This window comes from Elaeis guineensis, chromosome 6, assembly GCF_000442705.2.
Source record: "Elaeis guineensis isolate ETL-2024a chromosome 6, EG11, whole genome shotgun sequence".
Taxonomy (NCBI): Eukaryota; Viridiplantae; Streptophyta; class Magnoliopsida; order Arecales; family Arecaceae; genus Elaeis; species Elaeis guineensis.
In genome coordinates this window covers 128,958,462-129,030,550 of record NC_025998.2, presented here as the reverse complement: position 1 = coordinate 129,030,550, position 72,089 = coordinate 128,958,462, and the positions used below count along the sequence as shown (strand labels likewise).

General features: G+C 43.7%; 1 protein-coding gene and 1 pseudogene across 1 annotated transcript; both read right to left on the bottom strand.

Moving 5' to 3' along the window:
• Positions 1-12,918: 12,918 nt before the first annotated feature.
• LOC140858847 (uncharacterized) lies at positions 12,919-59,667 on the bottom strand. The gene is made up of 5 exons (XM_073260130.1): positions 59,346-59,667; positions 58,748-58,912; positions 58,069-58,344; positions 20,211-20,530; positions 12,919-13,743 (listed from the first exon to the last, which is right to left on the bottom strand). Exons 1-5 carry the CDS (start codon positions 59,665-59,667, stop codon positions 13,165-13,167), a joined length of 1,662 nt encoding a protein of 553 aa, XP_073116231.1. The 3' UTR covers positions 12,919-13,164.
• Positions 59,668-66,512: 6,845 nt separating this feature from the next.
• Positions 66,513-68,302, bottom strand: LOC140858846 (probable UDP-glucosyl transferase 73B6; annotated as a pseudogene).
• Positions 68,303-72,089: the final 3,787 nt, after the last annotated feature.

Here is a 72,089-nt window from a genome sequence, read left to right as displayed (position 1 = left end):
GGAGAACCTCGCCCTAACTTGAGCAAAGTCAAAGGCCCGGTTCTTTTAGACCGGATGGGGGGAGAGGCCTTGCAACGCCCTAATGTGCTCCCACAGCCCTGTCAGGAACAGGAGGAGAACCTCATCCTGACATGAGCAAAATGGAAAGCCCGGACTCCTACTGGAGCCGGGTCCCTACGCCAAAGAAGACTTCACCCGGACTCCTACGGGAGCCGGGTTTCGCCGCCAAGAAGACTTCACCCGGACTCCTACGGGAGCCGGGTTCCGCTGCCAAGGAGACTTCACCCGGACTCCTACGGGAGCCGGGTCCCTACGCCAAAGAAGACTTCACCCGGACTCCTACGGGAGCCGGGTTTCGCCGCCAAGAAGACTTCACCCGGACTCCTACGGGAGCCGGGTTCCGCCGCCAAGGAGACTTCACCCGGACTCCTACGGGAGCCGGGTCCCTACGCCAAAGAAGACTTCACCCGGACTCCTACGGGAGCCGGGTTTCGCCGCCAAGAAGACTTCACCCGGACTCCTACGGGAGCCGGGTTCCGCTGCCAAGGAGACTTCACCCGGACTCCTACGGGAGCCGGGTCCCTACGCCAAAGAAGACTTCACCCGGACCCCTACGGGAGCCGGGCTCTGCCGCCAAAAGGATTTCACCCGGACTCCTACGGGAGCCGGGTTTCTACGCCAAAGAAGGCTTCACCCGGACTCCTACGGGAGACGGGTTCCTACGACGAGGAAGACTTCACCCAGACTCCTACGGGAGCCGGGTCCCGCCGCAAAGAAGGCTTCACCCGGACTCCTATGGGAGCCGGGTTCCTACGATAAGGAAGACTTCGCCCGGACTCCCACGGAAGCCGGGCTCCGTCAGCCACTCCCGCAGCAGGGGTTAATAATGGCGGCGAAACCCGGCCACACGACAAGGACGGATGGAAGGGAAGAGCCCCCCCCGCGACGACAAGTCGAACGACAGGAGAAGGTCAACAGACGACAACATCATGTTATGCGTGGATGAGGTAACGCAAAGCACTTTTTTCCATTTCCCATATGCATACTACAGGGCCAGGACGGCCAGGGAAAGAAGAGCAAAACGACAAAAAACAAGGGGGTGATTACATGAAGACAAAAGAACTCTAAGGAGGCCCTGCTCCCTCTGACCTAGGGTTATCACTTCCATCCCTCGACCAGGACTGCCTCAGGCTCTCCACCACTTCTTCTAGTTCTTCCTTCTTCCGCAGCGTATCCTGGAGCGCCTGACGAAGTCGCCGACTTTCAACCTCCACTTCTCGACGCTGCTTCCGCAGAACTTCGGACTTCGCCTCTGCATCCGCGACGGCCCTCCGCTCAAGCGCCAGTTGAATGCTCACTTGTTGAAGCTCGACTGTCTTCTCCCCAAGGGAGACAGAAATCCCCTCGACAGTGCCCCTCAGGGCTAGGAGCTCTTCGGCATCTTGGGCGTTGGCAAGCTGCGCCCTAGTAACCAACTGCCTCTGGAGACGAACGACCTCGTCCGCCGCTTGACGGAATCTCCCTTTGTACTCTTCTACCTGCCGGCGTCAGCTGGCCCGCTGCACATCGTGGCTCATCTCAGCATCTTGAAGCTGCTTCTGGAGGTCGGAGACCTTTTGTGACCATATCTGCTCATCCCGCACCGTGAGCCGGGACGAGTTCCCTTCCAGCTGGCCGATCCTCCTCTTCACAGCTGACAGCTCCACCTTAAGGGTGCTGATCCTAGCTTCTTGAGCCCAAGTTCGGTCGCTGGCGCTCTTCGTGCATTCCTCGAGCTCCTTTGTGAAGTTCGCCTTCCTCCGGCTGTAGTCCATGATTGCCTTCACTTGGAGACTCCTGAAGTGGGCGGCCTCAGCGGCGGCCTCGGAATAGCATTTTTTCGCCTGGCGGAGCTCGCCCTCCGACTTCTTCAACTTCTTCGTCAGGTGGAGGACCTCCTTTTTTAGCCGTTGGATAGTTGACTTCAGCGGGACCCCCAGGGGCAAGGGGAGTGCTTCGACAGGACACTGCCATCGGAAGAAGCAAACGTCAAAGACCAACTCATTACAAGGAGAAAGGCAGAAAAGAAGAAGCAGGGGGAAGGAAAGGCCATCCACAATAAGAAGTTCGACTTTATTGATTAATTTTGAAGACAAGCGGAAAGGAAATATGGCGACAAAAGAAAGATACAAGATCGGAGGTCTCAGACCTCGGGGGCAGGGGGTGGAGAGCTCGGCGCGGGGGGTGCGACTGTGGTAGCGGCGGACGAAGGGGCGGCCTCGTCGTCAGACTCCTCCAAAAAGCCGAGATCAAGGTCGGGGTATCTACTGGCCACCCTCTCTCGGCAGAGCTCGAACCCCTTGGTAAACGCCTCCAGGCCGAACTGGACGTTCAGCTCCTTCATCTCCGCGGAAGCCTTGAACTCCTCCACCGCAAGGGTCCTGGCCTCCGAGACCAGAACCGGAGTTTGCTCGGCCAGATGGGCGACCTCGGCCTCCGCCTTCCTCGCCGACTCCTCCAAGCTTCGTCTCTCCTCCTCCCGGGCTCGTCTTTCCTCTTCCCGGTCTTGTCTCTCTCTCTCCAGGGCCTCCCGGAGGGCGGCCACCTCGGCCGTCTTCGCTTGGAGACGAGCAACCTCATCTTGGCAGCGCTCCTCCGCCCGAAGAAGGTCCCTTCTCATGCGGCCCGATGCCTCGACATAGGCGAAGAGCTGGTGCCCGATCTGCAAGGACAGATAGAGAATTACAACAAAGGCCGAGCAACTGTGCAAGTAAAAATCCGCTTACCTCAAGAAAGGACCCCAAAGTGTCCCAGACCCGCTGCTCGGGATCGGCGCGATCGATCCTCTCCACGACGTCGGACAGAATGCAACCATCGAGCAGCCGCCGGATCAGAGCCTTATCGTTGAAGGGGTTCTCCGATCCCCCCTCGGAGCAGACGGACTCATCTACAGCGGCTCGGTGGCTGCTCACCCTGCGGGCCATCGATTTCCTCCTCCTCCCCGCGGCGGGCGCCTCCGTGGGGCGGACCTCCAGAATGGGGACCCCAGTCGGCGGGCTCCTTGAGGGAGCCCGGGGGGCCGCCGGCTCGGCATCCGAAGGAATGTCGATGACCGGGGTCGCCTGGACGGGCGCAGCCAAGCTCGTCTCCTCCACCCTGGCCCTCTTCGTCGAACCGGAGGTCGTCGCGCCCTTCCTCTTCTGGGCTCTCATAGCCTTGGCGAGCATCCGCGTGGCTTCGGCGTCCATTGCTAAAAAAAAAAAAAAAAAAACAACAACACAAAACAGAAGAAGAAAAGAAGAAAGAAGAAGCAGCACCGATCAGTCCAGAGTCAAAAAAAAAAAAAAGAGAGAAAGAGAAAAGAAGAGAAAGAGAGAGAAGAAGAAGGCAAGAAAAGGAAAGATAAATACTTGCTGGATCCTGAGGGCTCAGGCCGATGTTGAAAAGAAGCTGCTCCCAACGGACGGGATAACTCAGAAGCTTCTGGGCAGCCTGGAGGTCGTCCTCTCCTAGGCTGGGAACCCAACGGACGGAATCCCTCAGAGACCCCCAAGGGGGCAGACCTAGTTCCAGGGTCGGGCAGTAGATAAAGAGAAATTTCCCTTCCAGTTGTGAATCGAAGAAGGGGCACCCTTCAGCAACCCCTTCTTACCGAACTGGGGGGAGAAGTACCACCAGTCTTTCGCTGAAGGATGGCGTTTGAAGGTGTAGAAATGTCTGAACAGGGAGAGGGATGGCTGGACCTTGGCTATATGGCAGAGAGAGAGAAACCCTATCAAAAACCTAAAGAAATTCGGGGCGACAGAGGCGAGAGAAATGTCTAAGAAACGAAAGAAGGCGGCAACAAAGACAGGAAGCGGAAGCCGGAGTCCGGCACGGAATGCCTCCTGGTACAAACAAAAGTGACCAGGAGGGGGAGCGCTGGCCCGGTCAGAGGGGCCAGGAAGCTCCAAGTCGTACTCCGAAGGAACCCCGTACCGAGCCCTTATCAGAAGGAGTTCGTCCGGAGTCGACGAACATGGAATGGCGCCCGATGCGAAAACCGGGCGAGGCCCTGCCCCGAATGCGGGTTCGTCCGCAGAGACAGGGGCCTGGGGGTTCGAGGTAGAAGAACTCCCAGAACTTACGGGGGTAGAAGAGTCGGAAGACATTTTTTTGGGGGGAGAACCTAAAGGACCCTAGAAAGGCAAACCGAGAAGGGAACGAGACGCCGAAGGTCAACTCAGAAGAAGACACGAAAGAAATGAAAAGAGGAGAAGCCCCTAGGTGGTAAGAAGAAGAAGGTTGGCACTAACCTATCTTGCTCTGGGGACCCGGGAGCGAGAAACGGAAGGCGCCTACGGCTCGAGAGGGCGTTCGCTAGAGCAGACTCTCGGGGAGATGACAGACGCCAGCAAAAAATCAGAAATGGAGTGGGACGCCTGAAGGAGGGAGGACGGGTTTAAATAGACCCTGGGATCCGGCGCCATAATGATCTCGAATCCCCCCAGGTCAGTCCGCATCCGACGTGTGTCCCACTCCCCGTGGTAGGCGGCTAAAGGCGACTGGCGGTTGGCAGGGTCATAATTGCATCGTACCTGGGCCAGCGTACCTGTGGGGTCTTCGAAGCGTCCCCTCGTACCGCCCCAATTCGAGAAGACTCCGGCACGCGCTCATTTAATGCCAAAATATCTAGGAGCGGCAGGGCGCGGGATTCGAAGGGACGGTTCTGGCTGTACCTCTGTGTACTTCCTTCGTTTGAAATTCAAAACTCGGATGTAGGGGGACTGGTGTTGGGTATAAAATACCCACAGCCGGAACCCTCAACGGAATCGACATCAGCGCAGCTCCGCCCGGACTCCTACGGGAGCCGGGCTCCACCGCCGACAGCAAGTGCAGCTCCGCCCGGACTCCTACGGGAGCCGGGCTCCACCGCCGACAGCAAGTGCAGCTCCGACAGCAAGTGCAGCTCCGCCCGGACTCCTACGGGAGCCGGGCTCCACCGCCGACAGCAAGTGCAGCTCCGCCCGGACTCCTACGGGAGCCGGGCTCCACCGTCGACAGCAAGTGCAGCTCCGCCCGGACTCCTACGGGAGCCGAGCTCCACCGCCGACAGCAAGTGCAGCTCCGCCCGGACTCCTACGGGAGCCGGACTCCGCCGCCAACATCAGAACAGCTCCGCCCGGACTCCTACGAAAGCCGGGCTCCGCTCTCAGTATCAACCGATGGTAAGCTCCATCCGGACTCCTACCAGAGCCGGACTTCACCCTTAACTTTGATTGCAGCACAGCTCCGCCCAGACTCCTACGGGAGCTGGGCTCCACCGCCGACAGCAAGTGCAGCTCCGCCCGGACTCCTACGGGAGCCGGGCTCCACCGACGACATCAGCGCAGCTCCGCCCGGACTCCTACAGGAGTCGGGCTCCACCGACGACATCAGCGCAGCTCCGCCCGGACTCCTACGGGAGCTGGGCTCTGCCGCCAACGTCAGAACAGTTCCGCCCGGACTCCCCCGGGAGTCGGGCTCTGCTCACGACCCCTACCGCCAGGAGGACCTTACCCGGACCCCAACAGAAACCGGGCTCCGACCGTGGCCGTGCTTCAATCGACAGATCCGCGCCCCCTGACAGGCCCTCAAAACGGCAACGACCCTGCCCCATTCCTGTGACAGACTCCGCGCAGTACCATCATTCCCTGACAGGCCGCAGTAACCATAGCCGCCCTGCTCCACTTCCTGTGGCGGACTCCGCACAGCTCCACTATCCCCTGGCAGGCCACAGTGACGGCCACGAACCTGCTCCACCTCCTGCGACGGATACCATGCGATTCTCCTATCCGCTGACAACGGACGCTGCTCCACCCCTCATAACAGATTCCACGTGGCGGGCCGAGGTAATGGCCACGTGTCTGCTCCACTATCTTCCGTAATCAATTCCCCTGACCATGGGCGGCCCACGACCAGGCGGTTACGAACGTCGCCATCAATCCGTTGCCTCCTCCGCCTATAAAAAGGGATTCAGATACGTTATTCTTTAAGCTCATTCTTCCTTATCTCAAAATTCTGCTAAATTCTCCATTCGAGCACTCCATTCTTGTTGAGGCAGAAAACTGACTTGAGCGTCGGAGGATCTTGCCGGAGCAACCCCACCTCCGGTTTAGACTTCCCTTGCAGGTCCCGCGGCGACCGCGGCTTCCCCGACTCCAGCTTCTCCGGCGCAAGCGGATTTTTGCACCAACAATTATAATTTCATAAAAAATAAAGAAAGAGAAATATGGTTTGGACTGGTCTTGTCATGTGGAATAGCTTGCCAGAAACTTATGCCTGGGACAGCCCCCACAGGCTTATGTGTGGAAGAATATGATCCGAGAAAGATCATGAAGAATCTGATCCGAGAAAGATCATGAATGATTTGATCCGAGAAAGATCATGGCCACTTTGATCCGAGAAAGATCATGAATATTTCGATCCGAGGAAGATCACAGAAATCGATCCGAATAAAAGATCGTCGCATGATCCTGGTAGTCCAAAGCCAAAGCCAAAGCCAAAGCTAAAGCTAAAGCCAAAAAGAAAGGATTAAAGATGATGTGATAATAGAAGAAAATAGAAAGATAAGACATGAAACAATCGTTGAATAAAATTATTTCACTTATTTAACATATGATGATGCATCTACTTTGATAAAACAGATAATCTATAAATATTTGTAGTATTTTGGACAGTGAACATCGACTTTTATGTGTTATTGCCTATCATTATTTTCAGATTATATTATTATATTGGTGTGATATGGGAATTCTTACTGGGCTGTAAAGCTCACACCCCTTCATCTTTCTTTTCTTCTCAGAGCTACAGGATGCTTATGGTTGGCTATGGCCTGAATTTATGGGTGAGCAGAAGGATAGATAAAAGTGTCATAGTATCTGATCAGAGAATTGAAGAAATTTAAATTGTAATTATGCAAGGTTTTATGAATTATTATTGAAATTAAATATTATGGTTGTTAAGATTGTAATGATTTAATTTGGCCTTGCATATTCTTTAGGGTTTACTCTAAGGAGTGTGCGGCCATCACGTATCCGACCCGGGTGTTGGGTTCGGGGCGTGACAAAACCATAAAAATATAGTTTGGTAGACAACTCTACATTTAACCTCAGTGTCATTCACATAACAATTCAGTTCATATAGAAGAGTATACATCTTTCTTTCCTTTTGTTATTTCTCCTTCTTTTTTCTTCTTTTTATTTTTCTATCATTGAGTTTATTTTTTCAGTGAAGGGGAAGCTTTTAAAAGCAAAAAATCCAACTGGCCAATTGGTTGATAAATAAGTATCAGTAATTATCTCATTGTAGGATCCATTTTTTCATAGTAAAAGTCAGAAATTACAAACATATGATTTAATGAACATCACTGGATTCAGACAACTAAATTTATATTCCACTTTATCCATCAGAGGAGATGATAGTGATAAAGCACAGCATTTAAGAAAACAGAAATCCCATCCTTTGATGCAAATAAGCTCTCATTAAATGGAAGATTCAACTATTAAACAGAGGAAAACCCAAGGAAGAAAGATCCTAAACAGTGAGATTATAATGAGAAATGCCACTAGTGGAATAGCTACTTAAAAGCACAAAGAGGAAGTGAAAGCTTCACCACATACCCCTCAATCCCACTAGTGGAATATCTATCTAAAAGCACAAAGAGGAAGTGAAAGCTTCACCGCATACCCCTCAATCTGATTCATACGGCAAGTCATTTCATTTGCAATGGTCTGGATCCTTCCGCACTTCTTTTCCCTTCTTCCTTCTTCTTTCTTCATATTCTTAAATACATTTTTTTTGTTCACAAATAACATATAGATCATATTTTGAAATTGTCAATATAGGACTCTAACCATATGAAGCTTTATTAAATAATAATAGAAGAATTGGCACAATTAGTCCAACTGACATTACACTGGGCAATCAAATTACAACTCAGGGCTCACAAAAACATTTTACTTTCATCTTTTGCCCAGTCCATTGTCCATTTCCAGAAGCCAAATCAAGGAAAAAAATAATATTAGAACAAATGGACGGCAAACATTGCCTCTCTTCACAAATCATGACACCAACTCAGGCTTTGGTTTAGCATAAATTATTCCTTCTAGCATCACTTCGCACTGATCAGCAGGCATCAGCACCACCAACATAGTAAACAGAGACAAACCGATAAGGAAAAGTGATTCAATAAAAGACTGAAGCAGCACCACCTAGCTAATAGCTAATAGCGATTTGAGTGAGCTGCATTACAAATACTTACATATGTGTTGAGCTGCCTGACAAAGCTGGAGAAGTTGTTGTGGTTGAAGTATCTTGGAAGCAGCCTAGCAGAGACATTGCGAAGGTGTGGGGATCCCAGACAACGAAGCTGTTGTTCCTCCGGCGACTCCACGAGACCACCCAGTCGGTGCTTGGGTCATCAACCATGTCATATATCTTGGTGAGGAATGGCAGCGGCCCCATGTCGTGCAGCACCCCCATAGGCCTCGGAGGAACCACCGCTCCTGGGTACTCCTCTTTCACTGGATTTAAGACCGGATTCGTCGAAAAAGTTGACATTTTGATCCAATCAAACAGATAGAGCTGGAACTTTGATGTCAGGGACACGATATAACTTACGAAATTGAACTGGATTTCAGTGGAATCCAGAATTAGAGCATGTAATACTGAACAAAACAAAAGCCAACTTAGAAGAGGTTTCATGAACGGAGGAGAGATTAAACGTAGAGAAAGTTGAGATTTTGATTCAACGAAGCCGATAAAGTTAGGGATTTTGATTCCAGAAATGGGTTCTAGACAATGAAATAGAACTGCATATGAATAGAACCGTATATGATGAAATAGATGATGAAACAGTAACTGCTACCGCACTAGAAACCGTAGGGAGGAGCAAATAAGAGGGATTTATATATAAAATTATTAAAATATAATAAAAAACTATAATTTCCATCTATATCTATAATTTTTTTTGTCTAGTGCAAACCGGTCTAGACCGTGCAGGCTCTGTTCAATAGCTTTGCATGCTGTTTGGTAGGTGATAATAATATATATATATTTATATATGCGATTATAGGTTATAAATAGGATTGTTATCTGTAACTCTAGATGGTTACAAATAACCATCTGACAAACTTATAATAGCCTAACGGTCTGTAAATCAAGTGAAAAACTCATAGAGTTCAGACTCTGCTATATTTTTTCCACTAAAGGGAATCAAAATTCTCACTCTTCTCATTTAAAATCCCTGTATTTGCCTTCCATTTTCTCTATTGCTATCATTTGTTCTCAAGGCCTGACTAACTTAAGCATCGGAGGGTCCTAAATCGAAGGGTACCTCTATGATTTTAGGACTTATTTTGCAGGTTCACTCATGGTCTACACCGACTCGACTCTCAACAGCTCTCCAGCTCGATTCAAGACTGACCTCATCTACTTTTCTTTGGAGCCTTGTAACAACAGATTGGCGCTACAAGAAGTGCTTTGTCCAAAAAAAAATTATGAAAATGGTGAATAAGAAGGCATAGAACTATTTCTTATCCACACCATCTTCTCCAGAAAATGCATAAGAAGTTACTCAACCTCTGATTGTGGTAGATCCACAATAATTTAATCTTTTAGTTCAGCAAGTCCAAACTCTTACCGCTGCAATACAACAGCTTCAACATATCACATAGCAGCAATGAGAGATCATGGTGGAAACTAGGGGGCAGCTGAGAGTCCTTCTCCGAAAAGGCAGAGATGGCTTCTTTAGTCCCATATTGGTCATAAGTCAATAGAAAATATGACTTATATGGATTACAACATTCTCTCTCTATGTTAAAGGATAAAACCATAAGACTCCAAATGACCAAGGCTCACTGAAGCCTAAGGCCCGCTGAAGCCTAAAGATAATCATGAGCCAAAACGGACAATACCTTATGTATATGAGAGCAGAGTTAATCCAACCATCCGAGTCATCCGACCCTTAACAGCGACAATATCCACCCAAACGAGATCATATGTAAAAAATTATCCAAATGAAGTCATGAAGTCCAACCAAAGCAGGATAATTTAGCATGAGACATCCGATCTCCGAATTGGACCTCATGATATGGGACATCCGATCTTTAGATTGGATCTCATGATATGAGATATCTGATCTTCGGATTGAACCTCATAGATGTTCAATGTGAGACATCCGATTTCTGGATTAGACCTCACGGATCTTTAATATGGAATACCTGATTTATAGGTTGAACCTTACAAAATATCAACTTGACTAGTTCTAGCTTAAATTCTCAGACATGCCCTTGAAAGAAAAGAAGATAAAATATCTCAAGATGGAACTTCTAGTGCATGGGAGACTCGATCTACCCATCACAACATCAGACAGGATCCGACGTAGAAGAAGTCATCGACAAGTACACATCAATAATCTATATAAAAAACTTATCCAAAAGGAAGCAGCAGTGCAATTGAAGAATCAAACAACATAGATTCTCTACCTTGGACAAGCTGAAGATTTTTTTGATGAACTACTTCTTTCGTCCAAAACGATCTCTTCGGACTCAAAAGTGAGGGGCAAATATTGTGGGGTCATACCACCTCAGCCAATATCCTCGGGACTCATGCTCAGAAATTTTTGAGTTTATAAAAACACCGAAGTGAGCCTTAATTTCTGAGCTCATCAGGATGTCGACCTCATCAGGAGGCCGAGCTTATCAGAAAGTTGTCCTCATCAGAAGGCTGAGATCATCAAGAGGCTGAATTCATCAGGAGGTCGAGCTCATCAGAAAACTGTCCTCATCAAGAGGTCAAGCTTATCAGAAAGCCGACCTTATTAGGAGGTCAAGATCATTAGAAGGTTGAGCTCATTAAGAGATCGAGCTCATTAGAAGGCCGACCTCATCAGAAGATCAATATTATCAAAAAACCATCCTCATCAGAAGGTCGACCTCATTAAGAGGCTGACCTCATTAAGAGATTGAGCTCATCAGAAAGCCGATCTCATCAGGAGATCGAGCTCATCAAAAAGCCGACTTTATCAGGAGGTTGAGCTCATCATGAGATCGAGCTCATCAGAAGACTGACCTCATCAGAAAGTCGAGCTCATCAAAAAGCTATCCTTATTAGAAGGTCGATCTCATTAGAAGGCTGATCTCATCAGAAGTCCGACCTTATCAAAAGACCGATCTTATCAAGAAGTGGACCTCATTGAGAGACCGAGATCATCAATTGGCCGACCTTAAATGCCAACCTCTGACACATGGCAATATCAGAAGACATCAGTCTCATACTAATCTCTGACTTGCTGATCAGTTTGTATTAGTGAGATATTGATTTTAGCTGATCTATAGGAGAAATATCACCATATCACATGACTGATCAAAAGATTCACCATCATTGTTTTAAGCCACATTAGGTTATTACCGACCTGTCGATATATTACTTGATTCTCAGCAAAGGAACATCAAATTTAACCAATCTCATCAGACCTAGCTGATTTTACTCTTAGAGCCAATAAAGCTTCAAGTTAGTTATCTTCCAGTAATGCTACAGCTGTCTTCCAGCAATGTTACAGCTACTCTTCACACGGGGTAAAACAACCCATGATCTCCATGCAACTGGTTATTCTGTTATAATAAACTAACAGTCTCACAAATTTCAAATGGTCTAACAAACTCCAGATGGTTATCCGTAACCATCTAACAAACTCATAACAGCCTAACGGCCTAAGCAAGCTCTCTCTATATAAAGAGGGGTAGGGTACTCTCTGGAAAGTAAGTTAAGTGAAAAACTCATAGAGTCCAGATTTTGCTAAATTTTTTCTACTGAAGGGAATCAAAATTCTCACTCTTCTCACTCAAAACCCCTCTATTTGCCTTCCATTTTTCCTATTTCTATCATCTATTCTCAAGACCTTGGCTAACTTAAGCATCGAAGGGTCCTAAACTGGAGGGTACCTCTATGATTTTAAGATTTATTTTACAGGTTCATTCATGATCTACACCGACTCGACTCTCAGTAGCTCTCTATCTCGATTTAAGACCGACCTCACCCACTTTCATCCGAAGCCTTATAGCAATATGGAGTTAGAGCTTCTAGCCTATTGCTTGCTAGAGGCGCTTGGCCTACAGGCCATAAGAACCATGGCCTATCAAGCCAATGAACTGCATAACAGATGGATTGGACGGACCACGACTTTTATAAATTTAATAGGAAATGGATATTTTATGGTCTCTGATTCATGTTTTCAAGTAACCGAATCAAGTGGCGGATTGGACATCTAACAGGGATATTCATTCATTAGCGTAAAGGCAGTAATGTTAAGGGTTTTGCTTAAGCAGCAGCTTCTATATTTTGATACCTCTTAGGATTCCATAGGGTGATGTAATAGTGGTCAGATTTGACTAAATTACTTAAAAAGAGAGGGGATCTCTCTATCGTGGAGAGAGGTGTCAACTAGTTGAGTTTAATGTAGTCAAGCTGATCGATATTTACTCTAGTCAACTAGCTGAGCCTTACACCCGTGGAACCCCAGAACACCTGATCCTTAAATAACTGACGTCTTATGTTTTCACTCCTTTACACAGTTGGCATTTTATGTTGAATTCATGAACACAGTTTGGCCTGTTGCCTGCGCATGGTTAGATCAAGCTAGGTACATAAACATGAGGCTTATGTTTATGTAAAGAGAGAGACAGGCCACCAATGATTCATCATAAACTGGTAATTGAAATCAAGGACTGCTTTAGCTACTAAAGACTGAATGTGAAAATGATGGTCTATCCGGGGGTGGATCTAAATTTTCCCTGTACTTGGAGACTAACCTGAATCCTATTATTTCCTTCCATTTCACATGGATAGAGCAAGAACACCCATTACGCTACAACACACAATACCAAAACAACAACAACAGTTTATTAATCACGCAAAAAACACACAATATTTATGCCAAATAGCAGGTCTATCCAGGGGCTGATCTAAATTTCTCCCGGACTTGGTGACTCACCTGAATCCGTATTACTTCCATTTTCCATGGATAGAATCCGAACACCAATGGTTTTAATCATGCTACAACATACAATACCGGAACAACAACACCGGAATATTGTTAATCACACCGAAACACAGAATATTTATGCCAAACAGCAGCACAGCAAGCCCTGGCCATCACGTTCTATATCACCGCACATACGGCTTTCCCGAGGCAGGCAATGCACGCTCCGGTACCCGGTCTAGTTTGAGCGGGACCAGTGGCACGCTAAATAGGAAAGCCAGCAAAAGCATGAGAGCACCGAAGTAGTGCAGGTAAGCTGCTTCCTTCGTCAAGAGGGAATAGCGGGCAGCAAAACAAGCGACTGTCATAACGACAGACCAGTAGAGGCAGATCAGGCGGACCATCAACTTGAATGGGAGATGGGTCTCGAAATCCCACGGCTCGTAACGGCGGGCGAGGAAGGGGAGGAACAGGAAAACGGACGCCAGGGAAAAGTAGACCGCGCCGACCGACGCGGCAATGACGCGCTCGTGCGACGAGCTCGAGTGCTGGCCGACTCCCCAGGTGGGCAGAGAGGTGATGGCGACGAAGGCCATGGGGGCGATGAGCGCCGCGACCACGGAGTACGACTTGAAAGTCTCGGTGAGCCAGCTGACACTTTCTTCCAGCAAATCCTTGTGCGTCTCCACGAATATTTCTTGGGCGGTCTCGCCTTTGTCGTTGTACCGCGGGAAGAATTCAGGGTCCACGGATCTCTCCACATACTAACTTGCACACCACACCATCACATTCGTGACTTTTAACACTTGAGACTCAAACCCACGACCCCCCACCCCACTCATATATATATATATATATATATATATAGAGAGAGAGAGAGAGAGAGAGAGAGAGAGAGAGAGAGACTCAAACCCACAAACCCTCACCCCACTCATATATATATATATATATATAGACTCAAACCCACAACCCCTCATCTCACTCACAACCCTCATCTCACTCATATATATATATATATATATAAAGATAAAGAGAAAGAGAGTCAGATTAGAATCAGATCGATTGAATTTGAACTTAGATCCGATCAAGCCAAAACTCTATAATAGAAGTCCTACATTAATGATTCAAGCTGTTAAATATGATCTACTATTTTAAAACTACTAGTACATAAAAAAATTATATGATTTGAAGATCTCTAACATATGCATCAAGTAGTCAAAAATTGGATAGCCTAAATAAAATTGAATTAGATCATGTATCCTTTGATCATTTGATACATAAACTAGAAGTCTTCAAATCAAATGATTTTTAGTATGCAAATCATTTTGAGGTAGTAGATCACATGTAATTGTTTGAATCATCGATATAGGATCCCATTGTCTAATTTTGATCTAACCGGATCTAAGCCCAAATTTGATCAATATTATCCAAATCTGTCCCTATATATATGGAGAGAAAAAGAGTCAGGTTAGAATCAGGTTGATCAGATTTAGACTCAGATTCGATCAGGTCAAAACTCTATAATAGTGGTACTACATTAATGATATAAATTATTGAATGTGATCTATTATCTCAAAACTGCTTGTATATAAAAAATCATATGATTTAGAGATCCCTAACATATGTATCAAATAATAAAAAATTGGATAATCTAAATAAAATTAAATTAGATGTATTTTCTAATCACTTGATGTATAGACTAGGGGTCTTCAAAATCATATGATTCTTAGTGTGCAAGTAGTTTTAAGGTAATAGATCTCATCCAACAGTTTGGATCATCGATGTACAATTTCATCAGTTGTTCAGTTTTGATTTGACCGGAACTAAGCTCAAATCCGATCAACTTGATCCAAGTTTGTCCGTATATGTATATATATATATATATGTATGTGTGTGTGTGTGTGTGTATGCAAATATATGTATATATATATGTGTGTGTGTACTGCATTAATCTGTAGTGCATCAATTATATCAATCAAATGACAAAAATATCTCCATGAAAGTATGGTTACGATGCATAGTATGTATCGCTACAAATGGGTCAAGCATAGGTCAAATTCATGCTGTATCCAAGTAACTAAGTGCAACAAATCAAGTCTAGATTCCTGTTTGGATCTATACATGAGTAAGGTACAAACACATTTAACAGATTCAAGTTGGATCTAAGTTTTTTGGATTCAATTCAGCATATGATTTATCTTATTGGCCTTGAAACGATGTTTTCATTTTTTTTAATCCTTTTACCATTCATTAGGAAGTAATACATAACAAAGTTATGGCCTAAGATATTAACCATGGCAAGCATAACAATTAAGATGAAGAGTGAATATATAATTTATTTTGAAAAATCCAAATACTTTATACATATAGATTTAAATTTCTATTTATATTTGTCCTAATTAAAAATGGTAATTATAGCCGACCTACTAGATATCCGATCTAAATGAAGTAAGTTTTACCTAGCTGATTAAAATTTGGGATAGAAGATATGGGTCAAGTATGAGTCATATGTCACATTCCAAGCCCGACTCCATATAATCTTAATTTAAACCCCCCTTTCAAAGTTGCAATTATTTTAAAATTTTGGCATTATGGGTTTCTTAGCCAACCTGACCTAACCCATCTTATCTAATCAGCCCACACCATCTACTTACCTGACCCAACCCTATTCGAGGTGGTTATGGGATGGATATAGGTATAATTTTTTTGATTGTAGGACAAGTATAGATATTAGTCGACTTAACCCATACTCTATTTATTGCCATCCCTGGATTTAATTGAAATAACATTGGAACACTAGGAGATGGGAACTGAAATGTTAATGGAATTTAGTTGTGAGAACAGCGAAGAAGTAGTAGTTTAAATGTTGAGCAAAGAAATCAATACAAGTCATCCAATCGATGCTCTTTAAATTCCCATATTATATATGGTACATATGCATTTGTATATGTATCTACGTATAGCATCAAGTTTAAGTTACATCTACCATAACTCTTATAGAATTGTACCTTTTTAAATTGAATGATAGGGTCCCATATTTATAATATTAATCATTGGATATGTCTATTATCTCCAAATTGCTTACACATCAAAAGTAATGTGATTTTGAGATTCTTAGTCTATACATCAAATGGTCAAAATTAGATAATTTAAATAACATGAGATAATATATATTTTTGATCACTTGATACATTAGCTAAGGGAATCTAAATCATATGATTTATAATGTAAGTAATTTGAAAATGATAGACTATATCCAACGGCTCAAATCATAGATGTGGAATTCTCATCATCCAATGCAAAAAAAAACATAGCTTTATGAGAGTTAAACTAAGTATAACTTGAACATGACACTATATATATATATATATATATATATATATATATATATATATATATATATATATATATATATATATTGTGCATGCACGTAGGCACATGTATGTGTCTGCATCTATATATGCGAATGTATGTATTTATGTATGTGTATATATATTATTTGCTTGTTTTTGTTTGTTAAATTTGGTGGTGATGGGAGCAGGGCACTTTAGAGGAGCACATATTTTTTTTTTTTTTGTAGTCAAACCTCATGATTTGCCTCAAATATTTTGTTTATATATAACATTAGACACGGCACCGAGCCGGACTACCCATTACATAGCCCATCCCGGTATAAACGGGCCATGCTTGGCACGGCCTACTTGCTACAGTAACAGGCCGTGCCAAGTACAGCACATATAAAAGGGCTGGGCTGGGGGTTTTGCGGCCTGCAGCCTAGGCCTGGCATAGTCTATAAGGGCTTGGGCTAGCACGACCTACGGGTCTGGCATGGCCCGATTTGCATACTAGCTCGGCCCCCTTAAGATGGACCGTGCCAAGCTGCCCATTATATGGCCTAGTTCGATATAAATTGGACCATGCCAGGCATGGCTCAGTTGCTACAGTAACAGATCGTACTAGACATGGCACATATAAGAAGGTCGGACTGGATTGGAGATTTTATGATCCATGGTCTAGGCCTGGCACGGCCCATAAGGGCATGGATTGGCATGACTTGCAGGCCCGATATGACCCGACCTGCATGCCAGGTCGGCCCCCTTAAGATGGGTCGTGCCTTGGCACGATCCAATTATATCCGTTATGGGCTTTTGCTTGTGGTCCTTGTGTGAAACAAGATTCTCATTATGTTTCTAAATTATTTGATCTTTTTAATAATTCTAAAAAATAGAATTTTTCTCATACTTTTAATTTTGAAGAAATTCATCATTTATTGATTTTTTTCAATTTTTTTCTTTAATTTTTTTTTAATTTTAACATGCATTAATATTATGAATATTAATGAATTGAAGATGTAATTTTTTTATTTTATATCTCCTTTTATTACTTAATATTTTTTTATTTTTTTATTTTAAAAATAAAAAAAAAGGCCCATTACGCTTATCAAACCCGTGGCCCTAACGGGCCAATGGGCCATGCTTGGCACCGCCCACCACCCTTGGGACTAGGGCTGTGTCAGGCTAGGAATTTTATTTAAATGAGCCGTGCATGCCAAGCACGACCCGTTAAATCTTCGGTCCAATGGGCGTGGTCGTGCCGTGCTAGGCACGGCCCATTGCCCATCTCTATATAACATAAAATGAGATATTATATTAGGTGTAGATGATCATGAAATTTAAGTTATAAAAATAAATTAAATGTGATTAATTAATTGATTGATTTGGTTGTTATTGATTTTTACAATTTTTTTCTTGCATGATATGGTTATAAAACAAACAAAGATCTCCAATCTAAACATATTTCTCATGGTTTGCATATTAGGTTAAAATTAAGGCAATTTTAACTTGATAATCCCAATGGATCAAAAGAATAAATTTTTATGAAGATTTCTTTATTATTTTGTCAAAAAATAAAATTTAAAACTAACCCAATCTGATCCAAATAGAAGTGGATGAAATTTGGATTCAAGCATGAATTGGGACTAGATAAAATAAAATGTTGGTTCATAAGTAGAAAATATCCCTATGACTGGAACAAATTTGGGTTGGAAGTGGGCTGGGTCGGGCTGGGTTATACCCCCGCTTGAGCCCAGCTTGAAATTTTTTTCGGGCTTCGGATCGGGCTTAGGTCCAAAATTTTCTAAAGGATCCAGGCCTGAGCCCGACTCGAGCTCGGCCCGAGCTCGATTGGGCCAGCCCACAATCCACACCACACCATCCCTTAAAAAATTTAAAAAAAAAATCCTAAGCGGCTAAGCTCTAACCTATTCCGACGGCCGGCCACGATGCCACCACCATCACCACCGCCTGCTGGATCGACTCCGAGTGCTGCGACCACACCGAGGCCGATCGATGGCAGTGCTCCAAAATCCTCCACGACCATGTCGGAATCCAGAACGAGGGCCTCGGTGAGCACCACTTCCTAGAGAAATTGGAGGGCCTCGCGGAGGCTGCGATGAGGGAGAAGGAGGTGGCCGAGCGATGCGGCGAACGTGATAAGATTTGCTGCAGTGGAGGGAAGCGGTGATGGGGGAGGGAAGCAATGACGTGAGATCTACTGCAGCAGAGGGGAGCGGCTTGTTGATCTTCTCACTAGCGGTGAATGGATCCTTTTCCTCATGGGCCTCCTCGGCCTGGACCTTCTGCTGCTCATCGACGGCGAGGAAAGTGGTGACAGGGGCGATGGTCGTGACGACCTCATCCCCAACGGTGAGGATCTCTGATGAGAGCTTGAAGAAGGCCTTGAAGAAGGAGCCAAGGTGGGCTTTTTTGATGGTCGAGAGAGAGGGCCTCAGCGCCGTCAAAGAAGATGAAGACGGCGATGGCCTAAACCCGACGAGCATCGCCGAAGAAGATGAAGACCGTTAGGGGGGCTAGGGCATCAAATGGGGAAGAAGATGGAGTCAGAACAATCGGGTGCTCGGGCAGTCGAGCTAACTCAAAAAAAAATAAGAAGGGTGGGCTAAACTTTAGATCGGGCTCGGACCGGACCAAAGGCCTGCCTCAACCCAGTTTGAAAGTAAAATGGACTCTATTTTTTGATCCATATCCGATCTGAATATTTTCGAACCGAACCCGAAATTCGATCCGAAGTTAGCCCAGTCCGATAGGCCTCGAACCAGCCTGAACCCACTTTCAATCTTAAAACGAATAAATGGTGAAGCGACGAACCTAACCGACACCATGTAACACCCACTCCCCCACCTAATATAAGCACTAGTCCTGGATTGCCACGTAGTACTGGTGAACCCAATGGAGATGAAAACTAGTGATTGGTAGCATTACTAATAATTTATTCTATTGAAAATTTGAAATGTCATTTCACAGGCTATTCATATTACTTCATAAGTTTCCTACTTTTAAGTGGCGAAAGTTTCTAAAATAACTCTAGTTTGCCCATGTTTTAAATCTATAAGAAAGGAGTTGATGATCAAAAGAAGACTCCATTCTAGAAGCAGAGGTATCTAAACTCCGTAGAATAGGGCTGTCTTTTTTTCTTTTTTGTTGAAAATAAGGGTTGTCTTTGAGGGGATAAGTAGACATGGATTTATTGGTTTATTACTCAAGTAACTATAGGTTCAAACTCGATTCAATTTAAAATATTAAGATACAAAATTCGACTCGATATAGTCAAGCTTTAATATCCAAATTTGAACTTGACTCAATAAAAAAGAAAAAAAATAATATTTGAGATCGATTTGATTTGAGTATCAATTGAGTCATACTCAAGCTTAAATTTGAGTTTTGATCATAATTAAAAAATTATGATTAAAAGTTAGAATTTAGTACAAATTAAAAAATATAAATATTATATTTTAAAATATAAAAATAATAATTATATATTATTAATAAAATATAATATTATTAAAAATATAAATATATTTGATTATGCTTGCAAGCTTTTGAAACGAGCATTTTGCTACTCAAGTTTGATTCAAAAAGTTGTTTGACCTACTCTAGCTTGGTAACAACTGACTCAAACTGCTTGTTCGACTTAAGCTGCTCTGCTCGTTTGTACCCCTTGTTCTTACATTTTCTGAATATAGTTGGTAAGAATAGTGCTCAAGCCTCAACAACATTTGTGTGTCTCTGTGTGTGTGTCTATATATATATATATATATATATATATATAAAGAGAGAGAGAGAGAGAGAGAGAGGGGAAAAAAAAAAAAGAAGAGTAGAAAAACGCAAAATGAAAGACAGAGGAGGTGGGGGATGGTATTGCATTGATTCACCTTGAACCATTTGACCTCCCATTGCATGCGAAGGGCTGCTCCAAGAGTGCTCCGATGCTGGTTTGGTCTGAGTTTGGCGGCTAGATGGGCAGCGCTGTTCCCCTCTTTGTCCGCTATTGCAAACACAGACTGCTTCATTTCTTTTCGCTTCAGCATAAGTTCAAAAATATTGGATTGTCGATGCTCCACCGCGAGTAATATGATGTTCTTCCCATTTGAATCCAAGTCAAAAAGCGCTTGTGGGAAGCGGTCAAGAACGTACTCCACCAACTCTTCTATGCCGTTCTTCGCAGCTAATAAAATGGGTGACTCTGGCCAATCTTGAAAGAAAAAAAAAAAAAAAAAGAATTATCAGTTGATGGTAGCAATCGAGTGGCAGCCATAATTCATAAACTCAATCGGACTCTATTCTGTTCTCCATTTTACAACTGATATTAACTGATTCAAAATGTGAAAGAAGTCCATCCAACATTCTTAAGACTCCATTTCACAATATTATGCCAACCTTATCCCTGTCTAAATGACAAACACAATAATTTGAAGGCCGGATCCATTGATCTCCCACAGTTCAGTCAAACATGGGATAACCGAAGATCGATGGTTCTCGAGGGTCCCAAAACCCCTTTTTTTTATTATTTTTTTCTTTTGGGATTGCAAGAGGAGGAAGTGAGTCACTTCCCCCTAATTTTATTTGTAGTACGCCCTGCATGAATCCTAAAGCACCAGAAAAAAGATAAAAAGATAGAGGGAAGACTCCCAACGGACGTCTTCTCTTCCGTTAGACTCCTGATCAGGGTTAGAATCGGAGGCCAGGAGGGAGTCAAATTTCTCCTCCCTGCACCTCCATTTAAAGGGATGAAGTTTCTTATGAAATCCCCACTGCTTGCCATCGTTCACTGTCGGGGGAAGTCTTTTTTTCTCTCTTCTTCTTCTTCCGAGAGTTTCTGCCAAGTTTGCCAAAATCATATCCAAACATCATCGGAGATAAGATAAATATCCTTCTCACTGTCTTCTCCCTTTTCCTCAACCACCAAAGTCCGATTTTCGGCCGGCAATGCCAAATTTCTCTTAAGAAAACTCCTCCTCTGCTTCAGTTTGTTTTCCACCCTTTCTGCCGCATGGAGGTAGAAGACCTATGGGTCATGAACTTCTTTTCTCGGAGAAGAAGCAATGACGGTATTTGAGAAATAAGCATTGGCTAACTCTGTGCCAAACAAGCAGGTGCTTTGATTCAACTCCATCATTCCATAGGGAATCCTAACACTCGGAGGAAGATATACAGTACGCAAACGACCCTCATCACTTCTCTATTGTAGCCCACTGCCTAGCTATTCATCCTATATAAACAATTTAGTGATCCCAAAGAATATTTCTGAAAGAGATTAGTCAACTTCTAGAGATCACTGTCACAAACAACTATATCTTACTCATTGACTCAGAACTGGCGCTAGCCCCAAGCATGGATTCAGGGGGCAAGTCTAATTCATCAACAACTGGGCTTACCGACTCTACTTCAACTGCACTTTTTGAAGCAGATGGAAGTATGCTCAGATGAAGAAGTTTCGATTCTGCTATTCCTTCAGGGGTTGAAAGGAATCAGAGACAAAAGAGCTCTCGTTCCAGCAGCTTTGAGTTCAACTGCCTGTCCCAGAGGTGAATGGCCCAATTAATAGTTCAAGTCACATACTCCCATGATCCATCCTCTCTTTGGAAAATCCACTTCAACTATTCGTATCAATTAAGAAATACAATACTTCAGAGTTAAAGAGAAGTATCCAAATAACATGTCTTATTTTTTTCAATAATCCATATTTGTAGCAATGAATCCATATTTGTAGCAATGAAATAGTATTGTTTCTCCCGATATGATATATGATCAATTACAAATATCTACCTCATGCGGCTTTGTCCTGGAATCTGGACCTCCCCTTTCCTTTGACCAACAGATCCTCGAACCTATGGAGGTTACGAATCATTCATTCATTGATTGATTCAAGGTAGCTTTAGCCATTGATTGAAGCTGTAGAAGCTAGTCGCCAGAAGCAAAGCGATCTTTCGGGCCGAGAAGGAGGCTTTTTTCTGAATCAACAAATATGATGCAATACCCACTGATGGATCTCTGGTGTTTGGATCTCCAGCCCAAGAAAATCACTATCTCTGGCTCTAGCACTGAGTTATTGAATTTCCAATTGCTCGATAGACGGTGATGGGGGTATGACTTGAGAATTGACCCAAGATTCTCTGAGGTACCAGTTTACAAATACAGGAAGGAAGGAGGTATGGGATGCAAAGCCTCATTCAAAAATCTATTTTGGGGTATTTCCATGTTAGGAGCAAGCTACTTCTAGCCTCTAGTCCAGAGCTATTTCTTTCGTCTATAGCCGCTTTATTACCTCAATACCTACTCACTATAGGTATTTTTTTCATTACATGTATGATGCACCGTAGCTGCTTTCCAAGCAGCGAGGATACAGTATCTTTCAGTACTATAATAAATATAAATTAAATTAATTTTAAATATAAATATATATTTATAGTAAAGACTTATATTTCTAAAGAAAAACGAGCTATATTGGATTTAAGATAATCCCTAATGGTATACATTAAAACAAGCAAAAGCTTCCCTCACTAGCTTCAAATGCAGAACAAGGAGTACAATGAATATCTATAGTTCAGCTTCTTCTCTTTTTTTTTCAAGTAAATGAGCTCTCTGTCCCTCTTAGGAGAGCCACCAGGGCTGACTATTTACATTACGTTGGGGATAATTTGAGAATTCTCATCAAAGTCGTCGGACTTGTCCACCTCAGGGATTCGTGGAATATCTGTTTTTAATTGCGTTGGGGAAAATCTACCAAAGCTAGGTAGATAGATAGACTCCTTTCCCGCAACCAAGGGAGAGCAAGAAACTAAATCAAATGATTGTTTTTTCACCAGTGCCCCCTTTTTTTGTGGGTACTAAGAGTCCTTTCACTACCAACTAGTCAGATTGATGCCGTAGTCCACTCCGAGATAGAACTAATAATGAAAAAAGATATGCTTAAGAAGCCTTTTGGATTTTCCAGCACCAATAGCTGTTGCAGACTGCCAGTCTGGGGTGCATTAGCTGCACCGTCTTAGCCCCAGCTACTGCCGGCCAGAGCCATGCAGGCTATGATCTATTGTTCCATGATTAAGGGGGAAAAATAATTTCTTGTTTTACTATGGAACCAGAGAGAGAAAAAGAAGAAAGAAAGAAAGAAAAAAAAGAAATGGAAGAAAGTTTCTCTCTCTTCCCTCTTCCCTCTCTCTTCCTGATGTTACTTCTCTCTCTAATTTCTCTCTCTATAGTATTTTTTTTTCCAAGAGAATTCTACTTTCTCTCTTAAAAATTCTCTTTAGACATTTATTTCTTTCTATAGATTTGTCTCTCTAGAATTGTGTCTTTCGGTAAAAGTTTATTTTTCTAAGATTGATTTAGTAAAGAACTTTATTTTGATGAGTTTGACTAATTATTTTAATGAAAAGATCATGATTAGTCATCAGATATATAGCATATGGGTACCCATCTTAGCCGGACCACATACCACTAGATTGATCATCCATAATTTTTTATTGAATTATCTGTGTAATAATTCAATTATGATTTGATTAAATTATCCTGATTAAATCAATCGAGCTATTGGACAGTGTCGCTTGATTAGTCCTATTTCATCTTATTAATTTCTCTCTCCTCTGACCTTCTCTCTCCTCTTGATTTATGAACTCAATAAAGGATTTTCAATTCTATCATTTTGAATCTGATTTGACCTAGTTGATAGATTTTGAACAATTTTGTTGGTTGAACAGCATGCCCACACCATATGAGACTTTATCGAGCTTCGTAAGATTCAATATTTATTGATCTCTAGCAAGTTCTTATCTTGTTGACTCTGATTAGATGAAGTTACTTAATTAAATCTATCCTTGATCGTCAATCGACATATTGACCTCCACCTTAGTTTTTGTTGGATGCTATCGATTTAATTACTCTCGATTTTTGTTGAACCACCTATATCCTAATCTAATCTTGATTGGATGAAGTTAGATGATTAGATCAACCTAATCGTTGAATGCGACTATCCATCAATCCTATCTTTTTTAATTATCCTTATTGTGGACACAATTCTATATAAGGATACAATCGTCTCGACGACAAGATATCCAATAGTGGGATATTATGATATGATCTATGAATTGAAGATTCTAAAATAAAAATTATAAAATTATATGAATTTGTTGGAGTACGTGTGAGGTAAGACTCAATTCTATATAGGAATATAGTCATCTTGACAAAAAGATATCCAATAATAGGATATTACGATATAATCTATGAATTAAAGGTTTTAAAATAAAAATTATGAAATTATATGGATTTATTGGAGTACGTGTGAGGTAAGTAATATTATATATTTTTTTAAATTTATTAGTAAATTATAAAATATTTTTTATATTGGATTATACATGATTTATAAATTTGATGCATGTATTTTGAATTATCAAATATATCTTTTTTCTGAAATATTAAGTAATTTATGATTGAATGTATCGAATTTGATGTAAATCATACTGATTAATTTCGATGTCGTATGGCTTTATGAATAATTTGATTTGACATATGAAATATATTTTTGAAAAAAATATATTGATTTAAAATGAGTTTTAACTCACAATCTGATAATGTACCGAACCTTGTTAATAGAGGTTAAATGCTGGTACTTTGGTACCTACCAGTAGGATGGTTAAATGCTAGTACTTTGATATCCTACCAGTAGGACAGTTAAACACTGGTACTTTGATACCTTGCGAGTGGAGATTGTGTACTGATATTTTGATATTCTTTCAATGGAGTAATTAAATACTGATAATACTCTGCCAGTGAGAATTATATACTGGTACTTTGATTTAGTTCATAACTGTCAAGATGGATGTGACATTTTGAAAAGAAATAACTTATAAACGAAAATGAATTTACATAAATCTTATTTGATTAGTATTGTATATTTTGAATTAATACACCATGCTTGCTTATTTTAGTATATTATTATTACTAAATTTATCTGGCTAAAGTATACATTACTTACTGAGCTGTCTAATTTATTATTTTATATTTTATTATTTTTATAAATTTAAAGGATTAGGCTGAGTTATAGTACGAGTCATGGCATACCTTGTGATCCACTTTATCATATCTACATGTGAACTTTATTATAGGCACTTGCATTAAACTTTTGCAGGGTGAACTTTAAGAGGCCTTGGAAAAGAAACGTGGTATTACTAATGCTAGCAAGGATAAATAGTTGGTTGAAAAATATGATGGATAAAAAATAGGTCATGAAGTGAATTCATGACCTTCAAGATGTTGTAGGGGAGCTAAAATAAAGTGGGATGCTCCACAATTCATGCTAGATCTTGATAGCTTCCGATGTTCGCTCATGGGGCAAAATATGGTCCTTGGACCACATCCCCCCTCCTAGTTCTGGCTCAGAGAAGCTTTCACATGTGGAAGAGGATCTGTTCATATACTGTGGTCATGATCTCCAACCTTAGATGGTCCATTGGTAATGGAGCCTCCATTGATATGGATTAAGATCTTCGGATCTCATCCATATACCATTTCTCAGTGGCTAGCACAAATTAATGTTAGTGCTGATTGACTTAGCAGTCAAAGACCTTCGGGTGCTTGGTGAAAGGAGATGGAATTCCTCTCTCATCAGTTGGTTGTTTATCGTTGATCTGGTAGCTAGAATCCTATCCACAGTGGTTCCGGTCCTTAATAGTCCTGACGGAATGGGATGGGGTCCATCCATTGGCTTGTCTATCAAGGCAACGACTTCTATATACTGTTCTTGCATCACCTAGAGTACGGCCAAGGTATGGAAACTTGGCATTCAGTCGAGGATTGCCCTCTTTATATAAAAAGTTGCTTGGAACCAAGCGCGATCTTGCATCACTGTGGACTACATATTCCACCTCATTGTCATCTCTACCATGGTGTTTTGGACTCCGTTAATCATGTTATTCTAGTATTCAAATCCACGACTAAAATGTGGAGACTAGATCCTCCTGCGAGCTTTTTTGGCATCCCATCTTTCCCTTTGGATGAACTCCTCTAGCTGCTAAAGGAAAAATCTCTTAACAAAAAGCATAGGGGTGAGGAGATCTCATTTGTTACATTACTTACTATTGCTGCCCTCTCCAACTGTGTGATGTGGCGAGAGCGGCCGGACCGAATGGTGCTGACTCTTTTCTAGCTAAAGTAACTAGTCTATGATGGGAGCACCATGAACCTATAAGGAAAATGCTAGAGAAGAAGATGAGGGTTCTCCAATGGGAGACCATCCGATACTTAAGTCGGTATCGATCGAAGAGGGAGAATAGTAGAAAAAGATAGAGAGAGAGTGAGTCCAGAATCCCCTCTTTCCTCTGGCCTTTTTTTTTTGTTCCAAGGAGTCCCCTAGGCAGTTGGTATGTATCAGAGTTGAGGTAGTAACTGCCAGAGCCAGAGTGGTAGGTGTCAGGACTTGTTACAGACCCTGACACCCATGTTTAGTGGAGCAATAGGTGTCGGGAGGCTGTTGTAGAGCCTATCATCGACTAGTCTCGTGCGTCGAGAGCTCCTAAGAGTGTCCAGCCTGGTGGACAGCTTGCAAGGAGCTAAGGCAGGAATGGACAAATTCGATGAGGAACCATCAAACAGTTCCAGGTAGATTGTCAACCCATTGCGGGTGGTCGGTTAGGCACCGATGCCTATGGTGCTGCCTAGGTCACATGATGTTGCTCCAATCACATGCTTCGATTGACCACCTCATGGCGCCAAATGTCTACCATGTCTTCGAGAGTAGACACTCCTCAGATAGAAAAATATGGCCCAATACTTGCCCCACACTTTCTAGTTCGAAATATTCAAACTCGGAAGTAGACCATTGATCGGGCCATGTGGTTACATGCCAGGACTAATTTTTTTATCATCTGAAGCTCCGTCACTATTGTTAGAATGGCTCGGGTGCCTCTTCGAGTGTTGTTTGGCTTTGAAGGAAATGCAGTGAACTTGGAGGTACCAAAGGTTCACGCTTGGTGATTGTTGAGATGGTCCGTCGGTTGGCATTGGCGGTTGTTGGGCACCTTCGGACCTGATTAGCATCCGTCATCCAAAGTGGCATGTTCTCTGATGTGGGGCCGTCGCATCTGGTGGGAGGATGCAAGTGTTGCTCAATGAGAGCCCTAAGATCGGGCAGTCCCTTCAGTGGTGTTGGTGCAAAAATTCGAATGCGCCGGAGAAGCTGGAGTCGAGGAAGTCGCGGTCGCCGTCGGGACCTGCAAAGGAAGTCTAAACCGGAGGTGAGGTTGCTCCGGCAAGACTCTCCGACGCTCAAGTCAGTTCTCTGCCTCAACAAGAATGGAGTGCTCGAACGGAGAATTTAGCAGAGTTTTTAGATGAAAGATGAGAGCTTATTGAATAACGTATCTGGAGCCCCTTTTATAGGCGGAGGGGGCGGTAGCCTGATAGCGACATCTGTAACCGTCTGGCAGCGGGCTGCCCAGGGTCAGACGGAGTTTGTTGCAGAGAGTAGTGGGGTGGACCCGTGGCAATCATCGGGGTGTGCCACGTGGGGCCTGCCGCGGGAAGTGGAGCGACGTCCGCTGTCGTGACTCATCTGGGGGTGGTGGAATCGCACAGGATCCACCGCAGGGAGTGGAGCAGAATCATGGCCGTTAATACAGCCTGTCAGGGAGTAATGGGGTCGCGTAGGATCCGCCGCAGGGAGTGGAGCAGAATCATGGCCGTTAATACAGCCTGTCAGGGATAATGGGGTCGCGTAGGGTCCGCCGCAGGGAGTGGAGCAGTGTTGTCCGTTATCGTGGCCTGTCTGGGAGTGCAGATCCGTTGGCTGAAGTTCGGCAGCGGTCGGAGCTGATGACGGAGTCTGGCTCCCGTAGGAGTCCGGGCGGAGTCCTCCTTGCGGTTGGAGTCGTGGGCGGAGCCCGGCTCCCGTGGGAGTCCGAGTGGAGTCCTCTCGGAGTTGAAGTCGCGGGCGGAGCCCGGCTCCCGTAGGAGTTCGGGCGAAGTCCTTCTGCAGTTGAAGTTGGCGATGGAGCCCGGCTCCCGTAGGAGTCCGGGCGGAGTCCTCCTGCAATTGAAGTTAGGTGCGAAGTCCGGCTCCCGTGGGAGTCCGGACGGATCTTACCGGCGGTTGATGTTGAGGACGGAGCCCGACTCCCGTAGGAGTTCGGGCGGAGTCTACTTGCGGTTGAAGTTATCGACGGAGTCCGGCTCCCGTAGGAGTCCGGACGAAGTCTGTCTGCAGCCGTTGGTGTCGAGGACGAAGCCCGACTCCCGTAGGAGTCCGGGCGGAGTCTTCCTGCAATTAAAGTCAAAGGCGAAGTCCGGCTCCCGTAGGAGTCCGGACAAGGCTTACCGGCAGTTGATGTTGAGGACGGAGCCCGGCTCCCGTAGGAGTCCGGGCGGAGTCTACTTGCGGTTGAAGTTGTCGGCGGAGTCCGGCTCCCGTAGGAGTCCGGACGAAGTCTGTCTGCAGCCGTTGGAGTCGAGGAAGAAGCCCGGCTCCCGTAGGAGTCCGGGCGGAGTCTACTTGCGGTTGAAGTTGTCGGCGGAGTCGGCTCCCGTAGGAGTCCGGACGAAGTCTGTCTGCAGCCGTTGGAGTCGAAGACGAAGCCCGGCTCCCGTAGGAGTCCGGGCGGAGTCTACTTGCGGTTGAAGTTGTCGGCGGAGTTGGCTCCCGTAGGAGTTCGGGCGGAGTCCTTCTTCAGTTGAAGTTGGCGACGAAGCCCGGCTCCCGTAGGAGTCCGGGCGGAGTCCCCCTTGAGGTTGGAGTCGTGGGCGGAGCCCGGCTCCCGTAGGAGTCTGGGCAGAGTCCCTCTTGAGGTTGGAGCTGTGGACAGAGCCCACCTCCCGTGGGAGTTCGGGCGGAGTCCTTCTTCAGTTGAAGTTGGCGACGAAGCCCGGCTCCCGTAGGAGTCCGGGCGGAGTCCCCCTTGAGGTTGGAGTCGTGGGCGGAGCCTGGCTCCCGTAGGAGTCCGGTCGGAGTCTTCCTGCAATTAAAGTCAGGTGTGGAGTCCGGCTCCCGTAGGAGCCCGGACGGATCTTGCCGGCGGTTGATGTTGGCGACGAAGCCCGGCTCCCGTAGGAGTCCGGGCGGAGTCCCCCGTGAGGTTGGAGTCGTGGGCGGAGCCCGGCTCTCGTAGGAGTCCGGTCGGAGCCCTCCTGAGCTGATTCCACTGAGGACTTCGGCTGTGGATATTTTATACCCAACACCAGTCCCCCTACTTTCGAGTTTGAATTTCGAACGAAGGAAGTACAGAGAGATGGGCACAGTCGAAACCGTCCCCTCGAATCCTGCGCACTGCCGTCCCCAAATATTTTGGCATTAAATGTGCGCGTGCTGGAGTCTTTTCGGATCGGGGCGATACGAAGGGACCCTTCGAAATTCTCGCCGGTACACTGGCCCAGGTACGACATCATAATGGCCCTGCTGATCCATCAGCCGCTTTTAGCCGCCCGCCGGAGGGAGTGGGACACGTGCCGGGTGTGGACTGGCTTGGGGGGATTCGTGATCATTATGGTGCCGGATCCCAGGGTCTATTTAAACCCGTCCTCCCACCTTTAGGTGCCCTATTCCGTTCCAGAGTTTCTATCAGTGTCTGCCTTCTCTTCGAGAGCCCTGTTTCAGTGGGCATCTTCTCGAGCCGTAGGTGTCTTCCCAATCGTCCCTGTCTTCGTCCCTCTGGTCCCTCAGAGCGATATAGATTAGTTCCAGCACCTTCAACCTTCTTCCCACCGCCTAGGGACTTCTTCTCTGTCATTATTTTTTGCATCCCTCTGAGTTAGTTTCCTGTGGCCTCTCGTCCCCCATCCTGTCCGTCTTCTTAGGGACCTTTAGAGCCCTCCTTCGAAACTACCCGAAATGTCGTCCGGCTCTTTCGCTCCCTGCAGTTTCGGGAACTCTTCCGCCTCAAACCCCCAGGTCCCCCGCTCCGTAGACGAACCTGCGTCTGGGGCTGGGCTCCGCCCAATTTTTGCACCGGGCGCCATTCCATGTTCCCTGACCTCGAAGGAACTCCTTCTGATAAGGGTTCAGTATGGAGTTCCTTCGGAGTACGACCTGGAGCTGCCTGGCCCTTCTGACCGGGCCAGCACTCCCCCATCTGGTCGTTTTTGTCTGTACCAGGAAGTGTTCCGTGCCGGACTCCGGCTTCTGCTTCCTTCCTTTGTTGTTGCCCTCTTCCGCTTCTTAGACATCTCCTTGGCTTCCGTGGCCCCGAATTCTTTTTGGTTTTTGATAGGATTTCTCTCTCTTTGCCACGTAGTCGAGGTCCAACCGTTCCTCTCCCTGTTTAGGCACTTCTATACTTTCAAGCGCATCCTTCGACGAAGGACTGGTGGTACTTTTCCTCCCAGTTCGGCAAGGAGTTGCTGAAAGGTGCCCCTTCTTCAATCCATAATTGGAAGGGAAAATATCTCTTCGTCCACGCCCGACCTTGAGACTGGGCCTGCCCCCTTGGGGCTCTCTGAGGGATTCTGTCCGTCGGGCCCCCAGCCTGGGGGAGGATGACCTCCAGGCTGCCCGGAAGCTTCTAGCTTACTCTGCTCCTTCCCTTCCCAATCTTCTGAGGGAGCAATTTCTTTTCAACATCGGCCTGAGTCCCCAGGATCCAGCGAGTATTCATCTTTTACCTTATCTTCTCTTTTCATGCCTTTCTCCTTTTCCTTTCTCTCTTTTTCCCCTCTGTTTCTTTCTTTCTTTCTTCCCCTTTCTTCTCTTTCTCTCTTCTTTTTTTTTTTTGACTCTTGATTGATTGGTTTGCTTCTTTATCTTCTTTTCTTTTCTCTCTCTCTTTTTTTCTTTTTTTTTTTTTTTTTTTTTTTTTTTTTAGGAATGGATGCCGAAGCAGCGCGGATGCTTGCCAGGGGCCTTAGGGCCCACAAGAGAAAGGGTGCTGCGACCTCCGGATCGGCGAAGAGGACCAAGGCAGAGGAGTCAAGCTTAGCTGCACCCGTCCAGGTGGCCCCGACCATCGACATTCCCTCGGATGCCGAGCCAACGGCTCCCCGGGCCTCCTCGAGGAGTCCGCCGACTGGGGCCCCCATTTCGGGGGACCGCTCCACGGAGGTGCCCATAGCCGAGAGGAAAAGAAGGAAATCGGTGGCCCGCAGGGCGAGTAGCCGCCGAACTGCCGTGGACGAGTCCCTCTGCTCTGAAGAGGGGTCGGAGAATCCCTTCAATGATAGGGACTTGATCAGGCGGTTGATCGACGGTTGCATTCTGCCTGACGTGGTTGAGAGATCGACCGCACCGATCCTGAGCAGCGGGCCTGGGACTCTTTGGGGTCCTTCCTTGAGGTAAGCGAATTTTCATTTACATGGCTATTCGGCCTTTGTTCTAATTTCCTAGCCGCCCTTGCAGATTGGGCACCAGCTCCTCGCCTATATCGAGGTGGTGAACCGTGCGAGGAGGGACATCCTCCAGGTGAGGAACGTTGTCAGACCGAGGTCGCTCGCCTCCAAGCAAAGACGGCCGAAGTAGTCGCCCTCCAGGAGGCCCTGGAAAGTGAGAAACGAGCCCGGGAGGAGGAGAGGCAGACCTTGGAGGAATCGACGAGAAAGGTGGAGGCCGAGGTCGCCAACTTGGCCGAGCAAATTTCGGTCCTGGTCTCGGAGGCCAGAGTCCTTGTGGTAGAGGAATTCAATGCCTCCGCGGAGATGAGGGACCTGAAGGTCCAATTTGGCCAGGAAGCGTTCATAAAGGGGTTCGAGCTCTGCCAAGAGAAGGTGGCCAGAAAATTTCCAGAGCTCGACCTCAGCTTCCTAGACGAGGAGTCTGAAGATGAGACCGATCCCTCACCAGCCACCACCGCTATCGCAGCCCCCTTTCCGGGGACGCCGAGTTCTCCAACCCCCGCCCCCGAGGTCTGAGACCTCCGATCTTGTACCTTTATTTCGTCGTAATTTTTCTTTTCTGTTTGTCTTCAAAAATCATCCAATCAATAAAGTTGAATTTCTTGTTGCGGACGGCTTCTCCTCCCCCCTCCTTCTCTCTGTTCTTCTTCCTGCAATGAGTCGTGCTTTGACGCTTTTGCCTTCCGATGGCAGTGTCCTGCAGAAGCACTCCCCCTGCCCCTGGGGGTCCCGCTGAAATCGACGATCCAGCGGCTGAAGAAGGAAGTCCTTCACCTGACAAAGAAGTTAAAGAAGGTGGAAGGCGAGCTCCGTAGATTGAGAGAGGGTCATTCTGAAGCCACCGCTGAGGCCACCCACTTTCGGAATCTCCACGTGAAGGGGATCATGGAGTATAGCCGGAGGAAGGCGGACTTTGCGAAGGAACTCGAGGAATGCAAGAAGAGCGCCAGCGATCGAATTTGGGCCCAGGCTGCCAGGATCAGCGCCCTCAAGGTGGAACTGTCAGCTGCGAAGGGAAAGATCGGCCAGCTGGAAAGAAATTCATCCCGACTCTTGGCCCGGGTCGACGGTGATCAAGAGTGGTCGAAGAAGGTCTCCAACCTTCAGCAGCAGCTTCAGGACGTCGAGGTGAGCCATGACGTGCATCGGGCTAGCTGGCGCAGGCAGGTGGAAGAATATAAAGGGAGGTTCAGGGCGGCGGCCGACGAAGTCGTCCGTCTCCAGAGGCAGCTGGCTAGCAGGGCACAGCTTACTTCCGTCCGAGATTCTGATGAGCTCCAAGCCCTAAGAGGCACCGTTGAGGGGATTTCTGTCTCCCTCGGGGAAAAGACAGCTGAGCTGCAATAACTGAAGATCTAACTGGCATACGAGCAGCGGCCGTCACGGATGCGGAGGCAGAATCCGAGGTCTTGAGGAAGAGGCGTCGAGAGGCGGAGGCCGAGAGCCAGCGACTTCGTCGGGCGCTCCAGGACACGCTACAGAAGAGGAAAGAGCTAGAAGAAGAAATTGAGAATCTAAGGCAGTCCTGGTTAAGGGATGGAGTAGATAATTCTAGGTCGGAGGGAGCAGGGCTTTTTAGAGCTCTTTTCGTCTTTCTGTCTTTTCATGTATTTACTTTCCTTTTTGTCGTTTTGCCTTTCTTTCCTTAGCCTTCCGGGCTTTGTAGCGTGTATATCGAAAATAGAATGAAAAGGATGTTTTGTGTTACCTCGTCCGCACGTTGCACTAAATTGACGTCCGTCGAACTTTTCTTGTCGTTTGACTTGTCTGACGTAGACGTCGTTGGGGGGCGCTCGGTCGTCGATGCGTTAGCTCGCCTTTCTCGTCGTACATGGCCGCAAGCCCGAGCTTGGCCATCTGGGCTCTGCATTACCTCGGGGATGTCGTTGTCTTCCTAATCGGTGTCGAAAGTCTTTTTAGAGGCCGGGGGTGTTCGATAGGAACTCTCCATTTCAGTTGGGACGAAGTCCTTTAGATCTTTTGGTGCGGTTCATCCTTCATCTGTTTCCATCGTAGTTCATCATCCTTCCTTTTTAATTTTCCTCCTCTTCTCAGAGTGAGGGCCCTCCCCCCGCTTTTCGCGGGGTTGCATAGAAGCGAGGAGGTGCCGCTGAGGAGCTTTTTCTTTTCATCCGATCTTGTTGGGCGGCCGGGTTTCACCACCATCAGCCCTTGCTGCAGAAGTCGCGGGTGGAGCCCGGCTCCCGTAGGAGTCCGGGTGGGGTCTTCCTTGACGTCGTGTACGGAGCCCGGCTCCCGTAGGAGTCCGGATGGAGTCTTTCTTGGCATTGTGGATGGAGCCCGGCTCCCGTAGGAGTCCGAGTGGAGTCTTCCTTGGCATCGTGGACGGAGCCTGGCTCCCGTAGGAGTCCGGGCCTTCCACTTTGCTCGAGCCAGGGCGAGGTTCTCCTTCCGTTCCTGGCTTGGCTGTGGGGGCGCGTCAGGGCGCTGTAAGGCCTCTCCCCCCATCCGGTCTGAAAGAACCAGGCCTTTGACTTTGCTCATGTCAGGACGAGGTTCTCCTCCTGTTCCTGACATGGCTGTGGGGGCACATTAGGGCGCTGTAAGGCCTCTCCCCCCATCCAGTCTAAAAGAACCGGGCCTTTGACTTTGCTCATGTCAGGACGAGGTTCTCCTCCTGTTCCTGACATGGCTGTGGGGGCACATTAGGGCACTGTAAGGCCTCTCCCCCCATCCGGTCTAAAAGAACCGGGCCTTTGACTTTGCTCATGTCAGGACGAGGTTCTCCTCCTGTTCCTGATATGGCTGTGGGGGCACATTAGGGCGCTGTAAGGCCTCCCCCCCATCCGGTCTAAAAGAACCAGGCCTTCGACTTTGCTCATGTCAGGATGAGGTTCTCCTCCTGTTCCTGACATGGTTGTGGGGGCACATTAGGATGCTGTAAGGCCTCTCCCCCCATCCGATTTCGAGATAGTCGGACTTTCATTTTAGGTATGTTTGGACGGGGTTCTCCCCCATTCCTAACATAACTTTGTTTCAGACGTTTGGAGGGGTCATATCCAGTCGTAATAAATCCACGCCAGATGGGAAGAGTACGTCAAGCAGAAAGAAATTTAGATTCAAGGTGAAATCGTAAGTGATACATTTACAGATTTTTTGAGTTCCACGATCGCGGGTGGTCCGCTCCACCTTGAGGCCCTCTGGTGATGGAGTCGATGGTCCCGATGGGAGGTCGGTCCCCGGGTTGCTCCTCCCTTCTTGGCGGTTCAGGCTGCGGAAGGGCCCTTGGCCGATCTCCTCTACCCTGGGCCTGCGTCGGACGAACCTGTCGAGTCGACCTCGTCGAATGAGCTCCTCGATCTCGTCTCGGAGCTGGATGTATTCCTCTGTGTCATGGCCGTGGTCGCGGTGGTAGAGGCAGAACTTGTTGGGGTTGCGCTTCCCGGGGTGTGTGCGCATCCTCTCTGGCCTAGGGAGCTGCTCCCTGACCTCCATCAATACCTGGGCCTTCGAGGCGTTGAGGGGGGCGTAGTTGCGGAATCTCCCTGATGGGGAACCCTGCCGAACCCCGCGATCCGGACTTCTCTACCTGCGCGTTCGGGGTGGAGTATGGGCGCGCTTATGCCCAGGAGGAGATCGAGAATGCAGCCGGGCTTCCTTTGGCCTTTTTTCAATTGCGGGCTTACTCGAGTCTCCCGCTTGCCGCTCCCTCACCGTCTCTTCATCCTTCATTTTGAAGGCTTCTTCCGCTCGGGCGTATCCTTCGGCCCGAGCCAGCAAATCAGCAAAATCTCTGGGATACTTCTTCTCCAGGGAGAACAAAAGATCATTCTTCTGAAGGCCACCCTTCAGGACGGCCATTGCGACTGATTGGTCCAAGTTCCGGACCTCCAGCGCCGCGATGTTGAAGCGGTTGATGTAGGCCCGAATGGACTCCCCTTCCCTTTGCTTGATGTTGATGAGGGACTCCGAACCCTTCCGGGGGCGTCGGCTGCTGACAAAATGGGCCACAAATTGGTGGCTCATTTGATCGAAGAAAAAGATGGTACCCGATTTCAAAGTCGAGTACCAGTTCCTCGCCGCTCCCTTCAAGGTGGACGGGAAGGCCCGGCATAAAATGACATCAGGAGCACCATGAAGCAGCATCATCATCCGGAAGGCCTCCAGATGATCAACCGGGTCCGAAGTCTCGTCGTAGCTTTCGAACTAGGGAAGCTTGAAGTTTGGCGGGATCGGTTCCTGCATGATCATTTGGGAGAAGGGAGGGTCAGTACAAATATCCTCACCATAAGCGGGGGGCACATGGCGGAGTTCTTCGATCCACCGGTTCATCTCCTGACCCTCCGGTCCAGAAAATCCTCTCGACTTCGAGTCTCGAGGGTCCTCTGGCAGAACGGGGGCAGGGATCTTCCAGGGGTGGAGTCGTGGTCCGATTGAGGGCTCTCTACCCTCGGGTTGTTTTCCCAGGAAGGATGGGGCGGCTGGCCCAGGTGGCCCGCCCCGCCGTCGGATTCTGGTATTCCGGGGATGCCCTTTCCGGGCGTACCGATGCCTGCGGCTACTGCTGCTGCATAGCTTGCACAGCCTCGGTGAGGCCTCTGACCTGCTGCGCCAGCAGGTCAAACTGCTCCACTCCGACCGCCGTCGCCGGAGGAGGAGGAGGAGGTTGAGAAACAGGAGGGGAGGCCGGAGCCTGAGATCTGGCCGCGGAGGCCGTGGACCGTCGCGTGGACGCCTTGCGAGGAGGCATCAAGTATGGATCCCGTGGGGGGAAACAAGGAGTGGGTGTCGGAGGAGACGATCGGGGGCGGCTCCGTTGAACGCTCCTTCAAGAACAAGGGTACTGCGAAGACACAGCCCCTTCCTCTAGCGTCAATCCTGTTGGTGCAAAATTCGCTTGCACCGGAGAAGCTAGAGTCGAGGAAGTCACGATCGCCGTCGGGACCTGCAAAGGAAGTCTAAACCGGAGGTGGGGTTGCTCCGGCAAGACCCTCCGACGCTCAAGTCAGTTCTCTGCCTCAACAAGAATGGAGTGCTCGAACGGAGAATTTAGCAGAGTTTTTAGATGAAAGATGAGAGCTTATTGAATAACGTATCTGGAGCCCCCTTTTATAGGCGGAGGGGGCGGTAGCCTGATAGCGACATCTGTAACCGTCTGGCAGCGGGCTGCCCAGGGTCAGGCGGAGTTTGTTGCAGAGATAGTGGGGTGGACCCATGGCAATCATCGGGGTGTGCCACGTGGGGCCTGCCGCGGGTAGTGGAGCGGCGTCCGCTGTCGTGACTCATCTGGGGGTGGTGGAATCGCACAAGATCCGCTGCAGGGAGTGGAGCAGAATCATGGCCGTTAATACAGCCTGTCAGGGAGTAATGGGGTCGCGTAGGGTCCGCCGCAGGGAGTGGAGTAGAATCATGGCCGTTAATACAGCCTGTCAGGGAGTAATGGGGTCGCGTAGGGTCCGCGTAGGGAGTGGAGCAGTGTTGTCCGTTATCGTGGCCTGCCTGGGAGTGCAGATCCGTCGGCTGAAGTTCGGCAGCGGTCGGAGCTGATGACGGAGTCTGGCTCCCGTAGGAGTCCGGACGGAGTCCTCCTTGCGGTTGGAGTCGTGGGCGGAGCCGGCTCCCGTGGGAGTCCGGGTGGAGTCCTCTCGGAGTTGAAGTCGCGGGCGGAGCCCGGCTCCCGTAGGAGTTCGGGCGGAGTCCTTCTGCAGTTGAAGTTGGCGATGGAGCCCGGCTCCCGTAGGAGTCCGGGCGGAGTCCTCCTGCAATTGAAGTTAGGTGCGAAGTCCTGCTCCCGTGGGAGTCCGGATGGATCTTACCGGCGGTTGATGTTGAGGATGGAGCCCGACTCCTGTAGGAGTTCGGGCGGAGTCTACTTGCAGTTGAAGTTGTCGGCGGAGTCCGGCTTTCATAGGAGTCCGGACGAAGTCTGTCTGCAGCCGTTGGTGTCGAGGATGAAGCCCGACTCCCGTAGGAGTCCGGGCGGAGTCTTCCTGCAATTAAAGTCAAAGGCAAAGTCCGGCTCCCGTAGGAGTCCGGACAAGGCTTACCGGCAGTTGATGTTGAGGATAGAGCCCGGCTCCCGTAGGAGTCCGGGCGGAGTCTACTTGTGATTGAAGTTGTCGGCGGAGTCCGGCTCCCGTAGGAGTCCGGACGAAGTCTGTCTGCAGCCGTTGGAGTCGAGGATGAAGCCCGGCTCCCGTAGGAGTTCGGGCGGAGTCTACTTGCGGTTGAAGTTGTCGACGGAGTCCGGCTCCCGTAGGAGTCCGGACGAAGTCTGTCTGCAGCCGTTGGAGTCGAGGATGAAGTCCGGCTCCCGTAGGAGTCCGGGCGGAGTCTACTTGCGGTTGAATTGTCGGCGGAGTCCGGCTCCCGTAGGAGTTCGGGCGGAGTCCTTCTTCAGTTGAAGTTGGCGACGAAACCCGGCTCCCGTAGGAGTCCGGGCGGAGTCCCCCTTGAGGTTGGAGTCGTGGGTGGAGCCCGGCTCCCGTAGGAGTCCGGGCGGAGTCCCTCTTGAGGTTGGAGCTGTGGACAGAGCCCACCTCCCGTGGGAGTTCGGGCGGAGTCCTTCTTCAGTTGAAGTTGGCGATGAAGCCCGGCTCCCGTAGGAGTCCGGGCGGAGTCCCCCTTGAGGTTGGAGTCGTGGGCGGAGCCCGGCTCCCGTAGGAGTCCGGTCGGAGTCCTCCTGCAATTAAAGTCAGGTGCGGAGTCCGGCTCCCGTAGGAGCCCAGACGGATCTTGCCGGCGGTTGATGTTGGCGACGAAGCCCGGCTCCCGTAGGAGTCCGGACGGAGTCCCCCGTGAGGTTGGAGTCGTGGGCGGAGCCCGGCTCCCGTAGGAGTCCGGTCGGAGCCCTCCTGGAGCTGATTCCGCTGAGGACCTCGAACAGACAATCATGCAGAAGTGTTTCATGGACCTCGAAGGTTGATGTCCACCTTGACCTGGAATCTGAAGGCTTGGGCTTTCGATCATTCGCTGATTTCTCCAGGCATTTATTAGTGGGATGTCTTGGGAATCTATTCGCCATTAAGGCTAGGGGGATCACCTCGAGCCTATCCTAGCCTACCATATGGCGGATGTTGGTGAGTCTTGGAGCATTTCAGGAGTCACCTCTCAGGAGTTGGGATGATCAAGGGTGCAATTAATAGTCATGATGTTTGGTGCTTAGGGTTTGGACACATGGCGTCACTCGATTGCCGGTTGGTCGAGCATACGCCACTCAGAACTTGTATAAATAATCTGTCCTCCTCTTAGTGGTAGGTGCATTTGTTAAAGAGCCTTCCCTTGTTTTTTTGAATCTTGTTGTGATGAAGCCATCACCGTGATTGGTGAAGGAGGCCGCCTGGAGGGCCTTTGCCTAATAGGGTGAAGGCTGCCTCACCAGAGCCTCCAAGCATGGGTCGGGCACCACCTCCTCTAAGGGTCCTAGGCAAGGGGTCCTCCGCTCCTAGTGGAGCGGCCTGCCAGGGCACTACCACTAAAGCTTTCACTGAGGCACGACTCCACTGCATCATGGAGTACAAGACCTCCGAGGCCTTCAAGGAGGAGCTCCTCGATGCTTCAGTTGTCAGGTTTATCTAGGACTTTAAGAATTACAAAGCCTACATAAAGTACATGATGTCGTAGTTGGAATTTCACTGCCTCCACCTGAAAAATAGTGACGAAGAGGTGGGAGTCTTCTCCTTGGATGAGATTACATCTTCATCTTGCTACTCTCCCTTTTTTTTTATTCGGTGTCCCTTCAGCATCGACTTTATGTAAATATTTTTTTCTTTTGAATGGAAAGATAAACTTTTACTATGGGTATCTCTTCCATGATCGCACTTCATTTCTTTCCTTTTCTATCAAAATCTCTGGTGTTGTTTGATTGTGCAATCACTGGGTTGGAGGCTTTAGCATGTGCTTGGTTTCCATCGATGGATATACTTTTCAGGTGATTAGGCCACTCTTGAAAATCATAGATTTAAGGCTTCAGTGCGCATCTGATCTCCATCTTCAGACGAACCTTTTAAGAGTTAGGCTCCCTTGAGTCATAGATTTAGACTTCGGTGTGCATCTAATCTCCATCTTCAGGAGAACCTTTTAGGAGTTAGGCTCTCTTAGGAAATCATAGATTTGAGGCATTAGTATGCATCTGATCTCCATCTTTTGATGAACCTTTTAGGAGTTAGGCTCTCTTAAAAAATCATAGATTTGGACTTTGGTGCGCATCTGATCTCCATCTTCTGACCAACCTTTTAGGAGTTAGGTTCCCTTGGAAACTCATAGATTTGAGGCTTCAGCATGCATCTAATCTCCATTTTCGGACAAACCATTTAGGAGTTAGTCTCCTTTGGGAAATCATAGATTTGAGGCTTCGGCATGCATCCGATCTCCATCTTCAGACAAACTTTTTTAAGAGTTAGACTCTCCTGAAAAATTATAGATTTTGAGGCTTCTATGTGCATCTGATCTCCATCATTGAGCAAACCTTTTAGGAGTTAGGATCCTCTGAAAAATCATAGATTTGGACGTCGGCATGCATCGATCTTTATCTTCAGACGAACCTTTTAGGAGTTAGGCTCCTCTGAGAAATTGTAGATTTAGACTTCAACATGCATCTGATCTCGATCTTTGGGCGAACCTTTTAGGAGTTAGACTCTCTTGAAAAATCATAGATTTGGACTTCGAGAGCATCTGATCTCCATCCTCTGATGAACCTTTTAGAGATTAGGCTCCCCTGAGAAATCATAGATTTGGACTTTGGTGCACATCTGATTTCCATCTTCAAATGAACCTTTTAGGAGTTAGGCTCCTTTTGAAAATCATAGATTTGGACTTAGGTGTTCGTGAGTGTCCGATTGCTTCCTGCCTTATCTGAAGCTATGTCGAACACCCACCCCCCTTTTTTTCTCTCCCTTGGGAGTCGGGTCTCCATGATGATGGGATGCATATCCCGAGCATTTAATGCTAGGTGCTCTTCGAGGATGATGATGTATTGGAAAGGATATCTGGCACTTTGACCTCTGACGGTTCAGCCTTCGAGCCTTTCTCCGATAACACATGTCCTATGGCCAATGGGGTGGTTGGAGGCAATAAGGGCGTGACTCCTCTATAAGAGGAGCCCCTTCGCTGCTTGAGACTGAAACCATCTAGTTATCCTTTCAATATGTCCCCCCTCGAATCATCAGAGGGAAGCACATTAGGTAGCATCTTCACTTGGTGTGGGAGGTGTTGGAAGTCTGTGGTTCCACTCGTAAAGTCATAGTGGCAGCTACTGAGACTGCTCTTAGTGTTGTTCCCTTGGAGAGCCTCAGACCTTTTTAGAGGATGATTTGACTTCCTTGAGCAGTTCTAATGTAGCCTTCTAGCCCTCCTTGGATGTTTATCATGAAGACAAAATATTTTCAGGGGCTGTGAAGCCGACACCATCAAGTCCCATAGTTTTTGCTGGACCAACCCCGCATGGGGCTTGAATGGTGGCCGTACTTGTGGTCTTTTTTATCTTGTAGTTACGGACTTGTCTAATTGAAATCTTCTTGTAATGAAATCTTCTTCTTCAATAAAATATTTCTTTGCTTTCTATTTGTGTCTTGTGTGGTTGTCCTAGTGTCATTGTAAGATGTTCCTTTGAGATGTCACTTGAATGTCGAGCTGAAGTTACCTGCAGCCCCCTCCACTGGATTGTCTTTGGCCAAGAGGTCCCATGGGCTTTCCGACGTCGCTCTAGTGAAAGGTCTTAGTTCGTTTGGAACTTATGATTGGATTTCCTTGTAAGAGGAATAGTATTATCAAAGATAAGGGTGTGAAGGATGGTTTTACTTGCTAGCAATGTATCCACAATCTTTCGGAGCATTAGACCTGTGGGAGCCAATCGTCGCTAGGAGTTGCTGACATGTGGGCTCTAGGTCCATGTACCTCCATTGACTGGCATGATGCTTCTTAGCCTAGTGTTTGTTTGTTATGTTTGGTGGATCTAGGTGCCTTAATCCATTCGAGCATAGGGTCTTCAAGTTAAGAGATGTCCGGAGGCATCGGCTTCGAAATGGCTCTATAGTGATCAACCACCCACAGTCGGCATGATACCATCTTATCTCAAACTCTTGCTTTAATGACTAGTGGTGGGAATTGGGCTCCAACTCATTTGGCAATATAATGGATCATCGTGGTCGAGAGTTTCTTTCACCCTGAAGTCGTTGAGAATGCCCACACCCACTGAACAGGGTTCTTCGCACCTTTTCGCATCAAACACCAATGGCTTTGGAGTTTTGCTTGATCTTCAACATTTCCTGCCCCTCTAGCAGCTGAAGGTGGTCTCGAGGTCGTGTTTGTGGCTCTGCTTATCAGGCCATTGTTGAGATTGTTACCCCCCGCTTCGGCATCGATCCACCATGAATCCCCTACGAGGTCCCTCTTCTTGCTCTCAAGGTGCCCATGGCGGGCAACGTCTCCAGGATCATCTTCTAGCCAACGGTACTCCATGATGTCGTGGTCACAACCACAATAAGGAGGCAGCACTTTCTCTAATTTTATTGCATTCTCATCTTCGGAGGCTGATATACGGAGCCTTTGCCTCCAATCTTCATAAGAATCTGAATGCGTAGGTTAGAGAAAAGGATATAGTTGTGGAAGTATTATGGAGGAACCTTCATCCCCCACTCTCTTTGTAGTTGTCTGGGGTGATTTTGTCCTCCTTGTCTTGAAGCTCTGTGGTCATCGCTATGGGGCCTCTTCTTGTTGCCGTTCTTCTTCTCTTCTTCTTCCTAAAGTTAGACTCTGTCCTCCTCGACCTAGATGTCTGTTTTTCTTGACTTAGATGTCTGTTTGTACTTAAGTTATGAGGGGGGCATTGTGCCTTGAGAAGTTTTCATTGAGGGAGGAAACTAGGCACTCATCCCTGAGTCCGTGCTTCATTGCCCGCGTAGTGACAGATTTGTTGAAAGCATCGACTTTTAGGGGAGTGGTGTCTAAATGCATCAGCTATCCTTTTTAGCAACACTCCTTCCTTTTGGGTAGTGGAGAAGGCATTGTCACTTTTTTTCGATTGTGGGCTCTAGCTGTCAAAGTGTGTTGTGGGTTTTCCTGATCATCCGAGGGAGTGGGTCGACCCTTGTAGGAGACTGAAGAGTCAGGCTCCCATATTTCCCTTGAAGAGCCATAATTTTTATGGAATACCAAGGACATCATGTGTTTGGTGTGGTGTACCTTGGTAATGATGGTCTGCAGTGACAAGTGGCTTAGGTCTCTATCTATCGATTTGGGCGATCTTTGAAACCACTTGCTTGACGACACCTGTTGTTCAATCAATGAGAGTATGGTTGGAAGAATTCAATCTTGGTTCCCTTGATAAGGCATCCTTCGTCGCCTTCAACTTGAGACTCATTGGTGATCTCCGATGGCATGATGGTGTTGTCCCACCACTATCAGGAGACGACAGGCATTTTCTCCATGGCTGGGGAAGCTTGCCTCCCTGACCAAACTGCTGCTGGGTACCCATGCAAGAGTCATTGTGGTAAAGACTCAGGTTTGGCATGGGAGGCATTGGGGACCCTCTGTCGCTTTGGCGGGAGAGTCGGGTCGGTGGTCATTGAAAGTTCCTTCGACACCACACTCAGCAGAGGGGTCTTCAATCTCTCCATGGGGCTGATCCTCCATCCTTAGTGAGGTGGCTTCTCCTACGACCTCTGGTAAAGTGTTCGGGAGGTGGATGTGTCTCTAAGAAGAGCGTCTACTATGCGAAGTGCCCATGGAGGAGGTTGCGACCTTCGCTGTTCAGTACTTTGCATGATTATCTTCAGTTACTTTGGGTTGTGGCTTGAGTCTGTTTTTGCAACTGATGATCAAGGCATCGATATAGCTCCCTTTTCGCAGCTTTACTTTATTGTTGTTGTGATCTCTATAATGATAACCCTATTCTTGATGAAAGAACTTCTCTCGCACCTCTTCTTTGAGCTTCATGGGGTTGTTGTCATGATGAAACCTTCCAACAGGCATGGAGAATCATCAGCAAAGGTTGATGATCTCTCCCCATCGCTTTTGTGGATGCAAAGAGACATTGGGTCGAGGTTGGTGATGCACTCTCTCGACTAGCCTGTGGGTGAGGGGCATTGGGCCGAAGTTGGTGATGATCCTTCTCTTGCCACGCTTGAAAGGATCCATTCCCATGGGGCCATCGATGAAACGTAGTCATTGGAGTATCACTCAATGCATCATTTCATCTTCCACGACACCTGCCCGCTTGCTGCCCGTGCTAAGGATTGGAATGATCCTCTGGGTGAGTCCCATCAAGGGATGAATGAGACATCTGCATTAGAGGCTTCATCTCAGGGTCAGTATGGTGATGGCATCATAGGCCGATATGCTGCACTACTTGAAGTTTCTTCTTTGAAGATAGTGGTGGTTGGGATTTGAGGGTGAGCCATCATTCTATCAATGACCGGCCTCCTGAAATTTGTCATCTAGGTGTTTCGATACCCAAGTCTTTTTCTCAAGTTTGTCTTTCCATCAGAATAGTGTAGGGGCTGGTTTGAGTGGAGTCCTTCTTGAGGGGAGGTTCCGACGGTCGGTCCGATAATCAAATTTTCTTGAGACTTGAGGATGCTTGGGCAAGTGGTGCGGAGTTAGCTTGGTCGATCAGAATCATCGACACAAAGCTTTTAAGCCACATTCGTGCATTGGCATCCATGCTCGTGCCCATCAAGGTGAGTGCCTAGTGGCTTTGTTGGGATGGGGTCATCTAAGGAGCATACGTCCTCACCGTGCCGTTGTGTGGTGATTGCCATGTAGTAGATGGATGCCTGGACTTGCTTCACCACCATGCTTGGCTCTGACGATTGATGGGGGATCATTGGAGGTAGTTCTTCCATCGAGAGTGCCATATAGGGATGGTCACTAGCATGGTATCGTGGTCCTGGAACCTGATCTTCACCATCCTTCTCTTGGGAATGGGGCCAAGGCCTGTTGCCAGTATCCTTCCTCTAAAGCCAATCTGTTGCTGCACCTCTCTGATTGAGTGATGTGACGAGAGCGATCAGATCGGATGGTGCTGGCTCTTGCCTAGCTAGAGTAGCTAGTCTATAATTGGAGCACCACAAACCTATAAGAAAAGTCCATGAACATCGAACAAGAAGGTGGGGGTTCTCCGATGGGAGACCCTTCGATGATTAAGCCAGTATTGATCAAAGAGGAAGAATAGTAAAGAAAGATGGAGAGAGAGTGAGTCCAAAATCTTCCTTTTCTCTGGTTTTTTTTCTTTTGTTCTAGGAGTTCCCTAGATGGTTGGCGTGCATTGGAGTTGAGATAGTGGCTGTTAGAGCTAGAGAGGTAGGCATCAAGGCTTGTTATAGACCTTGACACCTACATTTAGTGGAGCAGTGGGTGTTGAGAGGCTGTTGCAGAGCTTGTTGCCCACTAGTCTCATGCACCGACAGCTCCTAATTAGAGTGTCCTACCTAGTGGACGGCTTGCAAGGAGCTGAGGCGGGAATGGATAGATTCGGTGAGGCATCATCGAACAGTTCCAGATAGGTTGCCGACCCACTGCGGATGGCCGATTAGGCATCGATGCCTGTGGTGTTATCTGGGTCACGTGATGTTGCTCCGATCACATGCTTCGGTTGACCACTTTGCGGTGCCAAATGTTTGCCCCATATTCAAGAGCAGAAACATCCTTAGATGGATAAAATACAGCCCAGCACTTACCGTATCTATTTGATCATGAATGGCTGCATCTTCCAGAATGCCCTGTAAAGTCAGAAGCTAATTTAGTTGAAAGCCTCTCTTCAAGCTGGTGACTACATCCCAGATTGTTTCTATCGAGATTCCTTAGTAGTGAGGGAAATCTATGGTTCCTTTTCTATAGGCTTTGTGTGGTTTCAAATAATTTTTGTCTACTTGGAGCCACCATCTCCATACTTCCTCAAGATTAACTTTGATGACGAGGTGCATGGCAGGGAACCTATGGGGAGCTAGTTTCATTATCAAGAGAGATAGTTGCTCTCTTCTTACTATAAGTGGCACTCAAATGTTGGACACAACTATCTTGATGGTTGCATTGTGTGGACTTTGGGAAGGGCTGACCTTTGCTACTAAGATGCTAGGGGCATCTCACATCATACTTGAGGTGGACTTGAGAATGGTAATTACGTGGATGAAAACATGATATCTGATAATAGTGGTACTTAACCCCCATCCAAAATTGTTAGTAGAATGTCACTTCCCTTGTCTCTTTTGATGTGCTTCATATCTACGTGGATGCTAACAGTGGAACTAATTGGGTGATAATCTATGTAGACAATCACACTAGAGTTATCTTGTGGGATTCCATCTCTTGCCCCTCCTCAACTCTTGAAAATCTTGCGCACAGGCTCTTATGAAAATATTTATCCAAGATATGTATAGTCTACCCGTCTACCAAAAGATAAAAAGGGCAAACAATACCATTAGTTGAAACATACCAGGTAGTCATGATGATCATTAAGCTTCGGAGAGATTTTAATACCTCCCTAAGGCAGCAAAGGGAAGAGAAGTCCATGAATAATCTCATTTCCTCTCTCGATGTTGAAAAGAAGGCACAAGCCAAAGATTAGGCTAGTGAACCATCCATCACAATTGAGTTCCAATCCAAGAACAATCTTGTCAAGATCAATCATTCTATAGGTGTGCAAGAAACCGACCAAACTGCGAAGCTAAACCAAATCAATCTCTTTGATTCAATTTAAACTAGTTTTTTTGTAATCAATTTTGTTTAAGTTTGAAAAGTTTTTGAACTAAAAAATTTGTTCGATTTTGGTTTGAATTTTTGAAAAATCAATCCAAATTAAAAATCTATATATACACAATATGTATATATGTATATGCGTACATATATAGTCCCTTCGATGATTTAGCCCTAATCCTAATCTTTTTTCAAGGTTCTCCTCCCTACTCAAATAATTGCCATCACCCTTTTTCTCACCATCTCTTCTTCTCCTCACCACCATAAGTACCAAAGCCCCTTCATCCCGTTAGGGTGCTGCAAATCTTCTTCTCTCACTAGACCTCATCTCACCGCACCTTTTCTTCTCCTCACCACCACAACCACTGGAGCCCCCTTATTTTGCCAATCCAAATATGACAAGCTAAGGGCATCCTTGCCCCAAGGCTGGAGTGACCATGATGAGCAAGGAAGATGTCTCCCTCGTGCCTCATTGGGTATCTCATTTCTTTCAAACTTAACTATTCCCTCATGAAGCTCAATGCTAGAAACCTCTTCTTCAAGTCCTCACCACTTTCTTTCCTCTTAATTTTTTTAAATATTTTTTTTCTTTCTAATTGATAGCTTCACTTCCTATCCTATTGCCTTTCTTTTGATTCTTGAAATAGAAAGTAAGAGGAAAAGAGATTTTGGAGTGAGATGACAATAAGGAATTGGAAAGCATCCAAAACCTTTCTCGAATAAGTCCCATTTTTCTCTCACTCTACCTTTCCTATGAGATTTATAGCTTTTTCAATGGGTTATTGGGATAAAATCTTTAAAAAAAGTATCAAAAACTAGCAATGTCTGGATCTTCTCAACTTGATACAATAAATCTAGAATTGAATCTTCTCAACCTAATAAATCGAACTGAAACCAGACCGAATTTCTTGATCCAATTTTATCTGATCTTTGCAAACCATCTACTTGTCTTCGTTTTGGATTTATGATACTAATTTAAATCTATTTGATTTCAAATTTACTCCTAAATCGACCTAACTCGATGATCCAAAAAGATTATTGGACTCAATGTGCATGATTTTGGCTACTACAGATGGGGCTGGATAAAGTTCAAGAGCAAGATCCACCATATCAAAAAGCTGAATCATAAGTCAAATTTTTGGAGGCCATAATTTAGTCATCCGACATCCAATTTCGATGATCTTTTTTTTAAGTCAGACAGTTTTTCAAGATCTACGTCATAACATTATACACTTTAAAGGGCAGCGCCCCTAGCAATTGAGTCTAAACTATTGGGTTTTGTCCCTCTTAATGAGGATGACCCAAGTGATGATACACATGGATGATAAGTTTGAAGCCAAGCCCATATGGAGAAACTCAAAAAAGGAAGAGATCTGCAAAAGTATTTTAGGATAGCAGGTTCTACATTTTAATTGACTTACACTGTTACTAGATTAACTAAGTTCAAGATGAGTCGACCCAGTCTTAGAGTGGGTCGAGTATGTCTAAGAGAAAAAAATAGATAGAAAGCAGTTTTTCGAGACTTCTGGCATAGTATGTTTTTGAGTCGACTCAATGCTTCTGTGAGTCGACTCAATTTCAGGTGAGCCGACTCAGTCTAAAACTGGGTTGACTCAATTTTGTGACGTGGTTTGGATGAAATCTTCTTAGGATTTCGAAGCCTATTTAAAGGTGGGTCATAAAGAATTTGTGGTAATCATTTTTGAGCAAAGTGAGGAGCCTTTCTTAAGAAGAAAAAGAGAGATCTATTTTGTGTGATAAATCTTTTCCCTCTAGATCTTTATCCTCTACTTATTTTTTAGAGATTCTACTTATAACTATCCTTGTATTAGATCTTTTGGAAGTAGTGATTGGTTTGGCTTGGCTTCATGATTTTTTTTTCAATTCGAATCCACGTAAAATCTTGGTGTTTCTCAATTTTTTCTTTTGCCCTATTTACTTTATCTCTATGATATTATCTCCCTCTCCTCTCAACAAGTGATATCAGAGTGAGATTCGAGATGGAAGCAAAGGCTGCTTGAATGATCAGCTTGAATGTGAATAACTAGGTAATCTGAAAAATACAAATGGAGGATCTGTTGGTGTGCCAAGATCTTGATGTGCCATTGTTTGGAAAAAATGCCAAACTAAAGATATGAAAGATAGTGAATGGGAGAGACTTGATTGAAAAGTAATTGATATCATTAGGCAATGGCTTGATGACAATGTCTTTCATCTTGTTTCTATAGAGATGTCCATAGAATCTTTATGAAAGAAGCTTGAAAGCATGTATGAAAGGAAGACTGCCAGCAACAAATCTTTTTTGATTCAAAAGCTTATGAATCTAAAGTATGTTGAGGAGAGTTCTATTGTCGAGCACCTCAATGAAAGGTAGAAGATTGTGAATCAACTTACTGGTATAAAGATGACTCTTAATGGTAAGTTGCAAGCTCTTCTTCTTCTTAGTTTTTTATCAGATAGCTAGGCGATTTTGGTGGTTCCTTGAGCAATTTGGCACCTGATGGTGTTGTTACTATGGATATTGTCACTTCTGTCTTACTGAATGAGGAGGTCAGAAAAAAATCATCAAATATATCCTTTTTCGATGCATTGGTTGCTAAAAAGTAGGGGAGGAGCATGGATCACAAACAAGGAAGGCATGCAGGTTTAATGGGGAGATCAAAGTCAAGCTTTAGACGTAACTATCATCATTGCAAAAAATTTGATCATATTAAGAAATAATGTTTTGCATTGAAGAAGGAGCTAAAAGAAATGAAGAAGGGTGAAGAGAAGCCAGAATCTAAGAAGTCTTCAGTTGTTGTGGCTAAAGGGGAGGTTATCTTTTGCTCATCACTAGATCCTTGTCTTTGTGTTGTTGATAATGGCTCAAGTTGGATGATTGACTCGAGCATCTCATATCATGTTACTTCTCGAAAGGATTTCTTTTCATCCTATCGAAGTCATAATGGTGTGCTTAAGATGGGCAATACTGGCTCTTTCAACATAGTGAAAATTGGTGAAATCTATATTGAGACCAATCTTGGTTCTAGACTAGTGCTTAAGGATGTGAGGCATGTACCGGATCTTCAATATAATTTGCTATCTATTGGAAAGATCGATGAAGAAGACTACTATAGTCTCTTCGATGGAGGTCAATACAAGCTGACTCGTGGTTCCCTTATTCTGGCAAAGGGAAAGAGATGTTGTTCTTATATCGGATGAAGACCAAAGTATATGATGGAGAGGTGAACACAAGTGAAAAATATTCTCTATTGCAGCTATAGTATAAGTGTTTTGGTCATGTTAGTGAGAAGAGTCTTCTATGCCTCGTGAAGGAGAAGCATCTACCTGATTTCAAAGGTGTGACTCTCAAACCTTGTGTTCATTGCTTAGCTGGTAAACAACATTATGTTTCTTTCTCCAATAAGATTCATATTAGGAGGAATGTGCTTGATTTGGTATATTAGGATGTATGTGGTCCTATGTCAATTAGGACACTTGGTGGCTGTCTTTACTTTGTCTCCTTCATAAATGGTCATTTAAGAAAGGTATGGGCTTATCCCTTGAAGAGCAAGGATCAAGTACTTGAAGTTTTCAAGCAATTTCATGCTATGATGAAAAAAAAAGACTGGTGTGACCCTCAAATGCATCCGAACCGATAATGGTGGTGAGTACTTAGGTCCTTTTGATGCTTATTGTAGGAGCAAGGGTATTCAACATGAGAAGATAAGTCCTAAGACACCACAGCTCAATGGTGTGATCGAGCGAATGAATCATATTGTTATGGAGTGAGTTCCTACTGTTGCCAAGCTATCAAAGTAATTTTGGGATGGGGTCTTAAGGACCACTGTTCTTATCATCAATATCACTCCAAGTTCATGGCTGGATGATGATGTTCCAGAGCATGTGTGGACTGAAAGGGAAATCTCTTATGATCACTTGCGAGTGTTCAGGTGTCGAGCACTGGTACATATACCAAAAGATGAAAGAACAAAGTTGGACACTAAGTCAAGAGAGTGCATCTTTATTGGGTATCCCAATGAAGAGTTCGGGTATCGTCTATGGGATCCAGTAAGCAAGAAGTTTGTTCATGGTTGAGATGTGGTCTTCTTGGAGGATCAATTTCTTGATGACATCAAGGAGAAAACAAAGGTCTCAAGGGCTGTTTCTACTGATCTGGAGATCAGAGAGTTGATTGGATAGCAACGACCTAAAGCTAATGGCGGTGATATACAAATGGATACTGAAAACATACAGCTGACTCTTTTATTGAATCAGAAAGTTCTATTGGTACTGATATACTATCAGATATTGAGAATACAAAAGCTGAACAACAAGCAGAGACATAGTTACGGAGATCTGCATGGGGGCATATTTCATCCAGAAGATACTCATCCAATGAATATGTATTACTTACTGATGGGGGAGAGTCAGAAAACTACCAAGACACCATTTCGTGTGGTAATGGTCAGAAGTGGCTAGAGTCTATAGAAGAGGAGATGAGCTCGTTGCATGAGAACCAAACATATGATTGGTGAAGCTTTCGAATGACAAAACAGCTTGGAAGAACAAGTGGGCATTCAGAAAGAAAGCTCAAGAGGAGACTTCTCAACTAAGATACAAGGCAAAGTTGGTTGTGAAGGGGTTCAGCCAGATAAAAGTTATTAACTTTGAAGAAATTTTTTCTTCAGTAGTTAAAATGAGCTCTATTCGTATTATCTTAAATATAGCTGTAAGTCTAAATCTTGAAGTTGAATAGCTTGATGTAAAAATAGCTTTCCTTTATGGTGATTTGGAGAAGGAGATTTATATGAAACCATCGGAGGGCTTCAAAATCAAAGGTAAGAAAAGATCGGTGTGTAGGTTAAGGAAGAGTTTATGTGGACTGAAGCAAGCACCACGCCAATGGTATAAAAAGTTTGACTCCATGGTTGATCATGGCTACAAGAAGATATTGTTAGGTCATTATGTTTATGTATAAAAATTTGATGATGGTGATTTTATCATTCTTTTATTGTACGTCGATGATATACTTGTTGTGGGTCGTGATATGAAGAAGATTTATATGTTGAAGGATAAACTTAGTAAATCCTTTGCTATGAAGGATTTGGATGTAGTAAAGCAAGTACTTGGCATGTAGATTTTTCGTGACAGAGAGATCAAAAGATTGTGGCTGTCACAAGAAGGTTATATTAAGAAGGTGCTTTAGAGATTCAGCATGGACAAAGCCAAGCCTGTGAGTTCTCCATTGGCCAATCACTTTAGGATGAGTTCTCAATAATGTCCTTCTACTGATGTAAAGAAGGAGGAGATCAGACATACACCCTATGCTTCAGCGGTTGGTAGTTTAATGTATGCAATGGTGTGTACAAGATCCGATATTTGTTATTCAATGGGCATTGTGAGCAGATTTCTTTCACATCCAGATAAGCAGCATTGGATGACAGTAAAGTGAATCTTGAGGTATCTACGTGGTACTTCCAAATTTTGTTTATTTTTGGGAGGTGAGAGGCCATTGCTTGAAGAATATACTGATGCTGATATGGTGGATGATGTTGATTCGAGAAAGTCGACCTCGGGTTATTTAGTCATACTTATGGGGAGAGCTGTGTCATGACAATCTAAGCTCCAGAAGTGCGTTATCTTATCCACCATAGAAGCTAAATATATTGCGGTGATGGAGGCATGCAAGGAAATGCTTTGGATGAAGAGATTTCTGCAAGAGCTCAAGATAAAGCAGGATAAATATGCTGTTCATTGTGATAGTCAAAGCATAATTCACTTAAGAACTCTACTTTTCATTCTAAGTCAAAGCATATTGATGTGCGTATGTATTGGATTCGAGATGTGCTGGAGCAAAAGGAGTTGTATCTTGAAAAATTCATACTAACATGAATGAAGTTGATATGATGATAAAGGTACTTCCAAGCGAGAAGTTGGAGGTATGCAAAGAGGTCGTCGGATTGATGTTGGTGGGTTCCTCTTCATAAGTCTGGAGGAAGATTTTGTTGGATTTTATCCCTCCTTAATGAGGATGACCCAATAGATGACACACATGGATGATAAGTTTGAAGCCAAGCCTATGTGGAGAAACTCAAGAAAGGAAGAAATCTATAAAAATATTTCAGGACAGTAGGTTCTGTATCTTAGTCGACTCACACTATTATTAGGTCGACTAAGTTCAAAGTGAGTCGATCCAGTCTCAGAGTGGATCGACTATGTCTCAGAGAAGAAGCTAGACAGAAAGCAGCTTTTCAAAACTTCGGCATAGTATGCTTTTGAGTCGACTCAGTTCTAGATGAGCCGACTCAGTCTAGGACTTGGTCGACTTAGTGTCATGACGTAGTTTGGGCCAAATCTTCTTCAAGTTTCGAAGTCTATTTAAAAGTGGGTCACGAGAATTTTATGGTAATGGTTTTTGAGCAGCGTGAGGAGCTTTCCCTGAGAAAAAAAATAGAGATCTATTTTGAGTGATAGATCTTTGCCTTCTACTTATTTTTGAGAGATTTTACTTATAACTATCCTTTTATTGGATCTTTTGAAAGTAATGATTGGTTTGGCTTGGCTTCATAGTTTTTTTTTCGATTCGGATTTTTCTTACGTAAAATCTTGGTGTTCCTCAGTTTTTTCTTTTGCCCTATTTACTTTATCTCTGTGATATTATCTCCCCCTCCTCTCAACATAAACTCCTTCATTTAGAGTCTAAAATAGATATTTCAAACTATTTTTTTTTCAGCTAAGATTTTGATAGAGCTTAGCTTCTAATCTAAAAAGAATCCAACCGAGCAACAAAAAATAAAATTGATGTAGAAGTCGAGATCTATCTCCTAAAAAATTTAATTTTTCTAGATTTTTTCTATTAGATACATCTATTTTAGATAAAAAAATGCTAGTAGAATTAGAAAGAGAAATCCGACCTGTATTGTGTAAGGATGGACGTCCTTCTAGAAACTAATTAAGAAGAGAAATACTATCTGAATTATACAATGATGGACTTAACTATTATCAATAGAGGTTGTATATATTATTTTTAAATTAATCAATAGAAGAAAAAGAAACTTAAGTCCTATTTTCGAAATTTTTCGATCTTCCTCTAGTTTTTTTAGAGAGATTCGAGTTCAATGGGTCAGAAAAATTCATCCTTCTCTCTGGCTGGATCATGTGACCCCTGCATACCTCTAAATCATTCTGAACACATAAATCCAAGGAAAAAAAAAGAAATCTAATTTGCATGAACCCCAAGGGAAGGTTGGAAGGAACAAAGGAAAGAGGGCCTGCTGCTATGTGTGTGGAAGGTCTAGACATCTGGCTCAGACATGCTATCACAAGAAGGATAAGATTAATTAAAAAGGCACTCAGATGGAAGCCCCTAATCTATGAGCAAATGTGCTGATCAGAAAAGCTATTGCATTTATGGATATGTTTCCTGTAGTCTAGAAGGGAATGCGGTGTGCCAACTTATATATAGACTGGTGGGTTGACACTAGACCTGTCCTATTTTTCCACTTATTAGGATGAAAAGGGAGGCAGTGTGGTGATACGCAACGCCTTAGTAACAAGGGTGGAGGGACCTAGACATGTGATCCTGAAGCTTATTTCGGCAAAGGCCCTCTCCCTTTATGGTGTAGTACCACATATGCTTGAAGTTCACGAAAATCTGACTAATGGCTGGTATCATTACACTTGATTACAAGCTTGTTTTATGAATGAAATAAGTTTGTCATTACCAAACACGGGTTGTATTGGAAAAGGCTGTGTTTGTGATGGTCCTTTTAAATTGAATGTTATGGGTTCTTTTTACGTAAATGAAATTACTTATAGTTTTTCTTCAGATGTTGAATTTGTTGATTTATCTCATGAATGTCTGTTGGCGCATATATGGTGCTCCCAAGCCTTGAGAGACCAAGAGAGGACTCAGAGGAGCCATGGGCTTGGCTCCAGGATTCTAGGAGGGGTTTCAATCCTAGGACTAGGATCGGTTTGGTTTTAGGGTCTTGAGATTCAGAGATTTGGGTCTCAAGGAGGCTAATCCAAGTTTGAACGAGGTTTGGGTCCAAGAAGATGAGTGCATGGCAAAATATGGGCGTACATGGGCTTGGATTAGTGCATTCAAATTGGGTTAGCCAAGGGAGTTTTTTGGGTCAAGCCACATTGGCTATGTATATATATACATAGATTGTAGTGGGATTTTGGTGTGGAATGAAAGAAATCCTTTCCTCCCTTAACCTCTCTCTCTCTCTGATTTTCATGCCACCCTAGGCAACAAGGAAGAAACCCTAGAGTGGGGGGGTGCCTCCCTCAAACCCTAGACACCCTAGGGTTAGGAGGAGAAAGGCACCCCATCATCTTTTGTGCCGCCATCTCCCAGGTCTCCATGCCCCCTTTTCTCAACTAATTGGGGGCTTGAAGGAGGGTGTTTTCAGATCTAGAATGGAGGGTTTTAGATCTGGTATCAATAGGATTTTGGGAGAGGAAGAACAACGTGTGGAACACAAAGGCTGCGGATGCAAGATGCTGCCCAGTTTTGGACTCTCTCTTTTGTGAGGTATAGCTCCAGTTCTTGGATGCCCTAATATTTTAATTTCTAGAAAGATAAGCAAGTGATCTCATGGGGAGATTTGGACTCTGATTTGGTTCTAATCAAAGGTGTATAGGGGCCTAGATGGAGTGCACAAGGTAAAGACTGTGGTTTGGAGATGTTGTCATGGAGTCCTAGTCCAATAAGGACTCCTCCTCATCAATGGTTCAGGCTCAGATCTGATAGTCCAAAGGTACCACACCCCAAGCTTTGATTCTTAGGATATTGAGGGTGAAAGATTAGATCTGGAGGTGCATCCTAGGTCCCTGGAAGCAAGAAGGGACACAAACTAGATCATTGTGCAAGATTCAGGGTGCCCAACGATCTAGGGCATGAGGTTTGCTGATCCTAAAGAGTTTAGATTACCATGGACTCTCGTAGAGGGTTTTGCCACACATCTCCTCAAGTCCATATAGGTGCACGGCGGTCCTAACAATTAGTATCAAAGCCTGGTGGAGCGTGAAAGTGAAGGAGACATCATACGAATGAAAAGCTGAAATCTGCACACCTATTCCACAGTATGCCTCGGATCTACTTTTGTTTTTACTGTAGTTCGGCCAATCAAGAGCAGCAGATTGAAGGTGGAGGTTGAGAGGCTTGATGAAAAAGGAAGCTTCCCAGGATGGAAGGTTTGGGTGCATATTTTGCTGGTCCAACTTTGATTGGATGCAGTCTTGGAGGAAAGGTCGGGGTGTATGATAATAGGCGATGGAGTTCGCTAGTTAGGAGGACATGCTCATGTGTTAGAGGCTGTTAGGTGGATGAAGAGTGTTTGACATGTATGGCATGCTTGAAGAGAGATTCTCAAGGGGTAATGGTCGAGATGGAGCTGAAGAAGCGACTATACAGCCTTCGGATAAAGGAAGATGAGAAAGTAGTCGGGGTGCATTCAGCGGTTCGACCAGAGTATAGATTTGTAGAGCCTTGGGATGATGGAGATGGCTGATCCATATAGTATCATAGCTGGTTCAGAGGAGGAGAAGGTCCTCTTGTGGTTTTGTAGGAGTCCATGGAGTGTGGAAGGTCCAAAACAGCAGCAGCAACGGTGGAGATTCAATAAGAAGTCTGGCAAGGCAGTGCTGGACAGCTAACCTCAGATCTGATTTTATCTTCTACAGGAGCACCAGGAGGAATCGTCATTCAGGTGGAGCACCAATTAGAGGTGCCTCCATAGGTGGAGGAAGGTTGGGCACATATTTAGAGTCGAGGGATGCAGGGATAGAGCCAGATTCCAGCACCAGTGGCAGTGATGCACAGCATGGTTTTATGCAAGATGTGTGGGCACCGAAGAGCCGTAGCTCTAAGAAGATCGCATCAGATGGTTTGTTTGTAGTAAGAGAGGATCCAGATACCTATGAGGTGGCTAAGGCAAGTCTCAGATGAGATAGGTGGGTCTGAGTCTGGATAGAATTTGAGCTGTAGTCCCTCCAGGAGAGGCTAAAGTGATAGTTGGTGCAGTGCAGAAGAGGAAGATACCGACAGAACACAGGAGGATACCCAGATACAAGCAAAGATCTTCAGTCCAGGTGGAGGCGGTCGTCTCAGAGGCCTCCAGAAGAGCTCTAGGGCTGAAGGATTTGGCATCGATAATGGAGGTTTGCATAGAGAGCTGTCAGGGCGCGCAACGATAGCAAGATCGTGCAGACGGATCATGCGGTGGTTTGCCAAGACTTGGATGTACCAAGATAGAGATTGTTGGTGCATGTGTGGTATTCCCAAGCCTTGAGAGGTCAGGAGAGGAGCCATGGGCTTGACTCCAAGATTTTAGGATGAGTTTGGGTCCTAGGGCTAGGACCGATTTGGTTCTAGGGTCTTGAGATCTAGGGATTTGGGTCCCAAGGGGGCTAACCCAAGTTTAGATCAGGTTTGGGTCCAAGAGGGTGAGTCCATGGCAAGACATGGGTGTACATGGACTTGGATGAGTGCATTCAGATTGGGTTAGCCAAGGGAGTTTTTTGGATCAAGCCACATTGGCTATGTATATATATGCATAGGTTGTACTAGAATTTTGGTGCAGAATGAAAGAAATTCTTTTCTCCCTTAACCTCTCTCTCTGATTTTCATGCCACCCTAGACAGCAAGGAAAAAACCCTAGAGTAAGGGGGCGCCTCCCTCAAACCCTAGACGCCTTAGGGTTAGGTGGAGGGAGGCGGCCCATCAACTTTTGTGCCACCATCTCTTAGGTCTCTATGCCCCCTTTTCTCTGCTGGTTGGGGGCTTGAAGGAGGATATTTTCAGATCTGGAATGAAGGGTTTTAGATCTCATTCCAATAGGATTTTGAGAGAGGAAGAATAAGGTGTAGAACATGAAGGCTACGGATGTAAGATGCTGCCCAATTTTGGACTCTCTCTTGTGTGGTATAGCTCCAATTCTTGAAAGTTCTAATGCTCTAATTTCTAGGACGATGAGTAGGTGATCTCATGGGGAGGTTTGGGCTCTGATTTGGTTCTGATCAGAGATGTGTAGGGGCCAAGATGGAGCGTTCCAGGTAAAAGCTGTGGTTTGGAGATGCTGCTATAGGGTCCTAATCTAACAAGGACTCCTCCTCATCAATGGTTCTGGTCCAAATCTAATAGCCAAATGTACCACTTCTCAAATTCTAGTTCTTAGAGTGTTGAGGGTGGAAGATCAGATCTGAAAGTGCATCCCAGATCCCTAGAAGCAACGGGGGACATAAACTAGATCGCTGTGCAGGGTTCAGGGGCGCAGCGATTTAGGGCATGAAGTTAGCTGACCCTAAAGAGTCCAGATTACCATGAACTCTTGCAGAGGACTTTGTCACAGGTCTTCTCAGGTCCACGCAAGTGCACGGTAGTCCTAACAATGTCTTGATCATATAAATATTAATACTCTTAAAAAGAATGGTCTATGGAATAAAATCTTAAATCTAATGTTAAAATATTTAGATGGCCGGTGATGAGATTTGTCTACAAGAAAAACAAACAAAGAATTATTTCCAATATATATTAAAACTTTATTTTTTATCTAAATTAATTCATTCTGATATTTGTGAAATGAATAGTGTAGTGACTAATGATGACAAAAGGTATTGCATCACCTACGTTAATGATAAGATGAAATATTGTCATGTTTACTTATTTAGAACTAAGGACATAACGAGTAGGTATAAAGGCTAATCTGCATCTTTAAAATTTTATGCCGGTAAAGGTTCAATGAATTGTAAAGATCAGCATGGGGATTGAACTTGGAATACCTCCAACTGGCCCTCCGTTAGATGGTGCAAGCTGTTTGTCTTCGAGCGGTCCTTTGGATTCTTCTGTTGGGAAGCTAGTCGCTGCACGTCTAACGTCTACTGCTTCTGGAGAAAGCCTTAACCAATCACTCCTTTTTTTGTCAGGATTCCTTCCAGCATTGCCAAAATCCCATTCAGCCTGGTGTTGAAGAAGCTCGATCATGATCTGACGTGCACGTACATGTATCTTCTGTAGCTTCTTCATTTCGATTGCCCGCATCCACAGCCAATAGAAGCCTGCAGCACCAAAGAATATTAACTAAGGGCACATATGTTAAGCTGGAGACCATAGTTTCCAGGATGGTCAGACAAAATTATATTTCCCAAGAGAAATGTGAATGGAACGTGGGGAACCAGCAGTAACTTTCGTAAGTAATTTTGAAATGTGAATGGAACGTGTGTCTGGTTGGTTTCCACACTTTCATTTCCCATTTACGTAACATATCGTTTCTTTCTCTTAGGGCACAAAGCATTTTTTTAATTGGATTAGGCCTTCTGCGTGCAACCTTCAGGCTTTTCTGTTTATAATTGTAAAAAGAAATGTACAGCGAACACAAATAATAATTTGTTGCTGTTTCACATAAATGTGTTTCTAATGGGGTGAAAGATCTTTTAACTACAATTAGGCTAGAATACGAACCAATTATTCCAGTGAAATACAGCAGGTTACTCATTAGAAATCTGAAAAAGTGGAACAGTGCATCACAGTTCCTTTGAAATCTTCGCCGCCCAACATTAGGGAATTTTTGGTTCTGTTTCTCAGAATCCATCTGATTTGCTTGCCCTCTTTCATCTTCATGTTTCTCTGCCAAGCGCACCAAAAAAGTTAAAAAGAAAAAGAAAAAAGAGGGAGTTAATTAGCTTAGCAACAACTTTTGCAAATGGCCTATGACATTAATATCCTGATTATACGCTATGATGGCAGTATTTAATATATAATGGTCATCTCTGCTGCTATAACAAATTGGGAGAGAGACACCCAAGAGTATAGAATAATATGCAATATGTACCCCAAGCATCATGAAAAACTGAACGGGAATCATGTTTGGGTTCCTAGAATCTTATCTATATATTAAAGTGGAGTTCGGAGCTCTCCCAATATACCATGCACCGAGCTCTGAACTCCACATTAATGGGTTCTTTTATTTCCAGCAATGTTTTCCTTTTTTTTTTCTCCGTTTTGCTTCAAACCCTTCCCAAGCCCTCTCGAATCTTTTTGAGCTCTCACAGATGCCAACCTTTTCCCCCCTCTCTTTGTTGCCACCTCCCGCCAGTCTCCGCTATTGCCTTCCTCCCCATCCTCATTGGCGTCTGGCTTCCCCCTCCAATCTCCCTCAAGTGGTTTCCTTCCCACAGATCTTTGAAAAAAAGAGGCCGACCTCCTCCCCACTCTCCTCGCTGCCACCTCCAATCGGTCTCCATCATCGCCTTCTCCCCATCATCATCGGCGTCAGACTTCTCCTCCGATCTCTCTCGGGTACCTTCCTTCCCATAGATCTCTGAAAAAAGAGAATCTCGCTGCAACCTCCCGCTGGTCTCTGTTGTCGCCTTTCTCCCCATCCCCACCAGTGTCAAACTTCCCCCTCCAATCTCCTTAAGGTGCTTTTCTTCCCGTAGATCTCTGAAAAAGAGAGGCCGATCTCTTCCCTACTCTTCTTGCTGCCACCTTCTGCTGGTCTCTGCTGTCACCTTCCTCCCCATTGTCACTAGCATCGGCCTTCTCCTCCGATCTCCTTTATGTGGTTTTCTTTCCATAGATCTCTAAAAAAAAAAAAAAAAAAGGGAAAAAAAAGAAAAAAAATTATCCAACACAAAACCCCAGCCATTGTCTAAGCTACCCTATTCGACCGCTCCAAGCCACCTGGTTGGGACTTCTAGGGACAAAAAAAGCAGAGGAAAAACGGAAGAAAAATCAATGAAAAAAACAAGAAAAATATAAAAAAAATCAACAAAAACAAAAGAAAGATGTGCGGGGCTACCTAACGGGGATCGCCGATGGGTGGCATTTTCAGTGGGTGGCAAGTTTTGATGATAATTTTTTTTTTTGTGAATTAATTGAATCTTGTTGCATAGCATAGATTATTTGCTAGTATACATTATTAAAATCATGTATGGTTTTGAAAAGGCTGAAAGAAGGCTAGGTTACATCTTTCTTAACATAAAGTCTATTTGCATGGCTTCAGAGGTCCTGTGATTAGTTCATATAATATCAAAGTCAAAGGTTAGTACCCACTTTTTTTTCTTGACTTGTTTATGACTTCACGAGTGTTGTTCAGGATCTAATGTAAATTGTTTATGCCACCTCTAATATTTAAGTTTTTGAAATTTGGGAAAACTAATAAGAAATGTCTAATTGAGTTTAAACTTAAAAGTAGATATCCACTTTAGTTTTAAGTAAAAAATCCTCTTCATTTGAAACATAACTTAAAAGCAACTATCTAAATGGGGTGAAATGACCTAATTGCTCTTGCAGTTATAACATAACATTATACTATTATAAAGTAATACTATACTATTATAAAATAATACTGCACTATAATAAAAGCAACACTATACTATTATAAAGTAATACTATATTATTATAAAATTATACTATACTATTATAAAGCAACACTGTATTGTTGTAAAATAATATTACAATAAAGAAATACTACACTATGATAATATAATACTACCTTATTGTAAAAAAATACTACACTAATATAATACAAGAAAGCAGCACTATATTATTATAAAGAAATACTACACTAATATAATATAATACTATCTTATTGTAAAAAAAATATACTAATATAATACAATAAAGCAACACTATATTATTATAAAAAAATATTATACTAATATAATGTAATACTACTTATTGTAAAGAAATATTATACTGTGATAATAGAATACTGTAGTATTTTAAAGAATATAAGGGTATAAGGATATAAAGATAATTTCAGTCAAAATGGATAGTTGCTTTTAACTTATGTTTCGAATGGATAGGTACTTTTACATAAAATTTATTTGGAGAGATATTTTTAAGTGGAAAGTAGAGCTAGAGATTTATCTCTACTTTTCTATTTGAAATTTAGGGCATGTTTGGTTTTTTTTTTCTTTTTTTTGATGGGGAGGGGGGACTCTAGAATGAAAATGAGTAACTCCTACTCTAGCCATCTGCTTAGAAGAGACCTGTTCCCATTCCGATCTCAGGAGGAATGGAATGCCCTAATCCACCAAAATCCAAATCCTCCTCTCCCCAAGCATTCCAATTCTATTCTGTTGCTCATTGCAAACCAGATACACCCTAAAGGCCCATCCATTGGTATGTAAATGTCATGGAAAAGTTTATCAACTTTCTCACTAACCTATTTTTTTATGGATATCATTTACCCATAAATAGAAAGAAAGTCTTATTCACTAAGAAGGTAGGTAAGTCATTTCTCTATCAGTCAGAAAAATAATTGTCACACCTCGAGCCATCACCTAGGCTGATCATGTGACATGATCGCATGAACCTTAAGAGAGCATTTGGTGACCCAACTTAAATAACCATGATGATCTTAGATCACTGGTGATCCAAATCCTATGGTGATTTAATCTTTAGTGATCTAAGATCACTATATTTGGTTTGATATAGTGCAGTGATTAAAAATTTCAAATATGTACAAGCAACTTATTTGGTATGCCATAGAAATTTAAAATTATCGATTATATAATACCAAAAATACCCCCGATAACTTATTTGAGATTTAGGATAGAGGATTGGGATAGAAAAAAATTTAGAAAAAAATCAAACAGATTTTTTTTTTCTAATTATCAGCATGATGAGAGAAAGATCTTCCATGGAGATGATGCCCCAATTATCCATGCACATTTCTTCTCTTTCATAGAGAAGATGCCTCAATTACCCACCCCACACGTAAGAAAAAAATATCATAGCAAAAAAATAGTTTTCTCTTTTCAAAAGCCTCTCAATCATGAGGATATTTTAGTTAATATATTTTAATATAAGATTACCACGATAGAGTGAAATTGGATATCTATCCTTAAGAGTGGATTTTCTATCATCGTATTGGATAATAATTTAAGGAGTGGGGGTAATTTAAAATCACCGCCACATAGGATCATTATGGTGCATCCAAATACAGTGATCTTATTACTTCCACCCATATCATCCTTATTCCTAGATGGATCATCCTATACCAAATGCCCCCTCAAGTAAAGTCCTAAAGATTATGAAAGACCTATAAGATGACTCCATCGCTTGAACTCTATGGTCAAATTCATTCAAAACTATATCTTACAACTCTAAAAGAAAAAAGAAGAGATGGTGTGAGTTTTACAATCCAAAAATTTTTCACACTCACAGCAACATGAATATGAAAACATCTTTTAGTAAATATATATAGCTAATAGAAAAGTAGTAAGATTCCTACATCAATAATTTAAAAATTGAATAATAACACCATAATTCTATGAAACATGTCATAAATCATCAATCAGCAATTCTATTTAATAGTAATTCAATGAGAATACTGACCATTAACTGGTTAACATAGTTCTAATCTTGATAATATTATCATTCACGTACTAGACAAGATTCATGTATGCTTTAGCCCGTGGTAGGCCAAACATAGACCATGTTTTAGTCTATAGTCTGCCAACCACCTCTTAGCCCATAACTGACATCATAAGTACCATATTTCACATATGCCGACTAATCTAGATATCTTTCAATTAGACACGGAATCCTTCAATTAGATATAGTTCATCATCTTGATTTAAGTTCGACATCAGATTAGTTACAACCATATTCCAACTTATGGTAGGCCAAGTATATACCATACTTCCACCCATGGTTGGTAGACATAATATCACATCTCAACCCTTAACTAATATATTATGTTTTACACATAACTGACTGGTCCACATGCTCTCTTTTTTTTTTTACTTTTAAAATTATGTAAAAACTATGTTTTTCTTTTTGACATTGGATTAATTACAATCATGCTCCAGCCTATGTAGGTCAAACACAATGCTGCATCTCAGTCTAAGGCTGACCCAATATACACACACATACCATATTTCTTGTATGGACAATCAATCCAAACGCGACCCATGCACCATCCAATTTGTTAAAGTGATCATAATTTCAATTTTGATACTAGATTAATCACAATCATGCTCCAGTCAGTGGTAGGCCAAACATAATACTACATTGTAGCCTCGGTTTCTTGCATGATTGACCAATCCAAAAGCCGCCCACACCCGGGCCATAAATTATATTAAGTCATTTTTTCTTACTCAATATGATATCTATAATTAAGCATCAATTAATCATAATCTATGCAACATCAAATCAATAATGAATAATACATTTACCAATATATATATAATATACATCAATCGTATGGGCATATCAATACATAATTTTAATAATCATATAGATAATTGTGTTGAAAATCCCTTATCCCTACTAATGATTAACTCAAACACTATGAACACCGACCTGATTCTAGGTCTACAAACTCGAGGCGATATTTGTTTCAACATCATCTTGCCGAAACAAGTCACTTATAAAGTCAGGTCTCATCATCAGAACAATTATAAAGTTTCAAGGTTTACGATAAAAATTCCAAAAGACTAGGATGGATGATCATATGACACTAGTCCAAGACTCCTGATCTCACAATGCTGGTCTAGGATGCTTCCTAATGTCAATCTAAACCCACCAAGAACATGGATGCTCCATTGATCTGTATCTAGAGAGAAAGAAAGAAAATATAGAGAGAAAGAGTACCAAAGAGAGAGAAAGAGAGGAGAGAGAAAAGGAAGATTCTTTTTCCTCTCTCATTTTCTTTTTTCTCATGGAGAAATAAGGAAAGGAGAAAAAAACTTTAGGCCACCACCTCCCATGGCGGCAACCCCCGATGGTAGTGGCTATAGCACTAGCCTTCTTGCAAAAATCACATCGAAAGTCCCGACCACGATGGCCGGTGGTGAAAGGAAGTAAGAAAAAAAGAAAAATCGAAATAGAAAAATTTAATTTTTCATGGATTCTAGCAATAATTCAATGCAAATTCCATGAAGAACGATAATATTAGAATCAGAGAAGGAAGGAGAAGAAAGGTTGGAGATCATTACCTCACCTCTGGTGAGGTATATTGATGGTGATTTGCTGAGAAATCCCAATGAAATCCAAAGACAATCAATGCTAGCCATGGCAATTGGTTGGAGGTTTGAGCACGATGCGTAGAGAGGATAGAGGAGGGGAATTTATAAATCAAATCACCAATCTAGCATGCCGTAGGACTCCGATTCTCTGACAAAATTTGATGGGAGTCTTTCTCATCACCCTGCATGTGCGAGATGCATGCGGCCAAGCCCAATAAATTTGTGCCAAACTAGGCCTAGTCCTTACAATAACCATTTTATTTTAGTCCTAAAATATCCCTAACCTAAAATAATAATATAATAATAATGGTATAATATGTATTATTATTATATAATACAATATATAATAGTATAATATATTATATGTTATAATATAATATTATATATAATATAGTGTAATCTATAATATAATATATAATATCATATAATATATTAAAATATATAATATATATTATATATCTTATATATTTAATATAATATATAATAATATTTATATAAGAAGGTGTATTGTGAGAAATATGGATATATTTTAGCAACTTAATTATCTTAAAAAAATAATAATATAAAAAAATATAGATAAATTATTTTTTATTTAATATTGTTTGGAAAATATGCTACTATTTATGGGATAATATATGTTACTGCTAAAGTACGGATGCTCTACATATCCTGGCTTCATCCACAAAAGAGAAGCAGATGGGAAAAGCCGAAGTCAATTGTGTATATTGCGAGTTAAAATATCCCATGCATAATCAATATATATAGGTTGATAATAAGAGAAGGCTACCGGCCTTCGGACTCGTTTGGTCTGTGGTAAGTAGAGGGGGAGAAACCGCAATTTCTTAAAAATGGATGCCTTGTTTAATTGAAGTTTCAAGAGAGAACATAAAAAAAATTTTCTAAAAAGATATTTTTTATATTTTATAAGAATATAAATTCATAGAGAAGATAGATTTTGGGACTTTCTATAGGAAAGAATGAAAATCGGTGGCCCTTTTTTCTTGCCAAATATATCCTTCTAATGTTGTCCATATAAATAATCATATATTTATATAATATAATATTTTTATTAATATAAATAGTATAATATTTATAAATATTAATATTATTTTAATATTTATATAAATATGATATTCTTGTTAATATTAACAAATTTATTATATTAAAAATTTAATATTATACCAATACATATATATTAATATTATTTAATATAATAAATTATTATAATTTAATATTATATTATATTTATATTAATATAAGTATTATATTAATATTTATAAAGAGTTTGGGAGTAAAAAAGTATAGTCTTATTTCTATTAAAAATATAACAAATATTTTATAAAATATTTTTTAAAAAATACATGCTTAACTAAATATAAATCTTTAATAAGTCATTTTTTCATAATCAATCAAACATGTCAAAATTATATTTCCAGACATCATATTACTAGAAAATAACTTTCTGAAAAATAACTTCTCAGTCAAAAAAATTCTTCTGATGTACCAAATGAGTCTTTAATTTTTTTTGACTTAATCATAAAAAAAATCTTAAATTATTTAAAAATTTTTAATTTCATCGTGAACTTCAATTTGATGCAATCAGTTCATCAAATTTTCAAAAAAGTTTAATTCAGATGCTAACCGTATATTTCGTCTAGTTGCCATTATAGAAAGAAATGGAATCATTTACGGTATTCAAAAAGTACTGTCGAATGCTGTGTATATTTTGGAACATCCATAAAAAAAATAATTATATAATATTTATCTAAATTATTCAAATATTTTTAAAATTTATCTATTTTTTAATATTTTAATATATATATAAATAAATATAATTATTTATTTTTTAATAAATATTTTTTAAATATATATAATATTTTATGATATTTTTTGGAATACTGCAGAGGATCCGTCCTCTTATAAAAAAAAATCATACTCAGGGGTACACGGTGGAAAGGGTTTATTGTTTTCTTTGGTAATAATAAACGCACAGCTTTCCCATCTCGAGACGGTACTGCGGCGGTCTCGCTCGCCTCCTCCCACTGTCCCTTTTCCCCACCCCTTGCTGCGCGGGCGGCAGCCAGCTCCGCCACCAGCTGGCTAATGTACTGGTACAACAAGCCTCCCTCCTCCACCACTACCCTGGCCGCCGCCGCATACTCTCTCACACTCCTTCTCCTCACCTTCGCCTCCTCTCTACTGCCCATCACCGCAGCCAGTGCCGCCGCCACCTCCGCCCCCGCGGATCACCATCCCACTTCCTCCGCCCCTCCCTTTCTCACCCCCACACCGATCTCCCCCACCTCTCCCAGGAACTTTTCATTGACGAACTTCTCGTACGATAGGCCCAACGCGATCTCTCGGAGCTGCTCTTTGGAGAACTCACATAAACGACAGAGTTCTCGACCTCGGAGTCCAGCCAGCTGAGCCATCGACAGTGGTCCGGGTGGGCCCGATCACCTCGGTCGGCGTCCTCCTTGTTGTAGAGGGAGATCGGGCCCACAAACCATCTCGCGGACTAGGTTGCTTCCCATAGAGCTCTGTGTAGGCCGGCTCGAGCTCGTAGAAGGTGTTGATGCCAAAGCTCTTCCCCTCTGCCTCTGTTACAACTCCAAGGAAGTCAGGGTGGAAGAAGATGGGGTGGCTCATGGAGCGGGTCATTTGGATGCAGTTTGAGAGGCCCTCAACAGCAAAGGGTTAAGAGTCGGAGGACACGCAGGCGTGGGGGTTGTGAAGCTCAAGGCTACGGTGGACGCAGACAGGCAAGGCGCCACAGCCATGAAAGACAAGGCGGGGGATGCCGAGGGTGAGGGCACTGTCAGCGGTCCAGGGGAAGATGGAGTTGGAGACGAGGCAGTCGAGGCGGTGGGCGCGGAGGAGTCCAGCTAAGGGGCCACGGAGGGCGTTGCATGATGGCGATGAAGAAGTCTATGTGAACCGAGGTTCTCGCTGTTGGAGGTAGAAGGTGGTGGACGCAGGGGAAGGGGAGGAGGAGGTGGATTAGAGAGTGGTGGTGGGTGAAGTTGGCACGGTAAATGGAGGGGTAGAGGAGGGGCTTGTTGTCGGGGGTAGTGACAACAGTAACGGAGACGCCTCAGCGAGAGAAGAGCTAGGTAGCAAACTGATGAGCTCAGATCTTTTAAAATCCTGTGGTCAAGACACTGGTCCGAACATATATGTTGTTATTTTTTGACCTTTATCACATGAACACTCCTAACTTTTCCATAACGGCAGTCAGACGGTATAAACGGTCAGGATCTAATTAATTGACCATTTTTAAAAGTTTGATTACCTGACCGAATCATATTTAAATTCAAGACGAAATTGAAAATTTTTAAATAATTCAAAAAAATTTTATAATTAAACCATTTTTTATCATGTAGAATAAAATCTTCCGGCCGCAATAGTATTTTTTTTTTTCTCTCTCTCTTTAAGAGGCTTTTTTTTTTTTTTATTTCTTTCTTTTTACTTCTTAATAAATCTCATTGAAATCTCTACCCTTCCTGCATGTCATCGGCAACAACAACTACAATAATAATAATAATAATAATAAAATTAAAAAATAAAATAACTGCATGTGCCACTCCATCTAGTCTCTCTTGCAAGAAGTTACCTGGGTCTCCTTCATTTTGAATGGTTCTTCGACTGAAACGGCAACCTGCAGTTTAGAAATAGTAATTCATGTGTCAGTTTAGCAGAAAGTTATGCTTAATTCAGAGTGGGCATTTTCAAAATGGGAACTAAGTATTTCAAGAAATCTAAAAGGGAATTAATTATTTTTCATATATATACAAAAAAAAATAGTGGTTAGACACCAAATTATATATATTGGTCCCCCCAGCCTTATCCTCACAAGATACATAGGTTGGCTATTAAGTTTACTTTAGCAGGACTAGTTGTTTTGCATTGAAAATTACTGCTCATTATATTCGCATCACCCATCTATTTAGTTGTACAACAATATGGCATAGGGAAATCTATCATTAATGGAGCAATCCAAAGAAAAGAATAGAGCTGCTATATCTCTGGCCTTCATCTAACTCGATGATGCCAACCCAGCCTGGACTAGAGATTTCTCAAACCGAACTCAGTCCTTACCCATCTTAAGATAATTTAGAATGGGGCAGAGCTAATCTTGGTTTGGGCAGTAGTGTAAGTAATTAAAGATTAAGGAAGCTTTCAGATTTTTTTTTTTTAAAGGTTAGTATTAAGTTGGTTGGAATCTTATTTGGATTCACATATGCTACTTTGGAACTCAAAAGGACTAAACACGTGAAATATTCTATATATAACACATCTATAAGTTTATTTACTTATCAGGTTGGGACAAGTTGGGCTAGATTGGGTTGGGTTCAAATACATTTAGGGTCAAATCTGATCAGTTGAATTTAAGCTCAATCTCCACAGCACAATTTGGGGTTTGGTTTAGATTTTAGAGGCCAAACTCAATCCGAGATCACAAAAGTTTGGTCCGACCTGATACAGCAAACAAGTTAGACTGATCAGGTCCTAATTGAACCCAACCCAAAATGCATCCTTAGAAGAGAACAGTAAGGGAAACAGGCTTAAATTTAGATCATTAATATAAGATAATAAATCATAAGCTAAAAGGTAAAACAAAAATTTAAGCAGAATTAGAAACGTACAAGAAACTTGGCTACCATTAAAGGTCACTTAGGGTCCTTTAGACCTAGGCAAACAGCTAGGTTCAATGCTCATTGGACCATTCAATTGTTCCACGCAGCTAAGGCCCATGAATCTCCATGGAGATCCATGAAAAAGTGCAGCTTGTGATGTTACAAAGATTTGGATGCTGATTTAAGTGCCAATGCTACATTAGACCAACAAATGGTTGGTCAAGCATAGGATTTGAAATGTTCCCTGTCGTCAAATTTACTGCTATTCTAGATGGCTAGCTATTTGGGATTATGTATCCAGCATCCATCCCATTATCCCTTGAGAAAGTGCTTTTGATCTTGTTGGTGGATGTCTGGCCAGGACACCACCTCTTAGGACCTTTTCGATACCACGTGATACAACAGGAAGAAAGAAGAAATAAAATAGAAATAATCAAATATACGTGGATCAGCCAAAAAAAGACTGGTCTTCATGGGGCATGCAAACTCCACTATGAGAAAAAGAAATATTACAAGAAGAGATTTCACCCTCAACCTTCGTACACCCAATTTCTCCCTCACAGAAAGTTTTTCCTCACAAAAGCTCTCTCTCTAGGAAGACCTCTCTGAACCCCTAAAGTGACCGCTATCCGCTGTCCAGGAGCCTCACCGCTCCTTCTCTTCTCAGCGTCGTGTGCTCTCTCTCTCTCCATGAGTTCCATTTTTCCACGGCCGCATGACACCAGACCTTTCTCGGATCAACGCCGCACCACACAGCTTCTGTTTCACACATCAGGCCTTTTAAAGGCCTTAAAACCCACGTTAGAAGGTGATTAGGAATCGTTGGATCGAAATCGGAATCAACCCACATCCTTCAATCACGTGTCGGTCTACAGAACAGTACCATAAACCGCAACAAACGCGTGAGAAATGCCCACGCGGTCCATGGACCTCCCTGTGCACCACTCAATCCACCGTGGACCGGGCTGCGGGCTCCCAGCGGTGCGTCTGGCCTGGGCCGGCCTGCGCGCTCATGTGCTTGGGCTTGGGCCATGCGCTGCGCGCCCGAGCTCCGCACAGCCACACCCCGCCGCGTACGGCCGCGCCGCCGCCGCTCCACCGGCCCGCCACCGGCGGTCCTCCACTGCTCCAAGTTTCGTGCCGACTTCAATCGCTCGTATCTTGATCATCTGGATTCCGTTTGAGGTGATCTTGGTCTTGTTGGATTTCATTTTTCGTTGCGGACCTCACTGTGGGCTAAATATGGATCGAATCTTGAAACATTAAATTCTAACAGATCTATATCATTTTTTGATCTTTTCTCAAAAAACCAATGCTACTTTCTTTTTGGAAAATGCTTTGGGGCACCGATTGTTCTTCTTTCTGTTTGCCACCGTCAGGATGGAACCTGAACCTCTCCTTAGAGTAGCAGCATACCAACCAGCTCAGTTAGCTGCCACTAATTCTTGGTATAATAAAAAAAAATCCAATTAAAATATTTCTAATCAAAGCGTTTATAGATGTGAATTGGATCTTACCTCAATTGCCACATTTTTTCGCTTAAAATCCAAAAATTCTGACTTAGTCTTGGATGGTGTATCCCCAAAAATTTGGACTAAGGTATTATAATACAGAAGGAAGGAATATATTAATTACAACTCTACTCCATATTCTACCCAAAAAACAAAAAAACAACTCTACTCCATGCTTGATAGTTTAACAAGGACACTAGACCAAGATGATTGGAGTATTTGTGCTAAAGATATTATGTGGTTATCACTTTATCATAGGATTGGGAAATAATACAATTAAGATAAGAAATGAAAACCTAAAAGATTAAAAAAATGCAACTTCTCTAAATCTCCTATCCCAATATGAAGAATTTTTTTCTTACAAAAGCATTTCATCAAAAGAGAAGTATGTGGTCACTGTTCGATGCCAAAGGTGGGAGATCGAAGAGACCAGACTAAGAAAGCTCGAGGTCAAGGGGATCGAGGAAGAGTAGTGGGATGGTCTCAAATAGGATCGCAAATGGGCCAAGTCGACTCATAACTCAACATGTTTCCATCCTGATTAGACCGGATTGATCTATATGTAAAGATCCGTGGGTTGAAACCAAAAGTTGGATCCAATCTAAATTCCAAATTAGAATCGAGACTTATATTATTCAACCTAATCTGGCCTGACTAGGCCAGCTCGTAAATCATCTAGTTCTAATTAGGATCAATAAAAAATAGGTCAAACGTCATTTAAACCTGATTTGGCCCAACTCAAAACTCAAAATTATATAAATCTCCTTCCTCTTCACTCTAAATATCTTTTCAATTAATTAAAAGAACTATCATTTAAACCAATTCCTCTTTTTCACCTCAACAATTGCAACTCCCATTATCTATTTTCACTTAAATTATGATTAGACATTCATAATTTTGTTATTTATTTTAGTGGATTCTTATTTTTAATACTTTCAAGTATATCAATATATATTGAAATCATAGTTTGTAAATTTAAAAATAATCAATTTCTTGGATGAAATTAGAAATGTACGAATGAAAGTTCAAGTTGGCTCTTTTTTTTATTATATTTATTTTTTAATAATTTTATATTTAATGGCTAATTATTATATTTTAACTATAAAAAAATAGATACTTATTTACCTCGAACAATATACTAAACTTGATATAGTACTATTTAATCCAGTTCCAATCCAAAATTTAAATATTTCAAGTCCAGCGAAGGGAGAGGTGGGTTAAAATCCGTTTACTTACATGCTCTCACAGTGATAAGGTGTTGCCTTAATATTAATGTGGTCGGTGTGCTTTTTTGTCGAACATCTTTTAAGCGACGGAATGAAAGGAAAGAAAATTAGATGATGTTTAGTTCACAGTCGAAATCAAAATCAAAATATTTAAATTTTTTAAAATAATTGATTTATAATCGAAATTAAAATTAAAATTATAATTATAATTAAAATTTATAAATAAAAATAAAAATTAAGTGTTATATAGATTAAAATATTTTTATTTTATTTTAAAATTAAAATCAAAATCAAAATAAGATTCTTTTCGAAGGGACCGGCTCCCATGAAAGAAATCATTCTTGGGCGAAGGTGGTGCAGGACAGCCCGCGACAGCCACTGCGGACCTCCCACAAGATCACCAAGGAGGAGGTGGAGCGACTGCAACGATACTTCACCAAGATGTTAGA

Excerpts from the sequence above, each read along its gene's own strand:
- LOC140858847 (XM_073260130.1), bottom strand. The coding sequence starts at position 59,667 with ATGGGGAGAAAGGCGACAACAGAGACCAGCGGGAGGTTGCAGCGAGAT. Across the intron at positions 58,913-59,345 it reads ACAAAGAGAGGGGGGAAAAG|AGAAACATGAAGATGAAAGA; the intron begins GTTGGCATCTGT and ends TGCGCTTGGCAG. Across the intron at positions 58,345-58,747 it reads GTATTTCACTGGAATAATTG|GCTTCTATTGGCTGTGGATG; the intron begins GTTCGTATTCTA and ends TTGGTGCTGCAG.